A 72089-nucleotide genomic window follows, 5' to 3' on the forward strand; every position below is an offset into this window, starting at 1 on the left:
GGTAGGTGAGCGGGTATTGCTTCGAGTGTCGCCTATGAAGGGCGTGATGAGATTTGGGAAGAAGGGCAAGCTTAGCCCTAGGTTCATTGGCCCGTTTGAGATTCTTGATCGAGTGGGAGAGGTGTGGCTTGTAGACTTGCATTGCCGCCGAGCTTATCAGCCGTGAATCCAGTATTTCATATGTCCATGCTTTGGAAATATCACGGCAATCCATCCCACGTGTTAGATTTCAGCACTGTCCAGTTGGACAAGGACTTGTCTTATGAGGGGGAGCCGATAGCTATTCTAGACTGAGGTTCGTCAGTTGAGGTCGAAGAGTTTTCCTTCGGTTCATGTTCAGTGGAGAGGTCAGCCTCCTGAGGCATCGACCTGGGAGTCTGAGTCCGATATGCTGAGCCGTTATCCCTATCTTTTCCCCGACTCAGGTACTTCCTTCTTCTGTCTGTTCGAGGATGAATGGTTATTTTAGAGGTGGAGAATGTGATGACCCAAAAGGTCATCACTTGTTTTAAAACAAAACTTCCAAGTTTTTTGGCCTTGAAAACCTCATTTAGAGTCACATCGATTTGCGTGCGCAATCGGGGCGCGTAGCCGAAAAGCTTAAACATGATAATCTGTGAAAAATGATAAGTTTTGATTATAAAATGAGCTAGTTTGACTTCGGTCAACATTTTGGGTAAACGGACCCGGACTCGTGATTTGACTGTCCCAGAGGGTCCGTAGGAAAATATGGGACTTGGGCGTATGCCCAAAATTGAATTTCGAGGTCCCAAGCCTGAGAAATGAATTTTTAAAGGAAATTGTTTTCTGGAATTTGTTTAAAGAAATCTGAAATGAAATTTGATTAGAACATGATGGTATCGGGCCCGTATTTTAGTTCTGGCGCCCGGTACAGGTCTTATATATGATTTAAGATATTTCTGTGGAATTTGGTGAAAAATGGATGTCATGTGACGTGAGTCGGACTTAAATTGCAAAAGTTTATGTGTAAAGAAGTTTTGAGAAAATTTCAACGATCTCGAGATTTAATTTGATGTTCATGAGGTTATTTCGATAATTTGATTACACGAGTAAGTCCATATGATATTTTTGAGTTAGTATGACATTTGGTTTGGAGCCCTTAGGGCTCGAGTGAGTTTCGGGATATTTTTACACTTAGGAAAAAGTTGCAGATTCATAGAAGTTGCAGGTCTCTGAAGCCAGGTCTTGCGGTCTGCGGTGGAAGCTTTGCGGCCGCGGTGGGGACTCCGCGACTGCGGTGGGATTTGTGCGGTCTGCGGTGAGCAAGGCCAAGACTTCGCGGCCGCGCTCGATTTCTTGCGGTCCGTGGTGGAGACCTATGCGACCGCGGTCCATTTCGTGCGGTCCGCACAGGGCACTGGACCGCAGTACCTTAGGAAGGCCTGTGCGGCCGCAGTCCATTTTGTGCGGTCCGCACAGGGGGTCTGAGAGGGGTATAAATAGACAGGATTTCCAGTTATTTTCATTTTTCAAAACCCTAAAAACATTAGAGGTGATTTTTCAAACAACATTTTTTCTCCAAATCAATTGTAAGCCATTTTTAACTAGTTTTCTTCAATCATTAACATCTTTTAATATGATTTCAACTTCAAATCAATTATTTTCATGATGGAATTGGGAATTTTGGGTAAAACCTAAGAATATTGAAATTTGGGGATTTAGACCTCAAATTGAGGTCGAATTCCAAAATCAATTATATATCCGAGCTCGGGGGTAAATGGGTAATCGGATTTTGGTCTGAATTTCGGGTTTGGACCAAGCGAGCCCGAGGTCAATTTTTGACCTTTTGGGGAAATCTTTATAAAACCTATTTTCATGCATTAGAATTGATTCATTTAGCATTTCTTGATATCGTTAAGCAAATTGTGGCTAGATACAAGCGAGTTGGTTGTGGAAACAAGAGGTAAAATGGTAGTTGAGGCTTGAATTGTGTTCGTTGCAATCGAGGTAAGTGTTTGGTCTAACCTTAGCTTGAGGAATTAGGAGTTGTGTGTGTTATTTGCTTCTTGAAGAGTACGACGTATAGGCATGGTGACGAGTATCTATACGTTGGTGTCAAGCATGACCGTGGGTCTTATATTGTGGTTTTCATGATTTCGTTGTATTATTCATGCCTTGGTGAAGATTCCTAATTGTTGTATAAAGCTTGTGGAAAGAATTGTGACCTATGAACATTGAGGAGCGTTGGCTCAAGTTGTATAGTGAAATTGTGAAAGTATAAGTGACAATTGAACTTCTAGAGCATTGGCTCGAGTTGTGAAATGAGTTGTGAAAGAATAAGTGATAATCGAACCTCTAGAGCATTGGCTCGATTTGTGAAGTGAATTGTGAAGTAAAATTAAGAAAGAGTTATTAAATTGTTCCCTTGCCAGGATATTGTTGCTTTGTTAATTATTTCCCTTGCCGGGATGTTGAGATTATTGATGTTGTTCCTTTGCCGGGATTTAATGGTTTAATTGTGTTCCCTTGCCGGGATTTCTATTATTATTTTGTTTATTCCCTTGCCCCTTTATTTGTGATTGTTGTTTGGGTGAGGAAGAGTGTTAAAGCACGAAGGGTGATGTCGTGCATTGTTTGTTATTGTGAGGAAAGAGTGTAAAATCACGAAGGGTGATGTCGTGCCGCACGACGTACCATTCCGTGCCGATTCTATTGATTATATGTTGAGAAAAGAGAGTAAAAGCACGAAAGGGTGATGCCGTGCACATTCTGATTACATGATTGTTTGGGTAAGGACAAGAGTAAAAGCACAGAGGGTGATGCCGTGCACGTTTTTATTATGTAACTGTTTTGGTGAGGCTGAGCGTAAAAGCACGAAGGGTGATGCCGTGCAATTATTGATATTCTAGTTATGTCGTTCTTTACTTACTTGATGTCTATCTATTCGGAACTATTGTCGCCCCCATAACATGGACCCCCCCCCCCTCACATCATGTTTCCCTTTCCCACATTGACTGGTTATTTCTGTATTTCTTTTCCGCTGTATATATATATAAACTGCACAGGTTTATTTGGTAGTCTGGTCCTAGCCTCGTCACTACTTCGCCGAGGTTAGGCTAGACACTTACCAGCACATAGGGTCGGTTGTGTTGATACTACACATTGCACTGTGTGCAGATCCAGGAGCAGCTTTCGGACAGTAGTTGGAGGGCTTCCTTCAGTCCACTCGGAGACCCAAGGTAGACTTGCAGGCGTCCGTAGACCCTGGCGTCTCCCTCTATCTCTATTTCCTGTTTCATTTCCTTTTGTTCAGAAACAGTGTATTGTATTTCTTAAGACCTTGTATGTAGTAACTCTTAGACAGTCTGTGACACTGTGACACCAAGTGTTGGGGTATTTGAGTTTTTTTTAAAAAGTTGTAATAGACGTAGCCTTAAGATATATAATTGTTGATTTCCGCTTATTTATTTAAAATTCCGCTTTTATCATATTATCGGTTTGTGTTTGTTAAAAGAAGCAAAAATAAAAGTGTAGCAAGTAGTTAAGGTTTGGCTTGCCTAACTCCCATTAGCAGGCGCCATCACGACTCCCGAGGGTGGGAAATTTCGGGTCGTGACAATATATATATATATAAGCTATATTCGATATAATATTAGCTAACGCATTGATACTTAATGCATAGTATATATATATATATATATATATATATATATATATATATATATATATATATATATATATATATAGAGAGAGAGAGAGAGAGAGAGAGAGAGAGAGAGAGACACGCACGCTTCGTAGTACTACTTAACTGCATATATAGCATGTTAGAGTATATTTTAGTCTATTCATCCCTTGTATTACAAAAGTGTTAACGGCTTACATTTATATTATTTAGATAATAAATACAAAAGTGATTTTTAATTTTGACCATTGTTGACCTGAAAAGAGACCAACTTTGGTCGCTAATTATACATAAATTTAAATTAGCGACCAAATTTGGGCGCTAAATTTAAATCAGATTTATTTATATTTTATATAATATTTAAAATAATAATATAATTGTTAAACGTTAGAACTAGGTCCCAGATTAGCGACCAAAGTTGGTCTTTATTTTTGTAAGCGACCAACTTTGGTCGCTAACTTTGAATTATATTTATTTATATTTTATAATTTTTTTAAATAATAATATAATTATTAAAATTTTATAACTGAGTCCCACTATTAGTGACCAAAGTTGGTCGCTATCTTCTTACCCTTTAATTAGCGACCAAATTATATTTTTTTATATTTTATATTTTTTAAAATAATATTATAATTATTAAAATTTTATAAGTGGGTCCCCATGTAGCGACCAACGTTAGTCGCTAATCTCAGTATTTCTTTGACCAAGCAAGTCTGACCAGTCTGGTTGTCACGATCCAAAATTCCTACCTTTGGGGCCATGATGACGCCTAACATTTCACTTGCTAGGCAAGCCAACGTTAGAATAATATTAGCCATTTTATACCAATTTAATTTAATTAATAACAACTATACAATGCGGAATTTAAAATCTAAATAAAGTGATTTTCGTATTCTGATGCCATGAAAACCTCATTTAGATCACCTCAGTTTGCGAGCGTAGTCCGGGCGTGAAGCCAGAAAGCTTAAATATGATAATCTGTGAAAAAGGATAAGTTTTGATTATAAAATGAGCTAATTTGACTCCGGTCAACGTTTTGGAAAAACGGACCCGGACCCATAATTTGACGGTCCCGGAGGGTCCGTAGAAAAATATGGGACTCGGGTGTAAGTTTGGAATCGAATTCCGAGGTCCTAAGCCCGAGAAACTAATTTTTAAAGAAAATTGTTTTCTGGAATTGTTTAAAGAAATTTGAAATGAAATTGATTAGAACATGATGGTATCGGGCCCGTATTTTGGTTTCGGCGCCCGGTACAGGTCTTATATATGATTTAAGATATTTCTGTGGAATTTGGTGAAAAACGGATGTCACATGACGTGATTCGGACTTAAATTGCAAAATTTATGTTTAAAGAAGTTTTGAGAAAAATTCATTGATCTCGAAATTTAATTTGATGTTCATGAGGTTAGTTTGATGATTTGATTACACGAGTTAGTCCATATGATGTTTTTGAGTTAGTATGACATTTGGTGTGGAGCCTCAAGGGCTCGGGTGAGTTTCGAGATATTTTTACACTTAGGAAAAAGTTGCAGATTCAGAGAAGTTGCAGGTCTCTGAAGCCAGGTCTCGCGGTCCGCGGTAGAAGCTTTGCGACCTCGATGGGGACTCCGCGACCGCGGTGGAATTTGTGCGGTCCACAGTGAGCAAGGCCAAGCCTTCGCGGCCGCGCTCGATTTCTTGCGGTCCGCGGTGGAGCTCCGCGGTCGCAGTTATTTTTATGCGGTCCTAAACAGACTTTTCAGTTATTTTTTATTTTTCAAAAACCCAAAAAACATAAGAGGCGATTTTTCAAACAACCTTTCTTCTCCAAATCAATTGTAAGTCATTTTTTACTAGTTTAAAATCAAAGATTTTCTTGGGGAAAATTGAGTGTTTTGGGTATAACCTAGAGTTTTTTCAAAAATTGGGGATTTGGACCTCGATTTGAGGTCCGATTTCAAAACAAATCATACATTCGGGTTCATGGGGGAATGGGTAATCAGGTTTTGGGTAAAACTTTGAAAAACTCATTTTCATGCATTGGGGTTGATTCATTTAGCGTTTATTGATGTAATTAAGTAATTTGTGACTAGATACGAGCGAATTGGCGATGAAATCAAGGGGTAAAGCTATAATTGAACCTTGAGTTGTGTTCGTGGCATCGAGGTAAGTGTTTGGTCTAATCCTAGCTTGAGGGATTAGGAGTTGTGTCCTATTTGCTATTTGTTTCTTGTCGAATACAATGTATAGGCATAGTGACGAGTATCTATGCGTTGGTATCAAGCATGACCGTGAGTCTTATCTTATGATTTTCATGATCTCGTTGTATTATTTGTGCCTTGGTGAAGATTTTTATTTGTTGTGTAAAGTTGTGGAAAGAGTTGTGACCTATGAACATTGAGGAGCGTTGGCTCCAGTTGTATAACGAATTGTGAAAGTATAAGTGTTAATAAAACTCTAGAGCATTGGCTCGAGTTATGAAGTGAATTATGAAGTAAAAGTGAGAAAGAGAAGAGATCATTATGTTGCCCCCTTGCCGAGCTATTGTTGAGTTGAGGTTCCTTTTCATTGTGTTCTTAATTGATATTACGGACGCTTAGGTTGATGATTCTTCATGTTAGGTATTGTAACAAGTTTGGTTATAGCTGGGTAGTTAGATGTCGTTATAAGTTTAGTTATAGTTGAGGTAGTTAGATGTTGAAACTAGTTGAGTTATAGTTGAGATAGTTAGATGTTGGAACAAGTTTGGTTATGGTTGTTTCTCCTTTGTCAGGACGTATATACTTGTACTGTTGAGTTCCCTTGCCGGGATAGTGTAGTCTATTGTTGATCCCTTGCCGGGACGGTTAACTATGATTATTGTTGATTGTATATTGGATCGGGTTGCACGCCGCAACAGATGTTATATTAGATTAGGTTGCACGCCGTAACAGTTATATATGTGGATCGAGTTGCATGCCGCAATAGATATTATATTGGATCAGGTTGCACGCCGCAACAGATATTATATTGGATCGGGTTGCACGCCGCAACAGATGTTATATTGGATAGGGTTGCATGCCGCAACAGTTATATATGTGGATCGAGTTGCACGCTGTAACAATGTTAAATGATAAGGGATCGGTTTGCGGGCTGCAACAGTATTGTCATTGTATTGATTGTAGACATCGAGTATTCTTTCATACTTTATTAAGTTTCTGATAGAATTGATATGTTTCCCCAAAGCATGTTTCCCCTCCCTTTTAAACTATTATTACATGTTTATATTTTCGCTGTATATTATATAACTGCACAGGTTTATCTGGAGTCTGGTCCTAGCCTCGTCACTACCTCGCCGGGGTTAGGCCAGACACTTACCAGCACATGGGGTCGGTTGTGCTGATACTACACTCTGCACTCTGTGCAGATACCAGAGCGGCACTTGATCAACAGCAGTAGGGGAGCCAACCTTCAGTCCACCGAGATACTGAGGTAGCCTTGCAGGCCAAGCGTGTCCTCTATCTTTTATTATGTTCTGTTATCTCTTGTATCCGAAACAGACAGTGCTTCTTTCTTTCAAACAGCTATGTGTAGTGATCTTAATGGTCAGTGGATATTGTGACACTAGTTTCTGGGTAGAGGCATGTGCTGACTTTCGAAACATTTTGGTTTTATATTTATTTAAGATTTTTGCTTAAATCTTATATTCCGTTGTCATTTAGATGTTTATCACTTATTAATATAAGTTGTAAGAAGGATTAAAATTGAAGAGCTAAAGATTTCTAAGTTCGTAGCTTGCCTAGCTTCTACGAGTAGGCGCCATCACGACTCCTGAGGGTGGGAATTCCGGGTCGTGACAAGTTGGTATCAGAGCTCTAAGCTACATAGGTCTTATAATTCATGGACAAGCTCAGTAGAGTCTGAGGGATCGGTACGGAGACGTCTGTATTTATCCCCCAGAGGCTGCAGAGTTAGGAAAAACTTCACATTTGTTCTTTCTCATCGTGCGGTTTTGTTTCTCAATGTTAATTGAACTTCTAATCTATTATTTCGTAGATGGCGAGAACACGCGCTTCCTCATCTACTACTCAGTATCCCGAGCCCCCAGCAGTAGCTCCCACGAGGGGCAGAGGGCGAGGTCGCAGTCGTGCCATAGGCCGAGGTAGGGGTAGAGCTCAGCCCCGAGCAACAGCCCCAGTAGCGGAGCCTTAGGTTGGCTTTGATGACGAGGTTCTGGCCCCAGCAGATCTGGTGGGCCCAGCTCAGGTCCTAGAGGGGTTTATTGCTACCCCAGTCCTTCAGGATGCTCTTGTCCGATTAGTGGGCCATATAAAGAGTGTCACCCGAGCGGGTTTGGTTTCTGTAGCACCAGCCGTCTCTTAGGCTGGAGAAGCGGCCTAGACTCCTGATACTCGCACTCCGGAGCAGGTAGATCCTCAAATTCATACTCCAGTGGTTCAGCCAGTTGGAGCAGTTCAGCCGGGTATGGTAGCCCTGACCGGTGATGGAGCAGCTATGTCTACCGATGCTTTGTGGAGGCTGGATAGGTTCACCAAGCTCTTCACTTCCACTTTCAGCGGTGCATCTACTAAGGATCCCCAGGATTATCTAGACAGCTGCCACGAGGTTCTCAGGAACATGGGTATTGTTGAGACCAATGCGGTTGATTTTGCTATATTTCGTTTGTCTGGATCCGTCAAGACTTGGTGGAAGGATTATTGCTTAGCTAGACCAGCCGGATCGCCAGCCTTGACTTGGGAGCAGTTCAAACAACTATTTCTGGAGAAGTTTCTCCCCATTACTCAGCAAGAGGCTTATCGGAGGCAGTTTGAGCGCCTCCAGCAGGGTTTCATAACGGTTACCTAGTATGAGACCAGGTTTATCGACTTAGCTCGCCATGCTCTTGTCATACTTCCTACCGAGAGAGAGAGGGGGTGAGGAGGTTTATTGATGGTGTTATTCAGCTGATTCGCCTTCAGATGGCTAGGGAGGCTGGGAGTGAGATCACTTTTTAGGAGGCGGCCAATGTGTCCCATAGAGTGGAGATGGTCCTGTCACAGGGAGTGGTCATGGGTCGGATAAGAGGCCCCGTCATTCAGGTAGATTCAGTGGTGCATCGTCTGGAGGCAGAGATTCATATGGTAGAGGCCCTCCTCCTAGGCCCTTTCAGTCAGCTCTTTAGGTCTCTCACGGCGCTTCAGGTAGTCGTGGTTCACAGATGCAGTATTCCGATCAGTAGTCCTACAGTGCACCACCAGCTCCTATCAGTGCACCGCCACTCCAGAGTTTTCGGGGTGGTCATTCGGGTCGCTAGGGTCAGTCTCAGTTTCCTCAGCCACAACACTCAGGTGGATGTTTTGAGTGCGGTGAGTATGGTCATATCAGGAGGACTTGTCCGAGGTTGGTGGGTACTCAGTCGCAGCAGTAGGGTTCCCGTGCTATGGTCCAGGCACCAGGTGTTCCACAGACTGCCCAGCCAGCTAGAGGTGGGTGTAGAGGTGCTAGAGATGGAGGTAAAGGACTTAGATATGGAGCTCAGGCCATGCCTTCGCGGCCACGCTCGATTTCTTGCGGTCCGCGGTGGAGCTCCGCGGTTGCAATTGTTTTTTATGCGATCCGCGGAGAGGGTCTGAGAGGAGTATATTTAAAAGGACTTTTCAGTTATTTTTCATTTTTCAAGAACCCCAAAAACATAAGAGGCGATTTTTCAAACAACCTTTCTTCTCCAAATCATTTGTAAGTCATTTTTTTACTAGTTTTCTTTAATCATTAACATCTTTTTAACATGATTTCAATTTAAAATCAAAGATTTTCATGGGGAAAATTGGGTGTTTTGAGTAGATACTAGGTTTTTTTCAAAAATTGGGGATTTGGACCTCGATTTGAGGTCCGATTTCAAAAATAATCATATATTTGGGTTCGTGGGGGAATGGGTAATCGGGTTTTAAATCGAACCTTGGGTTTTGACCATGTGGGCCCGGGGGGCGATTTTTGACTTTTTTGGGTAAAACTTTGAAAAACTCATTTTCATGCATTGGGGTTGATTCATTTAGCGTTTATTGATGTAATTAAGTAATGTATGACTCGATACGAGCGAATTGGCGGTGGAATCAAGGGGTAAAGCTATAATTGAACCTTGAATTGTGTTCGTGGTGTCGAGGTAAGTGTTTGGTCTAACCCTAGCTTGAGGGATTAGGAGTTGTGTCCTATTTGCTATTCGTTGACTGTATATTGGATCGGGTTGCACGCTGCAACAGATGTTATATTGGATCGGGTTGCACGCTGCAACAGATGTTATATTGGATCGGGTTGCACGCCGCAACAGATATTATATTGGATCGGGTTGCACGCCGCAACAGATATTATATTGGATCGGGTTGCACGCCACAACAGATGTTATATTGGATCGGGTTGCACGCCGAAACAGTTATATATGTGGATCGGGTTGCATGCCGCAACAATGTTAAATGATAAGGGATCAGGTTGCGCGCCGCAACAATATTGTCATTGTATTGATTGTAGACATCGAGTGTTCTTTCATACTTTATTAAGTTTCTGATAGAATTGATATGTTTCCCCGAAGCATGTTTCCCCCACCCATTTAAACTGTTATTACCTGTTTATATTTTCGCTGTATATTAAATAATTGCACAGGTTTATCTGGAGTCTGGTCCTAGCCTCGTCACTACCTCACCGGGGTTAGGCCAGACACTTACCAGCACATGGGGTCGGTAGTGATGATACTACACTCTGCACTCTGTGCAGATACCGGAGCGACACTTGATCAGCAACAGTAGGGGAGCCAACCTTCAGTCCACCGAGATACCGAGGTAGCCTTGCAGGCGTCCGCAGGCCCGACGTCTCCTCTATCTTTTATTATGTTCTGTTATTGTTTGTATCCGAAACAGACAGTGCTTCTTTCTTTCAAATAGTTGTGTGTAGTGATCTTAGTGGTCCGTGGATATTATGATACCAGTTTCTGGGTAGAGGCATGTGCTGACTTTCGAAACATTTTGGTTTTATATTTATTTAAGATTTCCGCTTAAATCTCGTATTCCGCTGTCATTTAGATGTTTATCACTTGTTAATATAAGTTGTAAAAAGGATTAAATAGAAGAGCTAAAGATTTCTAAGTTCGTGGCTTGCCTAGCTTCTACGAGTAGGCGCCATCACGACTCCCGAGGGTGGGAATTCTGGATCGTGACAAAAAACCATCCCAGAACTGTTGTCACAAGTGCACGAGCTACTAGAATAATACAAATAAAGGTCTGAATGAAAATAAAGCTGTCTGAATGAAATACACAGCTATAATAAGTGGGAGGGCACTTCAGAACTGCGAACGCCATGCAGCTATACCTCAAGTCTCCTCTAAATAGCTGAATCCAAGCAAATCTATGGTGCGCTGCTAGGACCAACTCCTATATATAAATCTGCACAATGTGTAGAGTGTAGTATCAGTACAACCGACCCCATGTACTGAGTAAGTGTCGAGCCCAACCTCGGCGATGTAGTGACGAGGCTAGGATAGGACTACCAAATAAACCTGTGCAGTTTAATCATGTACAACGGGAAACAAAGGCAGAAATGTACAATTAAAGATATGAGGGGGAACATGCTACGGAAAAACACCAAGATATAATGGAAAACAGTAGATAGATATAAGGAACACCAAAGTTCAATTCTCAATAAGAATCAGAAATAAAGACAAATGCACGACATCACCCTTCATGCTTTTACTCTCGTTCTCACCATGCACGGCATCACCCTTCGTGCTTTACACTCTTCCTTACCATGCACGGCATCACCCTTCATGATTTACACTCTTCCTCACCCAAGCAGCATTCACAAAGCAATTCAGGCAAGGGAGTTAATAATATCAGGTATTAACAAGAAACCAATAAAGGAATATAAAGAAAGCCGTAATTCAATTATCAACAAGAGTCAGAAGTTCAATAACACTTGCTCGGAACCACCCTTCGTGATACTCTCATCCTCACCATAAAATCAATAGAATCGGCACGGAATGGTACATCGTGCGGCATGGCATCACCCTTCGTGCTTTACACTCTTTCCTCACAAAACAAATAATACACAGGGAATAATCACAAACAATGGGGCGAGGGAATAATCAAGATTATAATAGAAATCCCGGCAAGGGAACAATAATTAAATAATTAAATCCAGGCAAGGGAGACAATTTAATAACTCTTTCTCTTTTTCACTTTTACTTCACAATTTACTTTACCACTTGAGCCAATGCTCCAAAGGGTTCAATCAACTCATTTGCTTTCACAACTTGTAATATACCTTAAGTCAATGCTCCTCGATGTTCAAAGGTCACAATTATTTCCTCAAACATTTCACAACAAATAGAAATCACTTCTAAAGCATAGATAATTCAACGAAATCATTAAAATCACATTTATAAGACTCACGGTCATGCTTGACACCAACGCATAGATACTTGTCACCATGCCTATACGTCGTACTCAACAATAATCACATAGCAAATAGGACTCGACTCCTAATCCCTCAAGCTAAGGTTAGACCAAACACTTACCTCACTTTGCAACCAATTCAAGATTCCAATAAACCTTTGCCTTGCGAATTCGTGTCCGCAAGCTTCAAATCTAGTCATAATAATTCAATATACTCAATACAAATCGTAGGAATTAATTCCGTATGAATTTACTAATTTTTTAGATAAAATCTGAAATATATTTTAAAATTCAACAGTGGGACCCACGTCATGAATCCCGGAAAAACTTACGAGATACGAATACTCGTTCCGATATGAGTTCAACCATACAAAAATTATCGAATTTCGACATCGGATTGCCTTTCAAGTCCTCAATTAAAGTTTTGAAGATTTCTACCATTTTTAACCCAATCTTTACCTATTTGAACTCAACAATCTTCCAATAACCTTATTGTTACAAGTATGTATAACTAATACTCAAACATCCATGAATCGTCTATCTAATTACCCATTTCTAGATAGATTTCGAAATTACAGAATTGGGGAAAAGAAATTCTTACCTCTTTGAAGCCTTAGCAATCCTTTGATGCGATTTCAAGGCTTGAACAAGATTTTTGGTGAACAAGGCACTTGAGCTTCTTCCTCTCTCTAGAATTGCTCTTCCCTCTCTCTAAAAGCACCATAAAATCCCAAAATAACAAACTCCAAACGAGTTAAATGAAATGGGGGTCGGGTCTTAAAAACCCGTTTTTGTACTGTCGCGCCGCATGGGGCGGCATGGTAATGAAAAATGTGTTTAGAAACGAAATTGGAGGTGCTCTGATAATTTACATAGTTGCGCCGCATGGGGCGGCGCGGTAGTGTAAAATTCTGTGCTACATTTGGTAATTTGGTCATAACTTTTGGTAGGAGTGTCCGAATGACGAACGGTTTGAAGTGTTGGAAGATAGACTCAAAAATCTTTCATTTGATATGTTTTCCATCACATAGTTCTTTATATATATGTAGATATTATCGTCCAAAGTAAGGTCTTGTGCGTATTCATTTGCAACTTTAATGTATTATGTAATTTTCTAACTTGGCTTAGACTTAGAACTTTCCTTAGACCTCATATCACTTATAGTATGTTTCATACACTTGCTATCATATCCAATTGGTATCCATCATGTTAATAGGTCGTCCGATGATAAGTAGAGTCCGCCCCCAAACGCATAACATAACTTACCTCTTCTTTCGCACATTTCAATTTTTCCCGAATTTTACTAACTCCCAAAATTACCAAAAATTTCGCTAGAGTTTCCTTTGTAACTGGGCCTATCCACCTGTTAGAGAATCCCAGAAACCAATCCTAACAACATATACATAATCCAATCAACGTAACACAACATGAAAATAATACCAACACTGGTCTCATAAGTAATATATTACTAGAGAAGGAACGCCATTCACATCAACTATTCAGGTGATACTTAACTCATAGCGGGTAAGCTCTTAACATCTTCATAAAACATAGAATTTAATGTTTAAATTAAAGATGACATTTCTGGGTCATCACACTGGTCAACATTTTGACGAAATTATCGACCAAGTAGTGATCAACCTTGGTCGCTAATGTATTTCAAATAATTATTTTATTATTTTCACCAATCTAGCGACCAACTTTGGTCGTTTTTCTTGACAGACCAACTTTGGTCGCTAAAGTTTGGTCGTTTTTTCCGAAATACTAGTAGTGTATACTGGAGCCAGCAAAGTATACTGGTCCAGCATAATATGCTGGAAGTTCATACACTGGTGCACCGAACTTCAGTATATTATGCTGGACCGGTCTCTGTTGCAGCAAAATAGTGATTATTTTTTATTGACTTGGTAAACGCTGGTTATTTTTGAATGATCAATCCGAAAACTGGTTATACCGTGCTATTTTTACCTTACGATAAGAGTGGATGTGTGCATAAAAGTAACCTCCAATAGTGGGCTGGTGGCTAATTAAGATGTCTTTTGTTAAAGTAATGATCTTTTTCTCTTTGTCATCTTTCGTTATGTCTATTCCCTATTGTGGTGTAAATTCAATAATTTAATAGTGTAGCTTTGAAAAAATGTAGTTTGGTTCCCCTCAGGGAAAGAGATAAAAGATACGTAAATCAAGAAAGTGCTCCACATACCTTCCCTACACTTAATTGTTTTTGTTATCCGATCCATATGTTAAAATGTTAAGATCTAGTCCAATAAATCTCTATGTTAATGATGATGGGGTGCATAATTATCTCATTTTCTAATAGATAGTGTTATCAATTTTTGTAAATATCATTAAAATTACAAGGATTATAATTTAGACCTAAAGCAAGCATCAACATCCAACAAACAGAATTCAACAAAAATGATAAATTTTTTTAGGGTTTATTATCACGTTTAGCTTGTGCCAGACACTATTTACATATGGTAGCCAAAAAAATATATAAAATTTATATAATTCTTGTATATAACATACATAATATATATGTATATACAAAAAATATATAAATTTTATACATTTTTCTGCTATTATTTTTACAGCGGCTATAAAATATCATTTTTTCAAATTTTTACGTATCCAAAACCCTCTTTATATATAGAGAGAGACTAGAGTAATTATGCCTAGGGCAAATCTAGTGAGTAAACTATATGTTAATAAGTAGCTTTAGCTTAGATTCTTTATATGTATTACAAATCCACTGAAAATACAAATAATAAATTTCAAACACAATAAATTCCAATGAAATATCGCATATTTCGAATTCGAACTCATAAAGTTCAAATCTCGGGTAAAAAAGCACCAGGGGTTTTGGACTTCTAAAGGAAGATCGCCTGAAATTTTTAACTAACTTATTAATTTATAATATTGTCAATTTGTATTCTAATTCACATAAAGCTCAATATTGGTTCCAAAATTAAGATCTAGCGGTTTTTCCCCCTTAACTTTAGAGGTGAATACAACAGGTGAAAATTAAATATTAAATAACGTCTTTTTTTTTTAGAACAAAAGATCATTAAAATGTCAAAATTAATTAATGACAAACGAAGTTCTAATACAAAGAACCCAAAGAGCAGCCTTTGCCAAAGCAAAAGGTTTGAGACATCTACAGCCAAAAGGAGCTTAGTCATACGAGTACTAAAAAACACACAAAAAAAAATAAAGTCGCACCAATTCAAAGTTGGTCACCTCCTTTATTTCGAGGGCCTTTCATCATACATGCATTAACACAAGCAACTTTATGCATATATACCTTATTTATTTCGTTTTTTCATAAGGTACTCAATATTCTCATCAAAGCTCGATTAAATTTGAATTTATATATTTAGGGCAAACTATTCCGTAACAAAAATAACTCTACATCCAAACTTAAACCTAAGACCTCTAAGGAGTACTTGCCGCTTCCAGGGTAAAACTATGTGTAGCCAAAGGTAGTCAATTGAACTTTCTTTGCCGAAAATTATACTATTATAGAATAAACTATTTTTTGTTATTAATCAAAAATAGACTTTGAACTCCTTTGCATACCCCTCACAAAGAATGTATTCAAATTTTAAATATCCTTATTACATTTTCTAGCTTCGCCACTAACCGCTTCATCGTAATCCTTATTAGTACTCATATACCTTATTAACATAGAAAAATTGCTACTTTTATCATCGAAAAAAAAATATCATTTGCATGCAGAAAAGTCCATTTGCAATTATCAAATCGTTACGCATTAATTAGAGCATGTGACAGAAAATTGATATATATATAGATAGATGTCGGTTCTCTTGCGTCAGTCTAATCACATCATCTTATCGCGTCAAGCAGCTTATAGTCAATTACATTTTCCTTTGTTTTTTTCAAGTGAAAGCAGACAGCAAAAGTACTCTAGTAGCCAGAATTTTTGTTAATGGATGTCAAAATATATAAAAGTAAATATACCAGGAAATTAAGGAGAGTCAATACATAATATATATATATATATATATATATATATATATACATATATATATATATATATATATATATTTTATCTACCTATATAGTATATTTTTCCCGCGAAAGGTTGTCATTTGACACCCCTTCGTATAAGGTGGCTCCGCCACTGCTCTACGTACGAAATACTGGTATATACACTTAGTGGCTGGGGAAAGATGACAAGAAAAGTTGTTATACTATTCAGAGTTGTAATGACTAACTCTTTACTTTTGTTTTTAATACTCCCTTCGTTTCAATATAGATGAGTTAGTTTGACTCGACACGGAATTTAAGAAGAAGAAAAAGAGTACTTTTGAAACTTGTGGTGTCTTAAAAGTTTAAGGGGTAAAAGCTTTGTGGGGTCATGACATTTGTGTGATTGTAAAAGTTTCTCATTAAGGGTAAAATAGGTAAAATGAAGAGTTTAAATTAAATTATTTTCAAATTTAGAAATGTGTTATTTATTTGGAACAGACTAAAAAAGAAAAATATCTCATCTATTTTAAAACGGAAGGAGTACTTCTTTTAGAAAAAAAAATTGAAACTCTATTTATATCCTTAGAACATAAATTAAGGTTGTTGAAGGATGATTTGAGCCACATCCTAATAGGGCACTTTACTTTAAAGATTATTATTTTAAAGATTTTTGCTAACTTTGAGTATTATAGTTATCAATTTACTAAATCAATCAAGGTGCAAGCATATTACTACTTACTAGTCTGGTCAGAGACGGATCCAGAATTTAGAGTTTATAAATTTCTATAATGATATTATATTAATAACTAGATGCACAACTAAATATTTATAAATATTTAATAAATTTTTTTTATATATATACAAGATATGAGCAAACGCTATTAGCCCCTAAAACCATCATTGGCGGTGGCAGCGAGAGTCTTCCGCACAATAAGTGTGAGTTCGAGTCTTCATTGTTCCATTTCCCCTCTCCTTTCCCTGATCCCTCTACGAAATATATCGAAAATTTTAGGGAAAATAAGGAAAAGAAGGTGTAGGTATTTACTTGCATAATTTTAGAATGATTCCATTCAACTGAACTTGGTATTTTTAACACAAAACCTAAATATATATTTAGAATTAAAAATCACTAAAATTTTAAGAAATATTAAATTCTGAATTTTGAATTTTAGAAGTACAATTTGCTCCGTGTTAAGTTGTTATGCTTCTGTTACTGTTACGGTTTCTACTGGAGTTACTAATGAATTGTCTTTTTTTTCTTGTTTTTTATTTCTGTCTTTCTGAGCCGAGGATCTATCGGAAACAGTCTCTCTGCCCTATCGGGATAGGATAAGGTCTGCGTACACATTACCCTCCTCAGACCCCACTTTGTGGTTAACTTTTAAGAACTTTCCTCGAAAGAGAAAATTTTGGCATCACACTCACATTTGGTGCTTCACAAGTCCAACTCATATATGAATTTAAAACATGCACTCAACTTATTTTCCAGGAGTCAAAAGCTTTCTAAATCGTGAAATTTCCCTGCACTTCAACAGGTGGAAAAAAAAAAAGAACATGAAAATGAAATCACTTCCTCTTAAAGTGAAACTGAGGTTTCATTGAATCTTCAATTCTACTTTTGAAATATTCCTAAGAAATTTTGCTCTAATTCAGGTCTTGTTGCCCGTGCGTAGGGTATATTTCATGATTCTCAAATTAAAAGTCTGAAATTTAATTAGAGTATGTAGTTTTCCAAGAAAAGAAGATTATATTTTAAAGAAGGCGGCTCTAAATATGCGTGCATGGAGTTATTATACATACTTTTCATTTGAATAATTATGAAAAATAGAGGTTTACATGGACCGGGTTGGTTCGGTTTTTATTAAAACCAAATCAATCCAACTATATCGGTTTGGATTGGTTCGGTTTTATCGGGGTTTTCGGGTTTTTCTGTTACATGAATATTATTTCAATCTTACTTTATTAAAATTATAGATAAAGCTTTGATAAGTGAATATATGTTTAGTAAATATGGAAAAAAATTGACAAACATATGATTAATCAAAATATTCTAATGGGAGAATTTTTTTAGTAACACATGATAGTTATTTTCTAAGACGTCTAACAATAATTTTTTGTTAATTTACGCTTTCAAGGTTAATACATGAGAGGATCCCAAATATTTCTATATTTTCTAAAGAAAATTGACTATAAAGTCTTAAAAATATAAATAAAATTTATATATTTATATGTCGGCTTGGTTCGAATTTTTTTACTCAATACCAAACCAAGTCAAACCAAATCTAGTCGGGTTTTTTAATCGGTTTGGTGTAGTTTTTCGGTTCGGTTTGAACACCCCTAATAAAAAAATATGAGAATTTAAAATAAAATAAAGGAGCAATGGAGTAATTCAAAAAATTATAAATTTTTAAAACTTTATGCACTAACAGTGAATTTTTCTTTTACATAATCAGATCATTTATAAGGTCAATACAAGTAAATTTCTATGGTAAACATTAATGACTCGACAAAAATCAATGGTAATGATAGTATATAACCATATACTATAGTGATAGATTAAACAAAAACTAGCTACATTGATATAGTAATTTCTTTACCCAATCAGTATATATTACTTAAATCCTATTATATAAATAATAAGTATGAAGCAAACAAACCGTGAACATACATTACATCAGTCAGTCAGGTGGATTCCAAATATTGTTTAAAAAAAATTTAAAAAAACAAAAAAAAAAAAACGTATTCACCAAGATTGTTTAGGCATAGAAATTGGGTGAAATTCAAAAATAGCCAGATTCAACTGGTCGTTCAAAAATAACTCAGTTTCCAAAGTAATCGAAATTTAGCCATTTTTCATGTAAAGATAAATCTGAGCGAAAACAACGTTCAAAATCCAAAAAATACACCAGTAGATTATGCTGGAGTTCCATCATAAGTATACTTGAACTCCAACATATTATACTGGAATTCCAGGATAAGTATGTTGGAACTCCAGCATAATATAATGGAGTTCCGGCATAAGTACGCTAGAACTCCAGCATAATATACTGGAGTTCCAGCAAGTATACCGGTCCAGCATAATATACTGGAGTTTGGAGCACCGGTGCTCCAGTCTCCAGTATATTATACTGGAGCCAGCAAATTATACCGGTCCAGCATAATATGCTGGAGTTCATACACAGGTGCACCGAACTCCAGTATATTATGCTGGATCGGTCTCTGTTGCAGCAAAATAGTGGCTATTTTTCATTGACTTGGTAAACGCTGGTTATTTTTGAATGACCGGTCCGAAAACTGGTTATACCATGCTATTTTTACATAGAAATTAGTAGGTAACAACAGCCAAAATGTGGGGTCTGGTCAAACTTAAAAGTATGCAACTTTATTAATTCTCTTTTCATTCATGTTTGGGAATGAGAAGTGAGCATGTAATTTCTATATAATAGGTATCATCACACTGCAAAAGAAAATCGTCCAACTACAACAAGAATAGAAGATAATTATGGGAAGTGAATTGGTGGAAATTAAGATGAGCCAATCACCACTAAAAATTGGTGATAAAGAAGTGCAAAATACAGTTTCTTTAACACCATCTCCAATTCTTGATTCTATACCAAAAACACCCAAAAGTCCATTTGGTGCAAGAATAATGACACCATTGGCTAGTCCTATGAAAAAAGCTTTAACATATATGGAAGAAATTGGTCATTTCACTAAACTTGATCCTCAAGATGCTTGGCTTCCTATTACTGAGTCAAGAAATGGGAATGCATATTATGCTGCATTTCATACACTTAGTTCTGGAATTGGAGTCCAAGCTCTTGTCCTTCCTCTTGCTTTTATTACACTTGGATGGTATGTGTAATAATCATCAATACTCTTATCTTTTTTTCTTTTTCCATTAGCTCGTATTTTATTTCCCCAATAGAAAAAGAAATAAACGGTGTATTGTTTGCTACTACAAAAGCCATTTTCCTTTAAAAAAAATAATATTTTTTGGAATAAAAATTGCGGTGCTTATTAAGAGAGTGCAAAATATTTTGGTAAAATGGATAGTGTTTTCATGAAATTTTTAGTATATTAAAGTGTTGGTTTAAGCAATGATTAATATGGTGTTTGGATTAGCTTTTAACTGGTCAAATCAGCTTTTAAGTTCTTTTTAACTTTTTTCAGTGTTCGACAAAGTTAAAAAGTGCTTAAAAAGTTAAAACTGTTTAAAACAAGCCAAAAGCAATAAGATGGGCACCCCAAATTATTTTTTGGCTTAAAAATTATTTCTACCGAAAAACTATTTTTTTAAGCCAATCCAAACGGGCACTAAGTTAAAGTTGTATAATTGTGAAGGAAAATTCTGCCCAAAAGTGAGGAAATTCGTCTTTTGGAAAACATTTTTCGAAAAACCTTTTATACCAAACGTACGTAATAGACCCTTGTGGTTTGACCCTTCCCCGAATCTTATATATGACGGGAGCTTAGTGCACTGATCTGTCCTTTGCTCCCAAAAGGAAAGTTGGATTTCTATGATGTAAACTGATCAACTTGCACTTTGATAATTAAACTTGTAGGATATGGGGGATAATAAGCCTCTCAATAATATTTATGTGGCAATTATACACACTCTGGTTACTCATCCAACTTCATGAATCTGTCCCTGGCATGCGTTATAGTCGATATCTTCGCCTCTCAATGGCTGCCTTCGGTAAGTATCAATCACAATCTTTTATCACGTCCACAATTAATTAATATCTCTGTGTTTACTATACTATATATTAATAATATCTCAATCTTTGCATGCTTCTTCGATTCATTAATTAAGGAGTAACTTTTTAACTAACGGTGTAAAATTTTTTACAATATTAGGTCACTTAAATGTAATTAAAGATAATTATCTATATCAGTGAAAATAATAACCTGAAAAATAAGACAAAAAACTATGAAGATTTTCTCATCTCTGAAAAATTGTAGGTGAAAAGCTGGGGAAAATTTTAGCACTATTTCCAACCATGTACCTATCAGGTGGTACTTGCGTTACACTTATTATGATCGGAGGTGGAACTATGAAGATTTTCTTCCAAACTATCTGTGGATCTAATCATTGCCATTTAACCTCTCTAAGTACAATAGAGTGGTACATTGTATTCACTGTTTCAGCCATAATTCTTGCTCAGCTTCCTAATTTAAATTCCATTGCTGGAATTTCTCTCGTCGGCTCGATCTCGGCAGTGACTTATTGTACCTTGACATGGGTAGTTTCTGTTGTCAAAGAAAGGCCAGAAGATGTTTCTTTTGAAACTGTTGAAAATAAATCTGATTTGGAAAGAGTTTGTAGCATTTTGAATGCTATTGGAATGATAGCTTTTGCTTTCAGGGGACATAATCTTGTCCTTGAGATACAGGTTGTTAACTAGGCAATATTACAAATTAAAGTTGTGTACTAAATATTTACTGTTCAAAAGTTCTTGTTTTCTTAATATGGGTTGGTGTGTCACAGGGTACAATGCCTTCTAGCTTAAAGAACCCATCTCATGTGCCCATGTGGAAAGGAGTCAAGTTCTCATATTCTATTATTGCTTTGTGTTTGTTTCCACTGGCAATTGGAGGCTACTGGGCTTATGGAAACCTGGTAAGGTCTTTAAAAGTTTTTGTTATTGTTTTATAGAAAAAAATTTCAAATTTATCCCTCTATTATATAAAATATCTCAATTTTACTGTCCATTATACTTTGAGGTGTTCATACCCTTATCGTTATAGCAATTTGTCTCGTATTTGTCCTTGATTTTAAGAGAGCTCCAGCGAGGATCGGGTAGATTCCACGTGCCAGAATACTTCATGAAAGGTCTAGATTGATTCCTCTACTTATAACAACGGTTTAAAATTGGCTGCCACTATAGTTTAGGGTGGGGTTAAGTCAAGGTAAATGCCAAATACGAGACAATTTGCTAATACCAAGGGTATGAATAACCTCAAAATATAACGAAAGGTAAAGTTAAGACATCTCATGTAAGTAGATGAGTGTTTTTTTCCCCTTGTTATAAACACTTCATAAACCTAAGGAAAAGAGCATAAGTTGAACATTAACAATGTTTTTGTTTTGTCATGACAGATGCCAAATGGAGGGATATTGAGTGCATTGGACAAATACCATGGAAAAGACACATCAAAAGTAATTTTAGGAATAACAAGTTTACTGGTGGTTGTCCATAGCCTTACATCATTCCAAATCTATGCAATGCCAGTTTTTGATAATTTGGAGTTTAGGTACACCAGCAACAAGAAAAAACCCTGTCCATGGTGGCTTAGAACAGGGTTTAGAGTATTCTTTGGATGCCTAGCATTTTTCATATCAGTGGCACTTCCCTTTTTGCCTAGTTTGGCTGGTCTAATTGGGGGAATTGCTTTGCCAGTTACTTTGGCATATCCTTGTCTAATGTGGATAATGATCAAGAAACCTCAGACATATACTTCAACTTGGTTTGTTAATTGGTCTCTTGGACTTTTAGGCTTGGTTCTAAGTGTACTTTTGGTTTTTGGTGCTATATGGACTATAGCAATTCAAGGTATGGATGTCCACTTTTTCAAGCCACAGTAAGGACCCAAATGGTTCAGGAAATTGATCAAAATCTAACCAGTACTGGAAAGGTATAACTTTATTGGTTAAGGAAAGGGGAAAGGGCAAAAAGAACCTAACAGCAGCCACCAAAGGAGAAAGTTGCAACTTGTACTCTGTAAATATAAAAGCATGCAAGCACCTATATCTTGTTTGTCAATTTCATATGTAAAAATCATATTGCTTGTAATAGGAAAAAGAAAAAAAAGTTCAGATTTCAAAGATCAAGATCCTTCTGATTTGGGGACATTTGGTTCTTGTGGTTAGCACTCAATGCTGACAGGACATATGCATTTCATGAGATATCTCGAGTCTTGACTGAACAAGAGATATATAAGAATGATGTTACAGGAAAATTACATTGTAGGGCTGAGGCTAAACTTACATGAAGCTTTATCAACCAGCCCAAACACCTATAGTTATTTAAGATTTTTCATATTTCATATCAAAAAATTGGTTGCGCGTACCAAGAAGTTGGTTGCGCGTAGCAAAAGGTTGTTCTCCATTCGCACACTTCTACATTGATAAGGGAAGAAGCATCCTTCGCTTCTTCTTCCTGGCTGCTGTAACTTGCTTTGCAATTGTCACACATAAAAGCAATAGCAAGCTAACACATACTAAGATAAATGCAAGCTTCGGATGCTTGAAATACAGTGAAACCGCAGAGAAAACCAGGAGTGCCAAAATAACCAGTTCAAATATTACAAAGATGACGACATCTGCCCTGCATCAAAGCAAAAAAAAAGGAAATAAGAAAAAAAAAGGCTCAGAACAGAACAAATAGTACACAGATAATAGAAACCACTGACAAAATATTTGAGTTGCTATGAATTTAAGCAGTAAACTATTGAGAAAAGGGCAAAATCAAGTACCATGCTACCAGTTATTTCACAAAAGAAATTGCCCAAAAAGATTTAAACAGCTCTCAAGCCCAAAGATGCAGTTCATTCATTCTTCATCAATGTCCACTCTCAATGAGGTTTAGGATGATCATTTATCCATTCTACCATTTGCAACCTCCCCATGGTTTAATGGTTCTGATTCTTTCAAGAAAATTATGATAGGAATAACAAATAGGATGATTTAGGTTACTAGAGGAAAGAGAATCAAGAAAATGATAGTTCGGTTTTCAGATCCCCCTATTACTAAAAATGCAAGAACAAGAGCTTTTGCAGATAAGACCATCAGCTCTAGAGCCCCAAGAGAGTGAACGGAATTGCATTCTTACAACTGGGAACACTAAACAATGACAAAAAATCATCAAGCGAGTGCACCATGAGTAAGGAATCGGGGAAAACATTAATTATGGCTGCATAATAAGGTACTCAATTAGCTTTACGAACTTCTCATTAGCCTTCCTAGGCTGGTTACTTCCAGTGCCTTGGTTTTAATTATTTAGCTTGCTTGCATATAACAAGTTCGAACTTGAAAGATTCAACATTGGAAATCTATGGGTTCTAATGTAGCTGATGTGGAGGGTTCATAACAAAAGCTTTAGACAAAATGGACACTGAAGAAGGGAAGATACATCGCACATATTTATATTCTCTATATTCTTGAAGCAAAAATCACACCTGGTATCTACTTGCAAAGATGAAAGGACAACCTTTACTTGGAGAAATATAAAGATTCAGATGTAAGGGGTCGTTTGGTTTGAAGACAAGTTATGTTCGGATTAGTTATGCTAGGATTATCAAAATACTGGGATTAGTTATGCTGAGATTAACTATCCTAATATTATTTTCTATTAACTGTTTGGTATGTTGTATTACTCATGGCATTGTCAATTGTACTGCATTATCCTGGGATAGCTTATCATGAGATTACTATTCCACCCTCTGACAGGTATAAGTTATCCCGGTACTATTTTTAATCCTGAGATTAGTAACCAAACAAGGGATAAGATGGTACTAAATTTTATCCCAGGATTATTTTTGCTTATCCATCGTACCAAACGACCCCTAAGTGTCTTGCAGTTGGGGATTTCACCTTCCTCGTTGTACTGACCATGCAATAATTAACCCGGTCTAAACCTCTACTAGGTTCAGAGAAGTGAGGGGAAAAGGCAGAGTAAGAATTAATGATTCCAACGTCTCATTTCGAGCTAACATATAAAGTCTACATATAATAATCAATCGATTCATCTGTTAGCAAGAATTACGAATTCCTACGTCTCATTTCAAGCTAACCTATAAAGTCTGCATGTAAAATTCAATCACACAATCTATTCACAGCAAATTTCAAAAATAAAATGACTAACTTTGCTGAAACTTTCAACATAAGCATTTCTAAATCAATATATAGCTAGATGAAACTTTTCCCACAAAAAAGTTCTTCCACTATATTTAACAAAAAAACACATTATGCCTCTCATCTAAAGTTCTCAACTTTAATCATACAGCCATGCAATGCAAAGAAATACTTCAATAAATTAACCAAAACTTTGACAAACACAAAAATTTCAAATTAAACCAAAAACTCAAATTTTCCAAAACTACTGTTGGTCTAATAACAGGAACAACCCCAAAATCATAAACTTTCCCAAACCAAATCCAAATTTAGCAAAATGTGTATACACATTACACGTAAATTAGATTGTGAGCCACTGATATCCACAAATATTACTAAATTTCGATGATAGCGGGAAATGAATTGAAAAAGAAAAGCTGTAATAGGAAATGAAGAGAAGAAGATAGAAATACTAATCGAATACCTTGTCGATGTGATGTTAGAGGTGGAGGAGAAGAACGAGACGGAGGCCCAATCATGCTTTGATCGAATCTGATATTCTCTCAGCTGCTCCGCCAAATTCGATCGCGTTATCATGATTCCGCCCCCTTCCTCCTTTCTCTCCTCCCCCTGCCTTTTCTAGCTTCTCCTTCTCAATCTAATCAAATGTAAATGTGTAATTCTCTAGTTTGTGGCGGAGATTTCGAATCGCCGTTCCTTTCCGGCGACGAGATTACGGCCGCCGGCGGAAGGAACTTTGAATTACTATGAAGAATAGATTCCGACACCAGTATCTCACCTTACTTGTTATTGACTTTTTGTTTTTCACTTTTACCCCTAAAACGTTTTTGGAGATATTACTAATTTCTCTGAAAATATGTTTGTATGATTTATTTTTTCGAAATGAAATAAAATAAAATAAAAATATATAAATATCATGAAAGACATATACAAATGAGTCGTCATTAGTGTGAGAATAATTTAATTATATACAAATACTTTTTTTATAACTGTGGAGTTATATATGGGCTCGGTATTGGACTCGTACTTATTTAGTCTTGTAATCAGGGGTGTACAAACCGAACCGGAAAATCGCACCAAACCGAAAAGTCAAACCAAACCGATTAAAAAACTCGACTAGGTTTGATTTGATTTGGTTTGGTATTGAATCAAAAAACCCGAATCAATCCGACATATAAATATATAATTTTTATATGTACTTTTAAGATTTTATATAGAAATTTCTTTAAAAAATATATAGAAATATTTGGGATTATCTTGCGGGGTATGATAATAGTATATGAAGTGCTACATATTTATTAACCTTAAATAATGGGTTGTATGATCACTTTCTCATCAAGTGTTACTGAAATGCGTCAATCTTTTTGTTCTTCCATATTCACATCATATGTTAAGATCTATTAAATTGTTATATCTTTTTCGAATGTGAAGTGATTATTATTATTTAGGTATCATATTGATTTTTACGTTTAATTACTAAATTTGGTTAACCTTGAAAGTGTATATCAATGAAACATTATTGTCAGAATATAGTTGGTTTGGTCCGTTTTACCAACCTGGTCCATGTACACCCCTACTTGTAATGAATGAGCTAACCAACATTATACAGTCAAATCTCTCTATAACAGCCTCGTTTGTTCCAAATATTTTTGAATGTTATAGCGAAGTGTTATTATATAGAACATATATTATTACATAACATGAAAATTGGTTCCGAAAAAACTTAGCGTTTATAGTGAAGTGTTGTTATATAAGAATGATGTTATTGAGAGGTCTGACAATATAAGTTTCACCGCAGAACTTCATAAAAAAAAATTATATTGAACACAACTATATCTAAATACTCTTTTTAACTTTAACTCCAAATAATTATTTTTTCACTTCGACCAAATCATTTCCAAATGCCTAAGATCCTGGTCACCAAATCTTATCACCTTCTTTTGATCTTAGACGCATTTTGTCACCTTCAACATTTTCTCATTCATAGTAGGAATTGACTTACTTGCTTTATTACTTAAACTCGTAAGTAAATAGAGAAGTTCATTCAGTTTTTTGTCAATTTATCTTTGATATATAAAATTAAATCACCTTTGTTTACTAAAAAATATTAAATTTTGAATATAAGTTTTCTAAGGAAGAAATTCAAAAATAGCCAGATTTACAACTGGTCGTTCAAAAATAGCCCAGTTTTAAAAGTAATCGAAATTTAGTCACTTTTCATGTAAAAATAAATCTGAGCAAAACCACTGTTCAAAACCCAAAAAATACGCTAGTATATTATACTGGAGTTCCAGCATAAATATGCTAGAACTCCAGCATATTATACTGGAGTTCCAGGATAAGTATGCTGGAACTCCAGCATAATATGATGAAATTCCAGCATAAGTAAACTAGAACTCCAACATAATATACTGGAGTTCCAGCAAGTATAATTGTCCAGTATGATATAATGGAGTTTGGAGCATCGATGCTTCAGTCTCCAGTATATTATACTGGAGTCAGCAAAGTATACCGGTCCAGCATAATATACTGGAGTTCATACACAGGTGCACCGAACTCCAGTATATTATGCTGGACCGGTCTCTGTTGCAGCAAAATAATGGTTATTTTTCATTGACTTCATAAATACTGGCTATTTTTGAATGACCAGTCCGAGAACTGACTATACCGTGCTATTTTTACGTTTTCTAAAGGGCATGTCCGCCGCCCAAGTCCAAGTCATAACCCGAGTTGGGCCAGACTTCTACATGAAATCAGGCTTCTGATCAAACTAGGCCTGCTAGGCCTGTTGTTGGCACGAGCTGTCCAGGTTGATATAAAAAATTGGAATTTTTACCTTCTATAGCAAAGGTTGATACTTTATTTATTTTAAATAAATACCCTTTTAAAAAATTATATTCTATAGATACCTTTTGATTTTTATAGCCAAATATCTATTTATAGTTACCTCCTACTCTTAAGTCATAAAATACTCTTTATATTATTTTTCTCTCTCATTCTTTCAAATTTTTCTCCACCCTCTCTCTCTCAACGCCATTATTTCTCCATGGTTATCTCCTCTCTCTCAATAAATGTGTATGCATTAAAGGGAAAAAACAGATACTGATTCTAATCGGAAAATGAAGTTGGATTTGGTTCAAAATCAAGAAACGAAAAAAAAGTTGGAAATTGATCTCTCGCAATAGTGATCTCTCAGAACGGATTTGGTTCAAAATCAAGAAACGGAAAAATGAGGTAGCCTTGTGGATTTGCTCCACACAACAAGGATCTCTCTTTTGATTTGTAAGCCCAATAGCTTTGAGTCCACTATCCACATTATGTCTATCAGCAGTAGCCTTATCAACAGCCTTTGCCATACAGATCCTCACACTCTCCACAATCTCCATTGGGTCGTGTTTTCACTACCGGCTTCCGGTGAACGGTGGATTCACCGAAAATTAGGGTTTGTTTTTTAACAAAGACGACGGAGTTTGGGGTTGAGCAACTTGATTTTTTGTTAATATATTTCAATGTATTTTCATGTATTTTATTGTATTCATTGTCTTTTTTTCCATTGTAATTCAATGTATCTCGTTGTATTCCATGTATTTCATTGTATTCACTGTCTTTTTTTCATTGTATTTCAATGTATCCCGCTGTATTATATGTATTTTATTATATTCATTGTCTCGCTATATGTCATGAATGTATTCATATGTTTTTTTAATTAATATAATTTATGTATTCAGATGTATTATATAATTTCTCTGAAGATTGCTATGTTTTGGGGTATTTTTCGGTTGAGAATCTTTTTTATAACTGAAAATACAAAATTTGTGTGTTATAATTGAGTTTGTTGAGTTATATTAGGAGTCTATTATGTTAATTGATTCACTTTCCGTTTTAAAAACAGTGTAATCCCCTATTTCACGTCGTGAATACAGTCGAATACAGTTGAATATAATAATCTGTCCAGCTGTAATTTCATGTTCACTCCATGAATACAGTCGAATACACTCGAATACAACAACTGATTAGCTGGACTTCCCTGATTCACGTCTATTTTTGCTACTGTATTCATGAATACAATAGCTTAAATACATCAAATACACCTTATAACCACACAAAAAGTATCTATAATCCGTAATATAGCAAATGGTATCTATAGATGACTAATTACTACAAAAAGATAGTGCTTTATGAAAATTTCTCTAAAAAATTTGCAGAAATATGACACTTTTTGAGATGATCTTAATCACCACTTATCTCATGGGCAGAATTTCAAGATTTAAAATTTAAAAGTATTTTTCATGAAACAAACGATGGCAAATATAGCTCCAAGAGAGCATTGATTCTCTCCGTTTGGCCATCCGTTTGTGGATGAAAACTGGTGGAGAAGTGTAACTTCGATCCCAACAAGTTGAACAGCTCTTTCCAAAAAGCACCGGTAAAACGGGGATCACGATCGCTTATGATGTGTTTCGGGATGCCCCAATGTTTTACCACGTCTCTGAGAAACAAACGTGCTGCCTCCTTAACTTTGCAATTAGCGGTGGTGGCAGTAAAAGTCGCATATTTTGAAAACCGATCGACCACTACCATGATTGTGCCAAAGCCCTCCAAGTTTGGCAGACACGTGATGAAATCCATGGTGACATTGTCCCATGGCTTTTCCGCTATTGGTAAAGGCTCCGGCAAGCTACTTGTTAAACTTGTTCCTCTGCCGATGGGGTAAGTGGGAAAAGATATTCAGTTCACCTACTTTGAGGGCCATTGGTGTACTTCACCTGGTTGATATTGAGTGTTAGCCGGGCCAACCATAGCCCTTGAGTAGGCCTGCTCTCCTTTTATGCGCTTCTCTGTCCTTGTAATCTTTTATAGTAATAGCGCTGTTTAGTCACTTTTTAGCCTTGTAACTGAAAAATAGTCATTGCGATACAATTTCAAATTTGCAGTTGAAACTCTATGACAATGTCATGGAGATTCATTTGTAATATTTGAAGTTCCATGAAAATGGCTATCTTTCAAATACATAAACTGAAAAGTGAGTATTTGTGAATTTTATCTTAATTTTTCATAATCTATCTACTTTAGAAAGTTTTTCATTATCTTATTATATTTATATATATAATTCGAAAAAAATGAGTTTAGTTGAACTCACGTGATCTTTTCAGATTCGCCTCCGCAAGAGACCACACAATTCAACTCGTAACGTTATGACCTTGTTATAACCTTTTGTGACACCAATTTATTCTCACGAAGACTGTTATTTGTCAAATCATACAACATTTCGAGAATGTGGATGGAATACTAGGACGAATATACCTTTTTTTTCGGGTATTATAGTCTTTAATATATTCCCCCATGGGAAAAGGGAAAGAAAAAAAGGCAATCAGGCAGATTGAATAATTGGATACGAATAATTTGGTTGAATTAGTACACTAGTGGCAAACATGAAAGACCTCATCGAAGTCTATAATTTCTTTGGCGTTCTAAAAGGACTAGTTAGTAGAGCAGCTAGAGTTCAGGTTACAAATTCAGTCTTTATTGTAAGAATTTTTATTAAATATATAAATTATTAATTTAAGATTCAATAACGTAAAAGAGCTGAGGATATTGAGATGGATGTGTGGTATACCAGGCGAGATGGGATTAGGAATGAAGCTATCCGGGACAGAGTTGGAGTAGCCTCAGTGGAGGACAAGATGTGGGAGTTGCGGCTGAGATGGTTCGGACATGTTAGGAGAAAAAGCATTGATGCCCCTGTCAGGAGGTGTGAGAAGTTGGCCATGGAGAGTTTGAGAAGGGGTCGAGGTAGACTTAAGAAGTACTGGGGAGAAGCGATTAGGCAGGACATGGCGCTGCTTCAGCTCGCTGAAGACATGGCCCTTGATAGAAAGGTCTGGAGGTCGAGGATTAAGGTAGAAGGTTAGTAGGTAGTTTATAGTGTTCATCGATAGGCTTAGTAGCGTGCATGTCCCTTCATATTCTTAGATTTTTTATTACGATATGTGATTTTGTTCGCCTCAGGTATTCTATTCCTTGTTGCTATTAATTATTTGATGTTATTTATCCTTTATTTCTCCCTTTTTTTCTCTTCCATCTTTCTTCCTTTCTTGCTTCCCTCTTCTTCTTGCCCTTCCTGAGCCATGGTTCTATTGGAAACAGTTTCTCTACCTGCATTAGGTAGGGATATGGTCTGCGTACAGACTATCCTTCTCAGACCCCACATGTTGGGATCAAACCAGTGGCAAAGCTAGGAATTTTTCCAAGGGTGTTCAAATTTAAAAAAAGTGAAAAAAATATACGATGTAGGGTGTTCAATATGTGTTGTATACTTCTAAAACGTAATATTTTATCTATGTACGCAGTGCAATTTTTCAACAAAGGGTGGCCAACTGACCACACTTATAACCATATGGCTTCGCCACTAGATCAAACTGAGTTTGTTATTGTTGTTATAACGTAAAAGAGCTAGAATTTCGAACATAACGTACTGATTTAGATGAAAGAGGAATAGTATTTTACTCAAAGAAGAGTTTTCTTTCATGAATGTGATTGACTCTGTTCATAAAATGGCCACACTTGTATGAAAATGGCAAAGCAACAATCAAAGATGCCAAGTAACAATATCTTGATAGCGAAGTTTTTGAGGTGTCGACAACATTATATTCCTAGTGAAAACTTGTTAGAATCATAACCCTTTGTTGCATTTACATACAGGTAATTATTTCTTGTCGTTCAATATATCTGTCTCTTATTCTTTTCATTTTTCTTTTTAAATAAGAGAATACGAAATGAGGAAGAAAATTCCAAGATAACTATCAAATTCTTATTAATAAAGTAAAAGTTGTAATTAAGTTACAGTCTATAGTTTAGGGTGAAGGAAGGTTAAAAAAGTAAGAGAAAGGTAAATTAACCTGACTTTAAATTGTAGGGGTACATCAGTACATCTTGTCGAAAATTTGCTTACGTGGTTCAGAAATGAATGATGGTGAAAAGTAAAGCAGGTTCTTTGACAGGTAATAGTAGGGGTGACAAAATAGTTAAAAGAAAATCATTCATATTATCCGTTAAAAAATGGGTTGGATAATAAACTTTTAAAAACGAGTCAAATATGGATAAAAATCATATTATCCATTTATAAAATGGATAACCAATGGATCTAACTTTTACATTTATAAAGCTTCAAATTGGGGGTTCCTCAAGTTAGGAAGACTAAGGACCCGTTTGGTCATAGATTTTGCCAAAATAAACTAGGGTTTTATTTGGCAAACACATGTTTGGCCATAAATTTTGCCTATATTTTGGCAAAATCTCAAATCCCAAAACCAGCTCAATAGCTGGTTTTGGGCTAAATCCCTAATAATACATACGTTTTTCCAAAATATATTTGGGAAATATGTTTTGAAAACGTATATACAAACACATTTCATCTTCAAACCAAATTTCACCAAATCAGAATTTTCAAAATAAATTTGAGAATATGTGGCCAAACGCTAGCTAAGAATTCTCTCAAAATAGTCATATACAATAAGTCATGGATAATATGGTTATCCATATTATCTGCTGGTTAACCCAGTTTTTATCCGTATAAAATATGAATTGGGTCGGATAATTTATCCGTTTTTTTCATTACCTATTTCGATCCGAACCATATCCGACCCGACCAACACGTCTGTCACTCCTGAGTAAAAGTAAAATAAAGAAAAGGAAGGTAAAATTCAAGGGACAAACTACAAACAAACCGAACAAAGTTTTTCTCTTTAAAAAAAAAAATCGTACACAGGAATCACATTAAACTCCCCGAAAGGTGGAGAGTATTTGACATTTTGCTCAACAAATAACTCGAGTAGTCGACCATACTACTTCATTACTAAGAAATAGAAACGCCAGCCGTGATTAGTGCCAAAAAGATACATATTCGCATTTAATGTATATATTGAATTAAACAATTTAACCTTTTTAATTTACAAACTAAAAATATGTATCACAGTCGTGATTAAGTAACAAAAATTGCAAGATATTTGCTTTGTTTTTATCAGTTTGACGTAAATATTGAGAGCAGGGGCGGAGCCAGCATTCTGGCTACAGGTTCGGCGAACCCATTAGCCTTGGTTCAAACATTATATTTGTCTTAAAAATTTCATTAATTAATTATAAATCAATAATTTAGAACTCAGTAACTTTAAAATTTTAAAAAATTAAACCCATAAACTTGAAATTCTAGCTCCGCCTTGAGAGGTGAATAAGCTTTTATAATTACCATATTAGACTTAAAAATTATTTTACATATTTTTAATTCCACCAAAGATTTTCCTTTTAATCTTCTCACACAATATTCGTGGTTTCACTTCACCCTACCACAAACTAAAGAATTTAAAGCAAAAGGAAAAAATATCTAGCGAAAGAAAAGTAAGAAAAAATGTGTGGGGGGTGGGGGGGGGGGGGGAATCCATTATTATGAACCTGAAAGCGTTACCGAAAGCAAAATAAAGGCAAATCAAACAGCACACCCTACCATCAGTGGCGAAGCCACCCATTGATCACCCTTTGTCATAAATTATATTGTGTATACGGATAAAATATTACATTTTAGAGATATATACTTCTTTCGTTTTAATTTATGTGAACCTATTTCCTTTTTAGTCCGTACCAAAAAGAATGACGTCTTTCCTTATTTGGAAACAATTTACCTTTACATAATGATTTATAGTCATACAAAATATATGTGCCTCATTTTACACCACAAGATCAAAAGTTTTCTCTCTTTTCTTAAACAACGTGCCCAGTCAAATGAGTTCACATAAATTGAAACGGAGGGAATAACACATATTAAATACCTTTTATCAAAAATTTTTTTCATTTTTTTTAAATTTGAACACCATTCCATACTTTAATAGATACGTTTCATCTCAAAATTCAAAAAGTTTTTTTGTAACCTTCGTTCGTTTCAAAGAGAAATACGAAACGTCAAACCGACCACTTGTCCTTTTTCTGGTCCACCTTATTTAAATTAAATATTTTATATATTTCCTCATTTAAGTACAACTTAAAATTAAACTCCATAAGAAAAGGGACAAGGATCCATGAATGAAGATCGGAGCCCACAAGAAATGATGACATTAATTCATGCACATAAAAATATCTAATTTTATTCACTAAAAAATGGGTTGGGTAATAAGCTTTTTAAAAATGGGTCAAATATAGATAAGAAACATATTATCCATTTAGAAAATAGTTAACCAATGGATAACCAATGAGTGTAGCTTTTACATTTGTAAAGCCTCAAATTGAGGGTTCTCAAGTTAGAGAGACTAAGAATTCTCCAAAAAATGATCATATACAAGTCATGGATAATATGAGTAACCTATATTATCCACCGGTTAACCCGTTTTTTATCTGTATTAATATGGGTCGGGTCGTATAATTATCCGTTTTTTCATTACCCGTTTTCGACCAGAATCATATCCAACCTGACCCGTCCGTTTGCCACTCCTAGTGGTCATTATAGTCGGTAACTATGGAATATCAAGTTCACAATTTAGCTAATTTTTATATCTATTTAAACTTTGACGGATAGAGTTATTCGATATTTTTTTGGTATATTTTAATTAATTTTTTTATCTTTTTTTAATGGTCTATAATATTTGATTTTTTCAAATATCGATAAGAAATTAATTTTTTATTTTTAAAATTATTTTTGGAATAAAGAGTCTTAGAGTATATGTTATATTTTTAATAAATATATCAAAGATTTAGTAAAGATTAATAGCATAATAATATGACAAGTATTTCATAAAATTATTTTAGGTGTGCAATTACTCTCTTCTAACTTGGGATCTCGAAGTTTCCTTGACCCCAATCATATCGCCACGTGTCATGTTTTTGTACCCCACACCAATACCGACGCCCTTGTTCCAAAAGTTAACCAAACGAGGCCTAACACTATCTGGTCCCACAAGGACAACCTCACACGCTGTCATCCTACGTGTATTGATATTATTGGTAACCTTCGCCGTCACAATACAGCTTGTCTCTCTCTACACATTTCTACTTTACTATATTCTTTAATTCAAGCATTCAACTGCGTTGTGTGGAGTAAGCAAACTGCTCTCCTTATTCCGTGAGAATTCTAGACTACACAAGAATACAAAGATGAAGATGTGTCAAATGAGCAGTTTGGTACGTTATTTCGATTGATTAAAACCAATTGATATCAATAAAATTAGTTGAAACATAATTTGCTCGATATTTGCTTGAGTTAAAAGGGATAAATTAATTTGAGCCTAACAATTGGCTATAATATGGATTTTATTTACTAGATGTGATTACGCCTTCAACCTCGAAAAGATAGAATCATACTCAACAGAATATGTAGGTACTTATAGCAGAACGAATCAATCTATTTTTTTACAATCAAACAATAAACGTAACTGTTATAAGTATATTTTATATATATATATATATATATATATATATATATATAAAGTAAATAGAGACTAGTATAAACTTCACTCCTTCAATTTATTATTTGCATCAAATCGTAGTTTCTTCATTGCACTCCTTACATAAAGTCTTTTTATCTGTTTCTCGTGACATTAGTTACGTTATTATCCATTGAGAAATACTTAAACATAGAAGGTAGTCCCCTTAATTCATTCGCACAACTCAACATTATTTTAATTTATTTATTTCTTATGTGAAAATTCTAAATTGCTAAATCCTACTAACAAAACTTTTTTTTTAATTTATAATAAATATTTAAAATAATTAAATTAAAAATTTATGAGTGAATTTCAGGACTTAGGCAGCTCCTATTAGTCCAAACTTATCGAGTGGTTAATAAACTGTCGAATCTGGACGTTTACGGATTATATCTTTTTACAACAACAACAAACCCAATTTGATCTCAATATGTGGGGTCTGGGGAGGATAGTCTGTACGCAGACCTTACCCCTACCTAATGCAAGTAGACGGACTATATATTCTTCACCAGCTAAATTTGAATACCCACTAAATCCAGTAATATTTTGCCACGTCACTATAATAAGGTGAATATAAATTAATATACTCTTGGAGTTACGAAACAGTACATAATTGTAGACAGAACAAAAGAGGCCACGTTGATGTCGGTTACACTTGGTGTACTTGATTAGTATTTACTGAATATATTATGAGTCCTTTGGACTGCTTTTCTTATATTATTATTATTTATTATAATTATAATTATTTATTATAATTATTTATTATAATAATTATCTTATCTCAATCGCGTAACGTCCGCGTTATGATTGCTATAAAAGGCGCACTAAGTCTCTAGTTTCTAACACTTCCAATTCAATATATACAAAAGTTTCCAACTTTTACTTTAGCTCAAAGAGTGATCATTCTTTGCTTTGTTCTTAGCAACAAGTTTATCTTTGTTTTTTGATTGGAAAAAAAAATGGCTGATCAATACGAAAAGAAGGTTGAAGAGGGTAGCGCAAACGTAGAGGCTACAGATCGAGGTTTGTTTGATTTCATAGGAAAAAAGGAAGAGGAAAAGCCAACTCATGCCCAAGAAGAACAGGCTATTTCCTCTGAGTTTGATGAAAAAGTAAAAGTATCTGAAGAAGTTGCAGAATACAAGGAGGAAGAGAAGAAAGAAGAGAAGAAACTTCATCGATCAAGTAGCAGCTCTAGCAGCTCCGTAAGTATTTTCGATCATGGGTAAAATTTATCGGTACTCATTTATTTACATCAAATCAATAAATATAAAATAATTATGTTTCATAGATGCATGTTTTACTTAATTGTACCTATTCTTACTTTATTTTATGGTAATTATTAACAGAGTCACATCCAGGATTGAAAGTTTATGAGTTCCTATTATAATTTTAAATTAATATACAATAATAACTGAATTCACGCTTATATATTTATTGATATTTAATGAATTTTTTAATAAAAATACTGAATCTATGCAAAAATTACTGGCTTCTCGGATCCAGAAGCTATACTCTACATCCGCCTAGCCTTTGGACATAGATTGAGTTGAAACTTGAAAAAATATTTTTGAAGTAGTTTTGGAAAATAATTTTTGGAAGTTGAAATTAGTTTGGACATACATTTTATTTGAAAAACATTTGAAGTTTTGTGAGTAGGAACTGATTTTCATCCAAAATCTACCATAAACTAGATTTTGGAAACTTAAAAAATATTTTCAGAAATTTTTCAAAAACAGATCACTAATTTGTGGACAAACAATGTTTTAAAAAAAAAATGAAAAAAACTTGCCAAAATGTATGGCCAAACGAGGGCTTAAATTTTTTTACACGATCAGGTCATATTTACCTTATTGTATCAAGTAACATGTCTCGTTTTCAAAATTTACTTCTAGATATTCTTCGAATGACTTGACAGTATGAAAAACTAATTACATCGATGGTGTATATATATATATATTTTGATCATGTTTACATGAATAGCCTCATCATATAGAAAAGCATCAGCGGCTGTTTTCACGACTCGAACTTTGTAACCTTGCTGTTTGTGTACAACAAAAACTCTTTTTATAGTTGGATGAAGCTTATGTTAATTGTGATGATCTTGCAGAGTGATGAAGAGGAAGAAATAGGAGAGGACGGACAGAAAATCAAGAAGAAGAAAAAGAAGGGTTTGAAGGATAAGATCAAGGAGAAAATATCTGGAGAACACAAGGAAGATGAGAAGGCAGAGGACACAGCTGTTCCAGTGGAGAAATACGAAGAAGCAGAGGAGAAAAAAGGATTCCTAGACAAGATTAAGGAGAAGTTGCCAGTTGGCGGCCAAAAGAAGACGGAGGAAGTGGCGCCTCCACCACCGGCTGCGGCGGAACACGAGGCTGAGGGAAAAGAGAAGAAGGGATTTTTGGACAAGATTAAGGAGAAATTACCACGATACCACTCAAAGACTGAAGAAGAAAAGGAAAAAGAGAAAGAAACTGCATCTCACTAGATTATTACAGCATGAAAATGAATGTTTTTATTTGTCGCTTTTTTGTTTTTTTGTTTTTGTGTATGTCATGATTGTGTTACTGCTGTTTGGTTAAGCTTTCATTTCCTTCACTTTTTTGGGGTTTGAAGGATAATAGTATTGTATTCATATATGTAAGTGCATATAGCATGTGCTTATGTATAAAGTTTGATGTGGATCTTTCGTTTGTAAAATGCAGTTGGTTTTGCTTTTCACCTTATCTTTTGTGTTTTCCTTAATTACCTATGTTAAAGCATTAGGATAATTAAACAAGATAAGCCAGCAAGGTGGCCTTGTGTTTTATTATCAGGAGAAAGTGTACCAATAATAATAGGAATTATGGTACCACAATGTTTGTCAACTTCGTAAAATTTCACGAATGGGATATGGGTGTGTACGCAAATTTTACCTCAACCCGAAAAAGTATAGAGGTTAGTTTTCGAAAGACCCTCGGCAATATTTGTCAACTAATGTGGTTAAAATGAATGGAGTTGTGATTGCATCTTCACATGATGCAAAATAAGAACAAAAATTAGATACCATAACTTGCCTTCGAACGGGCTTCACCTTTAAAGGAGAGTAATCAATCCGTGAATGAAGATCAAATTTACCGCTTAAAATGTTGTACTTCAGTGATGACGACCTTCAAAGGAGAGTAATCGATCCGTGAATGAAGATCAAATTTATCGCTTAAAATGTAGTACTTCAGTGATGACGACCTAACATATATAGGTTTTATTCATTCGCTCCGTAGGTGATGCCACTTAAAAGGGTCGATAGGCTTGTAATTCAAGCATCACATGTCTATCCTAAAAGTCTTCAAAGGAGGACTATGAGTTGTAAGTGTGAAGGTTAAGAAATTAAGACCGTGGGTGTGTGTGGTCTAAAGTTTAAAGTGTACTACTATATTCTACTCAAATTTTTGAAATAGGTCTGAATCGGATCGGATTTAGCATATTTCAGATTCGGATTTCGAATTTTGGATTCTACAAAATACAATCCAAATCTGATCCGAATTAATATCGGATCGGATCAAATTTTAAAATTTGGATCGGATCAATATTTTAGATTTCGGATCGGATTATTATGCCTCAAAGTTGCAAACTCATATGTATATATTCATTGTAAGAGATGCAATACATCAAGAACAATTCATGTTTCTGCAATTATATGAGAGCACTATGGTGTCAATATAGCTAAATCCAGCAATTGTAAAGGTAGAAATTTGGAAGAAGAAAAAAGAAGAAGACTTTTGGGAGAATTGCTAGTCTCCCAACCTTGAGGAGTCCCCAATTTGGGGCTTCACAAATGTAAAAGTTAAACCCATTAGTTATTCATTGGTTATCCATTTTCTAAGTGAATATTGTGGTTCTTATCCATATTCGATCCGTTTTTAAAATGTTTATTATCCAACCCATTTTTAATGGATAATATGGGTGGATACCTGTTTTATTTTAGCCATTTTGCCACCTCTAGTCATCACTCACCACTCACATTATTAGCATCACTCACGTTAGTACTTATTTTGTTTACCTCGAAAAATGTGAGTAACAATTAAAGATAGTTTGTGGTTTTAAAGATATGTGATAAATTCTAATACTAGTGATTATACAAGTAATATTAAGCTTAAGTAAGAAAAGTTGGTAGGCGAAATTGATATTGTTGAAGCAGAAGGAGCCTCGAGCTTGATTACCCCAGGGACCTCGAGGTCAGCTAAGAACAATGAAGTATAAAGAAAAGATAATAAAGCTGAAGAACAATTGGTAAACAGCTGAGTAGAATATTCTATTGCAGTGAATAATGTGAGATGATCTTACAAAATGATTTGGGTCCCCTTTATATAGGAGGAGAAAACTCCAATATAATACATTCCTAATTGTAGTAAAGAATTCTATTGGTACAAGTGTACAGTAACCTAGTACAGACCTGTACCATTTCCTACAAATCTTATCCTTTAATTTATGCTCTGACCCACGTGTCCTTGAGAAATTTTTGCTCTTTCTTGAGTGCCCTCTAGATTGTACTGCCCTCGAGCCAGGCCTTCAATCTGCTTCCTCGAGGTGTGTGTGCTCTAACCGGGTCTGACCTCTATTTCGAGTCATCCAGACTCGAACTCATAGCCCAGTTTAAGACTTGGAAATCGGGTTCCTTGATTCAGACCGTATATAGATAGTCCCCGCGTTTTTTAGAATGAAATGATATGAAACGATTTGGATTCCCGAAGTCATTTATGATTGCACCACTCTTATGACGTAAGCGTTGAAATAACCGAAGCGTCCCGTTAGTTCTTTTCCCCAAAAATAATAAATGCACGTCAGAGCCGGTCGACCATCACTACTAATGAACCGTCGCCGCCTTCCACTATATACACTTGATTTTTCTTCTCATTAAGGACTTTTTTACCTTGCAATACCTATTCTCTTCTATACTTTTCCTTTTCACCCCCAGTTCCTCTGTCGCATCGGCTCAAAACCTTGTTGGTTCACTCAATTTCTTCCTTATTTTCCTAAAGCACTGATGGCTAAAACTTCTAAGTCTGTTCCTCAGAAAGAAGAGAACTCTACTTCTACTTCCCGTCCGGCCGGTGGTAAATCGCCGGCTCTTCATGAGATCATATCGGGCAAATTTTCCTTTAAAAAGGACTTTATAGTCGAAAACCCTCCCGACGTTGTCGGCCGTCGAGAGCATGCATCGTGGTACATAAGGTCAATTGAGGAAAGTCATCTCGATGCTGTGAGAAGGGAGTGCAAGTGGGGAGAGGAGGTCGTTCTGCAAATACCTTCTCAAGGGGAGGACATCACAACTTACATAGAGGGATTCCTGAGTGTGTATACATACCCCTTTACATTGGGTCCCCTCGACCCACTCGTGCTCGAATTCTGCCAAAGATATCAAGTAACCCTGGGCCAGATTCATCCGTCCTTTTGGCGGATCGTAATAATGATGAGGTTCTTCAATGAAAAGGCCGATCTCGAGTTCACCCTTAGCCACCTCATTTGATTATATCGACCTTAACATTTCTGAGGTTTAATCAAACTCCAACACCGAAAAATTAAGTCTTTCTTTGTCAGTAACAACGAAGGCAAGGATCGAGGTTGGATGAGCCGGTTCATCCAGGTGAGGACCGTCGATATTATCCCCGAGAAATTCCTGCCGTTCCCCGAGAAATGGAATTTCGAACGTGAGTGGAATTCTTTTAACTCTTTTCCATAAACTTTTCTAAACTTTTTATAATTATTCCTTTCCCCTCTTCGACCTCAAGGACTGGGTTCGCAGACTAGCTGCTACTTCACCATATGACAAACGCAAATGGCGGGACTTGTCGAAGGGCAAGTGGGAAGTGAAACATCATGGTACATGCCATAATGTTTCTTTCCTCATTAAGAATATCTTTCTTCATGTGACCTGATTCCTTTATCGCAGGTATTAGTGAGTTCTTTGAGATGAGGCCGCCTCCTTTCGGGGAGAAAGCAGGATCTTCGGCTCCAAAGCCTAAGGAGGACAATAAGAGGAAGAGGTCTTCGACGAGAGAGGACACCCAAAGCCAAACAGAGCCTACTCAGAGGCATAGCAGAAGCGTTATTATCAGTGTGGACGTTGACTCAGCCCACCAATTCATGGATGATGATGGTGACGAGATGGAAGGTTTGACGCTTGTGACTCGAACTGGGAAATCCTCTGAGGCTATCAAGCCTGCTGAGATCGGGGCCCCTACCCTCAAAGAAGGAACTTTAAAAGAAAAGGGGAATGAATGCCCTGCACCATCTGATACGACAACGGTTTCTCAGACTTCTGGAAATACCCCAAAAGGAGCGAGTTTCGAAGCTTCTTTGCCTAAATAGAATGCCTCGGGTGATCTCACCAAGGCCATGCATGACAGAAGGTCAACCTTTGTCGTTTTTGGCATTCTCCGAGGATACCATTAGGGATGCTCAGAACGTGAAGATGTCCGAGCTCGGCGGAATCCCGAGTGAAAATGACCCCTTCCAAGGTTACTTTGCCGGGGTCTATGAGGACGACCCAGCGGATGCGAGCTCAATCTTCGAGGAGGCTCAACGTCTTTGTTTAATTGTAGTTTTAGCGGCCCTGATGTTTCTCCACTGCCATACTTTTCTTCTCTTGTCTAATTAATCGTTCCTTTCATTTGTATAGGCCTTTGACAATTGAAGACCGAATTGCGCCATTATGACGTCGAATTGCGTAGGGCTTCAAGTGAGGAGAAAACACTTAGGCTTCTCCTTGACCAAAAGAAGGAAGAACTGAAACATCTCCTATCAGAGCTGACCAAAGCTCATGAATACGAGAGTGAGCCAGAAAAGCAGGTAACCTCTATTCTAAAAAAATACAGGCTACCTCTCCCGTCTTCGGAGGCTAATACTTCAATGTATCAACTACAGTAGAAGCTAGATATGATCGGGCAGCTCCGGGGCGAGGTTGATCAAATCCGAGCCGAGTGCAATGAATGGAAAGCGAAGATAGATGCCCTTGTTGTGGCTAAAAATGATGCATTGGAGAAGGTATCAGCCCTCGAGGTCCAACTTTGAAATGCTCAAGGGAGCAACTGGGTTCAAGCTAGCAAAATAGCTGAGCTCGAGGCTGGTCTTGCGAAGGCCAAGGCCGAAGTGGTGGAAGTCAGGGCCGAAGCCAGCGTAATATAGGCCAAGGCCGGCAGGATGGTGGCCATCTATTTGAAAGTTGTTGCCGATGCTCAGATGGAGTTGAGAGAGGCTTCCGATCGAGAAAAAAAAAGCAATGACTATGTCCGACGCCGATCTCGAAGGGAGATCCTCTAAGAGATTCATGCTAAGGGCTTTGATCTTTCCGAGGAGATAAACCAAGCTAAGGCAGATGAGGCTGATACCAAATTTGTCCTTTCCTCCGATGATGATGATGACGCCGAAGATGATGAAGAGGAGGGGGTTGCCGAAGAAGTTACTCCCGGAGAAGAGGCTGGTCCCGGGGAAACGACATGTCTGGGGGGAAATGCCCCTCTGGAGTAGGTAGGAGGAGGTATAATTTTTTCTAACTTTTTGTATATTTTGCTTTGTATGACCCCCGTGTAATATCTTTTTGTATATATAAAAAGAAGCTTCCTTTGTCGTTTGCCTTCAATTTTTCTTCAGCGTTTGTTAAATTTTTGATGCTCTGACCTCTGAGCGTTGAACCAAATTCGGGGTAGAGTAGACCCTCAAATATTTGTATTTTGATCAACGATCGATAATAGGTCACTACTTAATGTTCGATCTTCGAGCTAAGTTTTAGCTCAGGACTTTTGAGTCCGAGCTAGGTAAGGTCTCCGAGCATGGTGTGCTTCGGCCTTAAAGCTCTTTAAATATTGGCCCTTAAGGTCTTTTAGGTTGGCCCTTAGACTCTTTTAGGTTGGCCCTTAGGCTCTTTTATGTTTGCCCTTAGGCTCTTTTAGGTTGGCCCTTAGGCTCTTTAAATTGGGCTGTTTAGGTCTCTAAAAATGGCTATATAGTTTTTCCCTCATTTCAGCTAAATTTGAGGAGTCCCCAATTGCTAGTCTCCCAACCTTGAGGAGTCCCCAATTTGAGGCTTCACAAATGTAAAAGTTAAACCCATTAGTTATCTATTGACTATCCATTTTCTAAGTGGATATTATGGTTCTTATCCATATTCGACCCGTTTTTAAAATGTTCCTTATCCAACCCATTTTTTAATGGATAATATGGGTGGATACCTATTTTATTTTAACTATTTTGCCATCTCTAGTCATCACTCACCACTCACATTATTAGCATCACTCACATTAGTACTTATTTTGTTTACCTCGAAAAATGTGAGTAACAATTAAAGATAGTTTGTGGTTTTAAAGATATATGATATATTCTAATACTAGTGATTATACAAGTAATATTAAGCTTAAATAAGAAAAGTTGGTGGACCAAATTGATGTTGTTGAAGCAGAAAGAGTCTCGAGCTTGATTACCCAGGGACCTCGAGGTCGTTTAGTTATGCCTTAGCATGTGCTTTTGTACCCGTTGGGTTTTTCGAAGGCTTGACTTATCGGAACCTTATTAGTCATTTAGCTTGTGTAGGCATGATCGAATAACTTTTAAGGTTTTCCTGAAGGCTGGTATTATCGAAGCCTTTAGATTATTCGAGGGCTGATTTTATTGAAGCCCCTTATAATTTGCTTTTGCCGAGGGTAGCCTGAGTTAACCAGTTTTTTCGAAATATATGAAGGCCTTTAGTTTTATGGCGAAAGTGGACATCTTGAGCCGCATTATTTCGGCCGTATCCTTTTCATAAGACTATAGTCTTTTATATGGCCGTAGCCTTTAGTCCCCGAGTGTGATGGCCTTAGCCTTAATATCGAGGGGATACCTCTTCGAGGTCTTGTGAGCTCGAATGTGCCTCTTTGAGGTCTTATAAGTTCGAGTGTGCCTCTTTGAGGTCTTATAAGTTTGAGTGTTCGATAACTCAAAATGTCGATAGTTGATAACCGCCCCCGAGTGTTTGGGTGCTTTCGGGGTTTTGGCCCTTAAGCCGTTAAATGTGAAAATAGTAGACTTCTTTGAGGCACAAAGTGTTTAGATATATAAAAAATTCTTTTTCAAATAATGCGTACATATTTTGCCGCTGGGGGCTCGACTGTTCTATGTGGACACGGTTCTTTCGACCGTTTGGCCCATTATAACATTCCCTATCGAGGACCTCCTTGGCATAAATTGCTTTCTTCGAGGATGCTTCCTCCGAGCATGATGCCCCCCAATATTTGAGGTTAATTGAAAAGAAGCCTTGAATACTTTGTTGAATGTTCCTTAGGTAGCATATAGGTGTTGCCTCGTTAAAAACCTTACCGGTAAAACCCATTTTGGATAAAACTCGATCTAAGGGAAAAAGAGTGCAACACATGCTTTCAAACCCAAGGCCTTCGAGCTGATAGATGCCTTAATATCTCCAATCGAACATCTGCAAGGAGTTAGTTTTAAATACAAATGGAAAAGGGGAGAAGGTCACACCTCAGCAGTAATATCGCTTGAGAATCGATACATTCCAATTGTTTGGTAGTTGCTCGCCTTCCATTGTGCTAAGTTTGTAGGATCCTCCCTACGATTCCGATTAAACGGTACGGTCCTTCCCAATTGGGGCCTAACTTCCCTTTGTTTGGGTCTCGAGTGTTGAGGGTGACTTTTCTTAGGGCCAAGTCCCCGAATCTAAAATATCAAAGGTGCGTCCTTCTGTTGTAATACTTTTCGATCCTTTGTTTTTGCGCGGCCATTCGAATCAATGCGGCCTCACGTTTTTTGTCAAGTAGTTCGCGAGAAGTGTTCATGGCTTAGTGATTTGAGTCCTCGGTGGCATGCTGAAACCTACCACTAGGTTCCCCGACTTCAACTGGGATCAATGCTTCGGATCCATATACCAAAAAAATGGGGTCTCCCCCGTGTTCGGCTTCGAAGTTGTTCGATATGCCCATAGCATCTCGGGCAACACTTCTCTCCATTTCCCCTTAGCATCATCTAACCTTTTCTTTAAGTTTTGAATTGTAGTTTTGTTTGTGGACTCAACCTAACCGTTTGCGCTTGGGTGGTAAGGTGTTGATAGAATCCTTTTGATTTTATGGTCCTCGAGGAATTTTGTTACCTTGCTGCCGATGAACTGCTTTCCATTGTCACATGCTATCTCGGCGGGTATCCCGAATCGACATATGACGTGGTCCCATATGAAGTCGATGACTTCTTTTTCTCTGATTTTCTCGAAGGCCTATGCTTCTACCCATTTTGAGAAGTAGTCAGTCATAAAAAAAATTTAGCTTTACCTGGTGCCGTTGGTAGGGGGCCGACGATGTCCATCCCCTATTTCATAAATGGCCACGAGGATAGGACCGAATGGAGTTGTTCACCGGGTTGATGGATCATCGGTGTAAATTTTTGGCATTTGTCAAACTTTCGAACGAACTCCTTCGTATCCTTTTCCATGGTATACCAATAGTACCCCGCTCTAATCACCTTGCGAATCAGAGAGTCCGCACCAGAATGGTTCCCACAAGTACCCTCGTGGATTTCTCGTAGTATGTAATCGGTATCCCCGGGTCCCAAGCACACTGCCAGTGGTCCATCGAAGGTTATTCTGTACAACGTTCCATTTTCATCGAGTGAGAATTGAGCTGCTTTGGTTCGAAGTGTTCTCGACTCCTTTGGGTCCGCGGCAAGCTTCCTGTGCTTCAGGTAGTCGATGTACTTATTCCTCCAATCACACGTTAAACTTGTTGAATTAATCTCTGCATGGCCTTCTTCGACCACTGACTTCGATAGTTGGACGAAAATCCCCGGGACAATATCATCTTCTTCAACCGATGATCCCAAGTTTGCAAGTGCATTGGCCTCAATATTCTGCTCTAGAGGTACATGATCCAGCGCCCACTCCTTGAAGCGGTGCAATGTCACTTGAAGTTTGTCCAAGTACCTCTGCATTCGGTGTGCTAGACATGTTCAAGCCTGAAATCAAAGAATCTTTGACAAGAAAAAGTGTAAAGAATAACATGTGTTATCAGAAAACTAACACTAAAACAATTACTATTATCTTTAGCCCCACGATGGGCGCCAAACTGTTTACCTCAAATAATGTGAGTAACAATTAAAGATAGTTTGTGGTTTTAAAGATATGTGATATATTCTAATACTAGTGATTATACAAGTAATATTAAGCTTAAGTAAGAAAAGTTGGTGGACCAAGTTGACATTGTTGAAGTAGAAGGATCCTCGAGCTTGATTACCCCAGGGACCTCGAGGTCAGCTAAGAACAATGAGGTATAAAGAAAAGACAATATTATTACAGACCCAATGAGTGAAATAAATTACAGTGAAATAATATTATAATAAAAATTGAGGAGTTAGTAAAATCGGGAAAATGGGTTTATTTTAATATTTGCATCAAACGGGTAGAAATCCTGCCTATAGGTATTTAATTTGCTCAAACATGTTCTGCTACTGTGTGTGTTAGATAACCTGCCTATAGGTATTTAATTCGTTCTGCTTCTACATGTTTGTCAAATAAAGTGACCAATGTTTTAATTTGCATTACAACATCCATTAGACATTATGACCATAGGGTCATGATAGCTTATGTTCTACAAATCTGCATTTTAGAAATCATGCCTATAGGATTTTAATTGGTTAATGTGTTGTTATAATTACTCACTTAGGAGACATGCCTATAGGAGCTAAAACCAGTTTCTATCGCTAAATGTAGAAATCCTGCCTATAGGATATTCCCACTCGCTTTTAAGTGCTAATATTGAACTTTTAACACTGTTTCGTTGTTACTATTAGAAAGCATGTCTATAGGATCAAACCAGGTAATTCTGAATGTCTTCCATGACTATCACTACTAACTACTGCGTAAATCACCTAGATATCATTTCTATAGGTTTAATTGCTTGCAACTTGCAATCATTAGGCAATTGTGTAGTCGCTCAGAAGTTGTATCTAAAATGGCACCTTGCATATGAAACTGACTGCATTTTTGAATTCCTAAGTCACATAGAAACCATATCTACAGGGCTTAATGACTTTAACGCGTCTCAGTTCTGGAACTGTCAAATGCCTAATTTGTTTGCGTGCATTTGTTTTCTAAGTGTGGAGGCTAACTTGAGCCTTTAATTGCTTTTACATGAAGTCCAACTTATTTTGTATGTCGTCTAGTTTTCTCATTTTGAGCAATCTAAGTTAAGTCTAGAACCACCCAAAATAGAGGTCAGATGCCTCTTGGACTATAGACATGGGACGGGTAGTGCACCCATAAAGTACGGCTTAGAATCAATTAGTGCGCCTTATGTAACAACTTAAAGATAGTAATCGGGTAGCAGGAGATGATAGTCTGTGCCCGCTGAATAATACGAGTAACACCTCATCTCGAGAGAGTTATGAAGTATTATTTATGTTGCACGGGGTGATCCTTTAGGCTAAAAAACTTAGGACCCCCCTCCTATCTTGTCTTAAACTCAATTATTTTGTTTATTGGTAGATTTTTTATAATAATCGCCCAACTTCTTGTCTTTCCCTCTTGTTTTGGACTAATTCATATAATTCGAGTCCGGCCGGGACCCACAGTTGTGGACCTCGAAGAGTGCCTAACACTTATTTTCGAGGTAATTTGATCCCTTACCCGGTCTTTGGTGACGCAAACTGGTTAACCCTGAGTTATTTGCAAATAGGTGCCCTAACTCACCTCAAACCCGTTAGATGACGACTCTCTCTTTTAACACTTTGTTTAAAAAAGTTATCACGTGTCGAAACTCGTTTTCGCGAAAAATATGGGCGCGACATCATGACTGTGACACAAATCTTGACAGGCACCATAACTCGCTGAAACTTTTGCGGAGCGTACTTTAAAATCCGACGCGAAGCTATTTTCTCAAGCTTCTATTATGGGGTAAGCTTCTATTCGCTGAAGCTTCTATTATATTTGCCTATTTACACTTCCAACCCAAACTCCACCGCACCTCACGATGTTATCTTTTCTTACTCGGTGCTGTTATAGTCACTTAGTTTTCTTTTTAAACAAGAATGTTATTATTTCCACTTTGACCCATGTTATACCCATCGTTTTTACTCAATTTATGACATGGCAAATCTCAAAATTTCATGATACAATATGTACGTCGCTTTATCTGTCTATCTATCTATCTATCTATTTATCTATCTATAAAAGTACGAATATTTCACATTAAATATTGAGCGATTAAAATATTTTAAAATATTAATCGATTTTTGTGCCTTTAAATATTTGTGTAGTGAACCAAGTTAAAGGTGGAGATAATTGTAACTAACTACGATTTTGATTTTTGAAGAATCCTTGTTTGCCAAAAAAAACTATTTGCTAATGAGTCTCAATTCTGATAGGAATTCTTTCCATCTTTGATGGACTTTCTCTACTCCTATTAATTGACCTTTTTTTTAGTTTTTAAAATGCTATATCCCACAAACTGTTCAAGACAACAAAATTTCTTTTTTCATCGTCATGATTTCTAACTTCATATATTCTTTATCTCGAGAAAGTTCATCTTCATGTTATTAAAGCTATTTCTCTATCTTGGATTTCAATTAACGTACGTTCCTTGTTTTAATTTTTTTAATCTAAATAAGGTAATGTCTATTCATTGATTAGTGTTTCTTTTCTTTTCCTCACGATGTGTCAGTGTCACGTTTGTTGATATTTTAGTTGGTATTTTTTATATTCCGACTTATTTGTGAAATCCCAAACCATAAGAATATATATATATATATATAATTTTTTGCCTAACATGTCCATTTACCCTTAAAATTGAATAACAATTAAACTGATAAGTGGTTTTAAGGATATGTAATTTCACCTAGCACAAATTGATAAATATGATGGTTAATGCTAGAAATTTGACAGTAAAATAAAGCAAACCAGTATAAAATGCAACTTGGCTCTCGAGCTAGATCGCCCTCGAACCGACTGAGAATATAGTTAAGAAATATGAACGGAACTGAAGAACAAAAGAGTTTAAGAGTGAAAAGAGTATTATATTGCTTTGATATGCGAGAATTAGATAATTACAAATGATTAGAGCTCCCCTTTATATAGTAGAGGAATTCTACTTATGGTACAATTCTAAATTCAGAAGAAAATCTCATGATTGGCTAAACAGCTGTTCTTGATCTGATTTGTGCCGAGATTTCCGCCACGATCCTCGACCGGTCACGGATATCTCGACTTTTCGTTAGTGGGCTATCTTCGGTCTCGCTTGATGTCTATCTCGTTTGGTCTCGATCCTTACTGGTATCAATTTCGATCGGTACTTCAAATCCCGAGCTTGGTACCACACCTTCATGTCTCGGTCATATATAACACAGGGCTGATCCTCGACCCACCATTCTGGTCTCGGTTAATTAACAAAATTGGGTGATCCCGATTTCGACCGTATACAGATAGTCCCCTCATTTCTTGAGTGTGATGACAAGAAATGAATTGAGACTGCGATATTTTCCTTGATTTGTCATGACGTTAGCACTGTGACGTAAGCGACTGAGGTGAACGAAATGTGTCATCGGTATAGTTCCCCAGGCATTTAATGTGCATCAGTTGATGGTCGGCCACTACCAGTCTTTGAACCGTCGCCGTGAAACCCATAAATAGGTTCCTTTTCCATTCTTTCAAACTTTACTTTCAACCTCTTCTACTCTAATCTTCAAAGTTTTTTGCATCCCTCAATTTTTTCATCTTCAAATCTTTAAGTTCCATTGTTGATTGTTAATTCCTTCTAAAACACCAAATATTATCATCTCCATTATACTTTGACTTCAAAGCCTAATGGCGAAAACGTTTAAAAATGTTCCATAAAAAGAAATTGCCTCCTCATCTCGGCCGGCCAGCGAGAAAATAGCGGTGGCGCCACGCCCTGAGGAATGTGTTCCCGGGGGGGGGGGGGTATTATTAGCTTTGACTTTAAAATCGAGAAAACCTCATCGGTCCCCGGTCAATGCGAGCTGGTATCGAGATACATATGCTCGATATCCGAGAATTCCTCAAACAAGTGAAGAAAGACTGTAACTGGGAAAACAAAGAAGTAGTGATACCAGGCCCTATTACGCTGGGTCCCTTCGATCCAGTCATCGTGGACTTATGCAGAAAGTACCAAGTAATCCTCGGACAAATCCACCCCTCTTTCTGGAGGATTGTAATATTGCTCCGATTCTTTGTGAGCAAAATCAACGGTCTCCCTTTCACCATCGATCACCTTATAAGGTTGTATAGCCCCCGACTCTACCGAGGTGGGCTAATAAAACTTCAACGCCGGGCTACCAAGACACTTATCCCGAGCATAGATGAGGACAAAGATCGAGGTTGGATGGGTTGGTTCGTCCGAGTGAAGACCTCAGACCTAATTTCGGCTGAGAGCATGTCGTTTCTCGAGAGGTGGAATATGAAACGTAAGTATGATTCCAATATTAGCTTCTGTTTGTCACTTTTACTTATTCATTTTTCCTTATAGACATTTTTTCTCGGTGTAGCTGTTGCTTGGATGTCGAGTGCGGTCCCTCACCTCGAGAGTTAGGTTAGGAGCTTGGTCTCGACATCTACATATGTTGAGCGCGCATGGCACGATCTGTTAAAGGGCCGGTGGGAGGCTAAAAAACATGGCAAGTCTCGTTCTTGTACTTAATGATTTACTAAAATGCCTCTCCGAGCTTACTCGGTTTCCCTTTTTTGCAGGTCTTGGGAAAGATGCAACCATGAGGCCCACGTCCGGCGGTGAAAAAGCCCCTCTACCCATCTCAAAGCCACCTAAGGAGGGCAAGAGAAAAAGGGCCTCGACTTCCGATAGGCAAGAGCCGAAAAAAGAGAGTGGCTCGTAAGCCAAAAAAGAATGCCATTCCTCTGTCTGTGGAGGCAGCCCAACTCCTAAGGGAGAAAGAAGATGAAAAAGGAAAGAAGGATGATTTCGGTCTGGTGGCTTACAAAGGAGCTAATACCGAGGGTCTAAAGGCCACTAGATCAGTCGAAGCTGGAAATATTCTGCCTCTATCTGACAGGGTCCAAGAGGGGGATTCAATTGGAGTCCCTGGGCCGACTAGAGCCGAAGGTGCCTCACCTCGGGGTAAGAAAGCAGTAAAAATGTCTGTGGAGTCCGGTCTCGAGGCTCCTCGAGATGGAGAGAACGCCCCAAGAGACCTATTTGGGGCAATAGAAATTGGAGACTCCCCGTCGCTTCCTTCATTCTCCAAGGAAATGATTCAGGAGGCTCGGGCCATGAATACTCTTTCTATAGAAGGAGCCCATGGAGGGGAAGACCCTTTCCATGGTTATTTCGCTGGGGTCGATGATATTGCTGGCCTGAGTGACTTAGATATATCGAGGAAGAGATCGAAACTTCCTCGAGTTTCAGACTAACTAGTCAGTTTTCGGCCCCTAGTGTCAATCCCGGGTGCAAAAGAACAATCATTATCTCGATCCCGGAGAATGCACGAGTTTTTATCGCCCTCGTAGCGGTGTCTAGTTACCTTCGGAGTCTAGTCACGGAGGAGGACCAAGATCTGATGGACGAGGTGGGAGCACCATGTCTCTTTAACAAGGTCCAACAGGCCTTGAATCAGGTAAGCCCCAATTCCTTTTGTCAATACCAATTTCCATACCTGTGTTTTTCTCTTCTTGCCTAATTCTTTTTCTTCTATTTGTGTGGGCCTCGGTGCTTCATCACGAATCTTTCTCTGGGTCTCGAGGAGAACTGAGCCGACATGAGGCCGAAATTCAAAGGCTCACCGAGGAGAAAAATGCCCTCAAGCTTCTCAGTGAGCAAAGCAGAAGCCAAGGGCCTTCGAGCTGAGCTAGCTACGGCTCAGAAAGAACAAAGTAACCTGGCCGAGTAGGTAATAAAAATCTTAGAAGTTTATGACATCAGTTCGGGAGTGACAGCTAACAGTTCGATCCCACGGGTCCAACAGAAGCTCGAGATAATCGGGCAGCTTTGTAAAGAAGTAGATGCGATGAAGGCGGGAACAACGGCATAGAAGCAAAAAATGGACCATCTTGCCTTAGAGAAGGAGTCTGCTCAAGCTCAACTAACCACAGTTGAGAGTCAACTCCAAAGCTTGAAAGAGAAAAACTTGGTGCAAGCCAAGAAAATCGAGAAGTTCCAGACTGGGTTGGGTTCAGCTGCCTCCGATCGAGAGAGGCTGGTCACAGAACTTGTAGTGGCCAAATCCGAGGCTGAGACGGCCAAGGCCTCTGCTGAGGCAATTGTGGTCTTCTACTGATCCGACGCCGAAGCCGCTCAAGCTCGAGCAAAGGAAGTTGTTGAAGTTTCTCAAGTTCGAGCACATTGGGTTGCTGAGTTTGCCAAGTGCCAGTCTCGAAGGGAGAGTCTCGAGGAGGTCCACGCTCGTGGCTTTGATCTTACTGCCGAGATAGAAAATGGAAAAGAACTTGAAGCTGAAACCAAAGCGTTGGCCTCTCCCAATGATGATGATTCCGGGAGCATGAGCGGGTCCAAGAGTGTGGAAAACCCCGAGGGTGAAGATGTTGCTTCTGGAGAAGATCAGGCACTTACGATCTTTCTTTTTGGGTTTTTGTATGTAATCTCGATCGAGCCACGTTGCCCTTGTAAATAACCTTTTGATATATATAAAGATCTTTTTTCCTTTCTGTCTTGTCTTGTGAAATTTTTACTTCATTTCTGCCTTATGAAACTTTTGCTTCATTTATGCCTTATGAAATTGTGTTCATAAGTTCGAGGCTTAGGCAATGAAACTGAACTAGTATAGTTATTACGATTGAGTGAGTTCTTGCTCGAACTCGAAGTAAGGTAACCCCTAGGTTTTATTTGAGCGAGGACGATCTCACAAACTCAAAAGCAAAAAATAGCCCTTAGGCTTTTGTATTAGGCCGATATGGCCTTTGAAAAGAGAATTCTTTATGGCTTTCTCCCCTTTTCGGCTTGAAAAGTTTTAATCATTCGTATTTGTAAAAATCTATAATGCCTTAACACGAAATAAGGAATTGTTCGAGCGTTCAAACAATTTTGTACTCATTAGAGTTTTAGAGGCTTGATATTATCGAAGACCTTGGTAATTTTGCTGAGGGTAGCTTTTTTAACCGGTTTATTAAAATATTCGAAGGCCTGATTTATTACGGAATTTGGACATCTCTGAACCGTGTTTGTTTGGCCGTAGCCTTTTTAGTTTGGGACTTGCCTCTTGGGCTTATTTTCCCGTTTCACTTCGAGCTTGCCCGAAGTGTCAGTCCCCGAATGGGGTGGCCGTGACCTATACAAATTGAGGGTTGCCCTTAAGGTCTTATGATCTCGAAGTTTTAATAATTCGATCTCGTCTATTTTTCGAATGACAGTCCCCGAGTGTGGGGTTAGTTGTTCTAACTTTCGTTATGATCGGCCCTTAAGCCTGTTTACACAAAAGATCAAGAGTATGAAATTGTAAAGTAGAAAACTTTTCTAAGGCATGAGATATCGACAAGGAAAAATACTTCTCCTAATAGATGATTATACATGCGTACATGTTTGATGTTAGGGCTCGAGCAACCTATATGGGCACGGTTTATTTGACCTTTTGGCTCTTACAAAATTTACCTATCGAGGCCCCGTTGTCATGAAGTAATTTCCTTGCAACAAAGCTGACATTCTAGGGTAATGCCCCTAGTATTCGAGGTCAATTGTAAAGAAGCCTCAGATACTATTGAATTGTTCTAAGTTAGCACGATCAATGTTTGCCTCATTAAAAACCTCGGCAGAAAACCCATTTGGGACAAAATTGGTCTAAGGGAAAAAGAGTGCAATGCGTGCTTTCAGACCTAAAGACTTTGTGTTGAAGAATCCATCGTCGTTCTTGATCGGACATGTGCAATGGTTAGTTTAAAATATAAATGAAAATAGAAGGGTCATACCTTAGAAGTAGTATTTTTTTAGGAGCGATATGTTCCAATTGTTCGGTAATTGTTCGTCGTTCATCATGCCGAAATTGTAGGATCCTTTTCCGATGATGTCGAGGACCTGATACGATCCCTCCCAATTTGGACCTAGTTTTCCTTTATTCAGATTTCAAGTGTTAAGGGTGACTTTTCTTAGCACCAAGTACCCAATTTTAAAATATCGAAGATTGGCTCTTCGATTATAGTACCTTTCGATCCGCTGTTTTTGTGCGGAAAATCGAACGAGGGCGGCTTCGCATCTTTTGTCCAATAATTCTAGCCTTGTATTCATGGCATCGTGATTCGATTCTTCTGTTGCATATCGAAATCTGAGGCTAGGTTCCCTGACCTCGGCTAAGATAAGAGCTTTGGCACTATAGACTAAAGAGAACGGTGTTGCCCCCGTACTAGACTTTGACGTTGTGCGGTATGCCAGAACCTCGGGAAGTATTTCTCTTCACTTTCCTTTGGTGTCGGTCAGTCTCTTCTTAAGATTTTGGATAATGGTTTTGTTGGTCGATTCGGCTTGTCCGTTCCCACTGGGATGATAAGGTGTCGATAAAATTATTTTGATCATGTGATCCTCGAGAAACTTAGTCACTTTGCTGCAGATTAATCATTTTCTATTATCAGGCATCCCGAATCGACATATAATGTTGTCCCAAATGAATTCTATGACTTCTTTTTCTTTGACTTTCTCGAAAGCATGTGCTTCAACCCACTTAGGAAAATAGTCAGTCATAAATAATATAAATTGGGCTTTACCTAGGGCCAATGTGAGAGGGATGATGATATCCATTGCCCATTTCATGAACGACCAAGGGGATAAGACCGAGTAGAGCTGCTCCCTGGGCTGGTGAATCATTGGCGCATACCTTTGACATTCGTCGCAATTTTGTATCCTTTTCCATATCGACCTAGTAGTACCCTGCTCTGATAACTTTGTGAACCAATGATTTGGCACCGGAATGATTTCCACAAGTGCCTTCGTGAATCTCCTGGAGGACGTAGTCAGTATCTCCCGGTCCCAAACATATTGCCAATGGTCCATTGAACATTCTCTTGAACAGCATTCCATCTTCGGACAAAGTGAACCATATTGTCTTTGTGCGTAGAGTTCTAAACTTCTTTGGATCTGATGGGAGCTTTCCATTCTTTAGGAATTCTATGTACTTGTTTTTCCAATCCCATGTCAAACTTGTAGAGTTTATTTTGGTGTGGCCTTCTTCGATCACTTATCTCGAGAGTTGTACGACGGTCCCCGAGTTAAGTTCGTCATCTTCGACCGATGACACCAAGTTTGCAAGGGCATCGGCCTCGCTATTCTATTCTTGAGGTACATGTTGTAAGATCCACTCTTTAAACCAATTTAAAGTTACCTGTAGCTTGTCCATGTACCTCTGCATTCAGTCCTCTACGACTTCGAAAGTTTTGTTGACACTGTTTACCACGAGTAGGGAATCACATTTGGCCTTGATGACCTCTGCTCCCAAACTTTTAGCCAACTCGAGACCTGTAATCATGGCCTCATACTCGGCCTCATTGTTAGTTAATTTCAAAGTTCTGATAGATTGTCTAATTATATTATCTGTGGGTACTTTAAAATGATACCCAACCCGGACCCCTTCATGTTCGAAGTGCCATCCGGGAAGAAGGTCCACGCCCCTGATGATGTACATTTTAATAACAGTTCTTTTTCGACCTCTAGTACGAGGGCTAGCGTGAAGTCGACCATAAAGTCTGCCAAGATTTGAGACTTGATGGCTGTTCGGGGTCAATACTCGATATCGTACCCACTAATCTCGACGACCCATTTGGCCAATCGACCCAAAAGTTCGGGTTTGTGCAAAATATTACAAAGGGGATAAGTAGTTACAATACATATTGGATGGCATTGGAAATACGGTTTTAATTTCCTAAAGGCGCTTATTAAAGCAAGCGCTACTTTTTCTAAGTGAGGGCATCTGGTCTCGGCCTCACCTAAGGTTCGACTAACATAGTAAACAAGGAATTGCATACCTTGTTCTTCTCGGACTAGGACCCCACTTACTGCTATTTTCAAGACTGCCAAGTACAAGTAGAGTTTCTCATCCGCTTTCGGGGTGTAAAGTAGTGGCGGGCTTGATAAGTATCGTTTTAGTTCCTCTAAGGCCTGTTGGAATTCCAGAGTCCATGCAAAGCGACTATTCTTATTAAGTAGTGAGAAGAATCAGTGACTTCTATCTAAAAACCTCGAAATGAATCGTCCTAGGGCGGCTATGTGCCCCGTTAACCTTTGTACGTCCTTGACATTATCCATGACCGTGATATCCTCGATGTCTTTGATTTTATCATGGTTGATCTCGATTCCCCGATTTGATACCATGAAGCCGAGGAAATTGCCCGAACCTACTCCGAACGCACACTTCTACGGGTTGAGATTCATGTTGTACTTTCTTAGTGTCACAACTCCTTTTTACCTACACCCCCGAGAGGGTATATAAGGGAGCATTTTCCAACTTAAAGTGACAATCGAAACGAGATTATTTTATTAAAAGTTCAGAGTCTCCACTTGGGATAATTTACGGTGTCCCAAGTCACCGTTTCAAATCCCGAATGGAAGAAAATTTGACTCTGTATAACAGTCCGCGAACACAGAAATCCAGGTAAAGAATTCTGTTAACCCGGGAGAAGGTGTTAGGCATTCCCGAGTTTCGTGGTTTTAGCATGGTCGCTCAACTATTATTATTGGCCTATTTATTTGATTTTAAAATATTTTTGAAACATATGTGCATTTTATCCCTTTTAACCGCTTTTAGTAATCCAATTGTTATACAACTAATTATTTAATTACACGTTGCGAATCATGTCACGGGAATCGTACCCACGATCCACAACATGTTTATTTTACTAACAAGATTAAATTGTGGTCGGGTCACATGAAATGCACACCTGAATGGAATTCACGACATGTTTATGCAAGCTCTTTTATAGACTAGCACATCCAAAGACAATCATAACCCATCTACCTAACATAAGAGCAACAACACAAATCAAAGTCCCTACGTGATTAATGCCAAACAAATGCTCTAACGTAGTGCACAATGGACATTTGATACATCAATGAATGTAAAGTAGAAATACATGCTGAATAAACTACTGCACAAGATCGAACATCAGTAGGAATAAAAGCAAGATTTTATTTTTTAATTTTTTGCAAGCAAAGAGCTATGCATTCTTACACCATATCTCTTTTCTGTAAAACTTACTTATTTCCTCGCTATTCGATTCAATTATGTCACTGCCAAGCCACTGTTAAGCACTTGTAGTTATACATATGACGAACAAAAACCAGATCACAAATTTAATATCTTCCACATGCCAACAATAACTTCTTATAACAGTAAGATCAATCTACACGAATAGGACATAAGCTAAACAATTTATGAACCAAAAACTACTCCCTTGACTTTGTGAAATATGTTTTCAAAATGCAGAAAATGGAAATTATCAACCCAGATATCACAATCCTGAAACTCCATCCTATAAGCTTCTTAAAACTGGAATTACCTTAGCTTCCTTTGCAATATAATACCAATTATCGCAGTAGCAGTGTTATGTATTGATGCTAAAACGTCTAGTAAAGGCAACGAAAGCAAATTCCACTTAGAAAATACTAAAGTTTAAATAGAGATAAAGACAAAGCAACGAATGCCCACAATCAGATATACCACAAATTTGACATTAGTATAATGGACCATTAATTAACTGTAGTCTTCTAACAATGAAATGAAATCACCCAGAAAGAAGAGTTAAAAACATGACAACTAGTCTCCAAACTAGAACTGATTCGCATAATAAACTTGACGAACTCATATGAAATTAGCAAACAACGAAGAGGATAGGCCAGCAGCATATTTCAATCGCAACCACGAAAGTAACATATCAAATAACAGAGAAGAGGAGGACAAATGAACCTGAACTGCTTTCGATATTTTTGAATCTTCGACAATTACAATCTAACGAGAATTCCGATAATTGAACTCAATAGGAAGATGAAACAAACAGCAGCAACAGATTCGAACAGAGGCCGCGAGCCAAATTGGAACCTCAAACCAGAAACCTCGACTGAAATCGCACGGAACCGAAAAACTTCAGCAACCAGGCAGCAAATTTTGACCTCAAAAACCCCTTTGGAAATCCAGATTTTTTAAAAACCTTTTCCTGGTTTTCAGATCTTTCGGAGTTGTGCGGTTTTCTTTGTAACTTTGAATTCCCAAATCTGATTTTTCGGAAGAATCCTTACTTTTTTTGTGTGTGTGTAGTGAGTCTGAAGCAGGTGTCGTTACAAAGAAATGAAGAAGCAGGCGTCAGAAGCAGAACGTTGGTGTTGAAGAAGAACAAATATGCTCTTAGGTTATCAAAATGAAGAAGAACGGCGTGGGTGGTGGTCTCATTTTTGTTACTACGACTCCTTTCCTTATGCCATAGGCGTTAGGTATTTGTAGAGTTTCTTAGGTTAAGCGGTATGAGCCTAGGAATTATGGGCTAGGTCCAAAATTAGACCTAAAAATAAATTGCTCGAGCCCAAGTTTTATTATTATCCCGTGAACAAGACTAAAATACAATCTAATTTATTAATTAGTCCTACTTAAGTAAAATAACTGTTAAATAAGACTTGCCGTTAAAATAAAACTATTTTTGGTATTTTTCAAGATTAAAAAAAAATGATTACAAAACATTAATGAACCTATTTTTTTGTAATTTTTGTTTTCTTGTAATAAAATAAAGTAAAAGAGTAAAAATGAATTGAAATAGCTATATTAGTCCTAAATTAAATATTTAGGTGCTAAAATATGAAAAATCTTGGGGAGGGTAAAAAATCACATGTCTACACTCAGTATCTCGAAAGTCTCCTACAAATGTTCCAAATGGTCCTCTACTCGCATGGATTTAACTAACATGTCATCTATATAAACTTCCATTGATTTTCCTATTTGCTCCTCGAACATTCGATTTACTAGGCGTTGATAGGTTGCACCAACATTTTTTAGTCTGAAAGACATTATGTTATAACAAATGGTGCCTTATTTAGTGATAAACGAAGTCTTTTCCTGATCCTCTAGGTTCAACTGTATTTGGTTGTAGCCGGAGTAGGCATCGAGAAAACTAAGAATCTCGTGGTTGGCCATGACATCGATTATCGCCCTAGGTAGATTAGGCAATTCATTTTAGATGGTCCCCGATGAGACGTGAGACCTAGTGGCAGTGATACATAAAAGGTCAAGTTATCGGTATTAAGGTGAATCAACAATGGATGGATCAAAGTTGCAATGCATGAGATAAGATTAGACCATTAGTTTTTAGATGAACAATAACAAAGAAGCATTAAAGGGCTTAGATTTATACATATAGGATAAGCAACGAAAGTAACTTGGAGTTTGGCAGCAGACTTCAGTAACAATAAATCGAGGTAAGAGTTATGGTATATTATGACCTACTTTAATGCAGTAAAGTCATGCGGATTGTCATGACCCGACCGGTCATTTTAAGAATTAACACCCTAATCCCCTATTAATTGTTTTCCCCGTATTTATTTCTGCTACTGTGAGTTGCTGGGAGGATTCGTTTGGAGTTTCGAAGTGTTTTGAGACACTTAGTCCCTAAATGAGAGCTTAAGCTTTAGAATTTGGACTATAGACGAAGCAGTGTGAAGACGGTCTTGGAATGGAATTCCATCAATTCTGTCAGCTCCGTTGGGTGATTTTGGGCTAAGGGGCATGTTCGGATTTTGTTTTGGAGGTCCATAGCCTATTTAGGCTTGAAATGCCGAAAGTTGAATTTTTTAAGTTTCCGGTTCGATAGTGAGATTTTAATATTGGGTCGGAATGGAATTCTAGAAGTTGGAGTAGCTCCGTAGTGTTGAATGTGATGTGTGTACAAAATTTCAAGTCATTTGGCCGAGGTTAGATAGACTTTTTGGTTGAAAGCGGAATTTGGAAGTTTTGGAAATCCTTAGGCTTGGATTGGAAAGTAATTTGTGGTTTTGGCGTAGTTTAATGTGATTCGAGGGTGGGAATAAGTTCGTGTGATCTTTTAGGATTAGTTGGCATATTTAGTTGAGGTCCCAGAGGCCTCGGGTGAGTTTCGAGTGCTTAACGAAAGTTGAATTGGACTTAGGAAAAATATGAAGTTGGCTGGATCTGTCATAACCGCACCTGCGTGCATGGGACCGCAGAAGCGATGGAGAAGCTGCCGATGCGGCTGGGCGTTTGGAGTTCTAAAGTCACAGGTGTGAGAGCTGGAGCGCACCTGCGAGACCGCAGGTGCGGAAGAAGAAGCGCAGGTGCGGCTTGGTGCCTTAAGTGAACTCTCGCAGATGCGTACCAGGGGCCGCAGGTGCGAGGTATTTGCCACAGGTGCGGAAACCCTAGGCCAGAACCTATAAAACGTTTCTATCGTGATTTTGGCATATTCTTTCACCAATTTATCCTAGAAATTGAGCTTTTTGGGAGGTTTTTGAGAGAGGATTATAGGGAGCATCAAGGAGGTAAGATTTTTGGAACCCAAACTCGTTATTATGGTATTTTTCTACTAATTTGGCAAGAAATTTCTGGAAAATAAGGGTTAAATTTGAAGGTTTAGGGTTTGAAATTGGAGACTTGGAATTGGGGATTTGAGGGGTTGTTTGTGGCCCGTTTTTCGTGTATTTGGTATGTATGAACTCGTGAAAGTGTGAGGATTCTAGTTTTACGAATTTTATCCGATTCCGAGACATGAGCCCGGGGGACTTTTTGGGCGATTTTCTTAATTTCACGTGTTAGCTTCGAATTAATTAGTAGAATTAGTTACTTGAAGTTATATTTACATTATGCAATTTATTTGAATAGAATTGGGCCATTTGGAGTCGGGTACTCGTGGCAAGAACGTGATTTCAAGTTGATTGAGCTGGTTCGAGGTAAGTGGCTTGCCTAACCTTGTGTGGGGGAACTCCCCTTAGGATTTGGTATTGTTGATATATGAAATGCCTTGTACATGAGGAGAAAAGTGCGTACATGTGCTAATTGTTGAAAATTCCGTTTTTATTAAGTAACTACAACTGTGTTTTCTTATCTGTTTATACTACTTGCAATTTAAGCCTACTGTTAGCTTAGGAAAGCATGTCTAAGTGACTTAATTGCTTTACTTGTTCAAACTGCTTTATTTAAATTTTGTGCAGCATGCTAGGTTAGAAATACCTGTTTTACCTTTGTATGAAATTGAACTGAATTGAATAATCTTCGTGGTGTTACTGTGTGTTTACTTTGGGACTACGGGCGATATCCCAGTTAATCCCCCTTGCCTATTTATTTGGGACTATGGATTGGTATTCTGGTAGATCCCCTTGCACATTTATATTGGAACTACGGGACTGCACCCGGTAGATTCCCCCAGTACTGGTAATTACATTTGGGACTACAGATTGGTATTCCAGGAGATTCCCTTGCACCTTTATGATTTGGACTACGGGATGACACCCGAGAGATCCACTGGATATTTATATTTGAGGACTACAGGACGGTATCCTGGTAGATCCACAATTGCTATCTCTGTGTGGAGTTACGTTCTTTTGTGATTTTCTCTCCGTTGTATTCGTTGTTATTCTTATTATCCTATGTTACTTCATATTGTTAACATTTAATTATATTTTCGTATTCTATACTGTTTTACCTTGTTTTTCATATAACCAGTAGGGCCCTGGCCTTCCTCGTCACTACTCGACCGAGGTTAGGTTTGGCACTTACTGAGTACCGTTGTGGTGTACTTATGCCCTTCATGCACATATTTTTTATGTGCAGATCCAGGTTTTTCGGCTCAATCATACCATCAGTGAGGCGAGACGATTCTTCAGAGACTTCGAGGTATATCTATCGCGTCTGCAGACCGAGGAGTCCCTCTCCATTCTCTCTTGTGGTTATAGTGCTTCTGTATTTCTTTTGATTTAGACATTCTGGAGTTAGAGAACTATGTAGTATCCATAGCTTGTGATTTCATGAGATTCTGGGTTTTGGGAGTTGTTTTAGTTTGAGAGTTTGTATTGTATATGCCGAGCGGCATCTTAAATGTTTATTATGTTCTTTCCGCAGTTTTTATCTAGTTTTATCTTTCGTTTCCTTTTTTTGAAATTTGTTAGGCTTACCTAGTCGTAGAGACTAGGTGCTGTCACGACATTTCACAGATGGCGAACTCAGGTCGTGACAAGTTGGTATCAGAGCTCTAGGTTCATAGGAATCATGAATCAGAAGCCAGTTTATTAGAGTCTCACGGATCGGTACAGAGACGTCTATACTTATCTACGAGAGGCTATGTAATTGTTAGGAAAATTCCACTTCATTTGATTTCCTTGTCGTGCGAGATTTTGGTATCACAATTCTAAACTTCTATCTTCTATTCTCTCATAGATGGTGAGGACACGTGCTACCAGAGATGACCAGGCACCCGTGCCCGCTGCTAGAGCCGTTAGAGGTCGGGGCTGGGATAGAGGCCGATTACGCTCCCGTGGTACAGCCAGAGCACCCGCGCGAGCTGCCACAGAGGAGCCACCAGCAGCTCCAGTCGGAGTCCAGGCACCTGATACGCCTACTGCTACTACTATTCCAGCTCTTTAGGAGATTCTTACAAAATTCGTGAGCATGTACACCACTCTAGCTCAGGTAGGGCTGATTCCCCTATATGCATCCACATCTCAGGTCAGGGGAGGAGCACAGACTCCCGCCGCCTGCACTCCTGAGCAGCTGGTCTAGGTTGATCAGATCCTAGAGGTTATATCGGTACCGCCTGCAATCCCAGATCAGCCTGAGGACAGGGCAGCGGCTTTAGAGGATGAGTAGCGGAGGCTTGAGTGGTTCAAGAAGTATAAGCCTCTTGTATTTTGTGGTTTAGCATCAGATGATGCCTTGGGATTTCTGGAGGAGTGTCACCGTATCCTCTACACTATGGGTATATCAGGATCGAGTGGGGTTTCTTTCACTACCTTCCAGCTTTGAAGAGCAGCCTATCAGTGGTGGCACACTTATGAGTTGGACAGTCTAGATGAGGTAGCTTCCCTGACTTGGACTTAGTTTTCAGATATGTTCTTGAGAGAGTTTGTCCCTCAGAGCCTCAGGGATGCATAGCGTGCAGAGTTTGAGCATTTGCGCCAGGGCACTATGACTGTTTTGGAGTATGCTGTCCATTTCACTGACTTGGCTAGGCATGCACTAGCCTTGGTTGCTATAGTGCGTGTGTAAGGCCCCGAAAAATTTTGCTAAGTAATTTAGGATTTCGGGGTACCAGGCAGGCTAATTATAATATTTTATGTGCTATAAATACGATGTAAATGAATTGGATAGAGTAAATAAGTGTATAAGTCTTATAATAAGTAATGTGGGGTCCAAGGAAAGGCCTAAGTCTAAGTCAAATTGGAAAATTTCATAATAGGCTAAAATTTCAAATGAGTTCGCACAAGTCCACACTTTGAACGAGCATATCTAAATATATAAGGTTTTATGTGATGAACAACCTATCATATTAAAGTTCTCCGAGTCTAGTTTCCAACTCTTCATATCCTTCGTCATTTGGACATTCCTACACAAAGTTATGATCAAATTACCAAAGGCTGGATTTGCGACCAATTTTGCGATTGCAAAACGACTATGCGGACCGTATATACGTCGCACAATGAAGTAGAGTCGGGAAAAACATTATGCTATAGCATAATCGATTATTCTGTCGATTATGCTATCACATAATGATTATGCTGCAAGAATGCTGCCCACATTTCTATTATGTTATAGCATAATTGCACCACATAGTTGACTTCGGGGGTCATTTTTTGGAAATTTTCATATACGAACCACTTTGATAAATAAGCTTTGGGGCTTTATTGGGGACTATTTTACACTAAATCTAGAGAGAGGTGAGAGAATTTTAGAGAAAAAAAGAGAGAACCTAGCCTCCTAATCATCAATCTTGCATAAACCCTCAATAATCAAGCATGCTAATCTCTAGCTCACTATCTTCCGGGTAAGTCCTACTTCTAATATTTCATATATGAGATTATGACTTCAAAAATATATTGTGGGGTTAGAAATAGGCCATGCATGTGACATTAAGCTATAGTATGTGGGATTAATAAACTATTTTGGGTAGTTCTTGATGAAATTGGATGAGGGAAGAAGGATTTTCCATTTTAGAACCTTGTAGACTACTTCACATGTTAGGTATTTGATGAAATTCCTAAGAGTGTTACACCATGGGTAATCTTCCTAATTATTAATCGATTCCCGCTATCTCCTTCTAGATTGTTATTACTAGAGGTGTTGGTGGATTGTAGAAACTTAAGGAAAAGCTCGTTGAGGTATGTATGGCTAAAATCCCCCCTTCTTAGAAATTGAGCTCTCATGGTGTCCATGTAAAATTGTAAGTCCGGAATTTGATTGATGTAGTATTTGTTATTTCAAAGGAATTAGTGTTGCAAGAATATATATGTGAAAAGTGTGTCTCAATATGTTCAATATGCTATTCTTGGTAAATTGGTGAAATGCGAAGAATGTGGACTATATGCTAAATTGCCTAGATTTCAAGTCAAGTTTAAATTGTGATTATTATTATGTCGAATCAAGTGAATCTCTCTCTATGCTTACAACTTGAATTGCTCTTGTATGTGCCCATTATCTTAAATTGCAAGTTTGATGTTGAAAGTGAAAGTGATGTGGAATGTGAGTTTTGAAATGCGGCCTAGTGCCAAGTATAATGTGAAAATTGTGGCCCCAAGAGCCGACGAACTGATATATGTGAAATAAATATTGAAATAAGATGATTGATGGAACAAGGGAAAATGTCTTGGTAAGACGGCCTAGCCGATCGGGCCGTGATCGGAAGCCATGCTACAAACATAGTGGTTTTGTGCTGATATTGAAACTAAAAAGTGAGAATAGAATTGTAACTGTGGTACATGTCTCAAATGAGGCAACCTAGTCGATCGGGTCGTGATCAGACTCCGCGCAAGAAAGCGGTGGTATTGTAAATGATGATGCAACATTATGAAATGCCCCAACCTAAAGTTATGGAAATTATGTGAAAGCTATTTGATTCCTTTTATGTGATGTTGTGGTGATTGTTTAAAGCTTTTGTTGAATTTTTATGATTTCTTTGTTCTTGTGTGGTTGTTCTTTCTAATAAGATGGTGTTTAGTTATACATACTAGTGATATTCGACGGCACTAACGTCCCTTTTGCCGGGGGTGCTATATCTTTAAATGGATGTAGGTGGTTCCATAGCAGGCAGTGTTGGTCGCAACTAGTGAGGCATTTTCCTTTTAGCTGACTTGGTGAGCTCCACTTTATTTCGGGGTCATATACCGTTGTTTATCTTGTACTTTGTATTTCGAGGTATAGCCGGAGCCTTGTTGTCGACATTTCCATATTACTCTTCAGTTGTATTTAGAGGCTTTGTAGACAAGTTGTGGGCGGAGTTTGATAATGGGGAATTGAATTAGAAATATTGGTATTTGGCAAATATGTTTTTTTTCATCATCATAACTATAAAAATTGTAATATTTTTTGGACATAATGGTTGAATCTGCTAATGGAAATAAAATGGAAGTTATTAATGAAATATTTACAAAGTATGATTAATGGAGTCCATCTCCTCTTTATTCATGAATTAGTTTGGGGTAGAATGAAACCTAACAGGCTTGCTCAGTCGGGTTTACTCGATTGAGAGCCGGTCGCGCTCCTCGATTTTTGGGGCGTGACAAACTTGGTATCAAAGCCTAAGGTTTTAAAGTGTACTAGGATGTCTCGGAGCCGTGTCTAGTAGAGTCCTTCTTATCGGTGTGTTGTCGGCCACATCTATAAGTTGGAGGCTATTCGGACATTTAGGAATTTAACCCTTCTTTGATACTCCAGATCGTGCGGTAGTACCCAAGATAGGGAGCTAATTCCGCGCTATGTCTTATTCTCTAGATGAGTAATCTTGATACGATAATCCACGAGTTTGAAGCATTAAGGAGGGAATGACCCCACCATTGAATCTGAGGAAGATTGCCCAAGAGTTTGTTAGGAGAATGTATCGAGCCATGGAGGGATTGGTAGAAATTGTTGCTAATGGGGAGTACCCTTGTTCTTATTAATTTCACTGCACCACCAGATCATGTAGTATATCAGTATATTACCAATGTATGTTATAGATGTGGAGTCAGGGTGCATCAGTTAAGGCACTGCCCCGCCAATCTAAAGTCACCAAGTAAGTCAGATTAAAATTTCTACTCATTGTATATGTACTTCCATATTGAAGAGTTCTCATAAACATGGTCTTAATAATATGTTGAGTCACAAAACCTTGTGTGTACCTACTTCTTGAAGGAGACGCATTATTCGTGAATCCACTCTATTACAAATCCTCTTATTTATATCCTCTTGTGGAATTGAGTTCTATAAATATGTCCTTGAATGAGGTTATAACTCTAGGATTAATACTTCCCACTTGCTTTCCTAAATTCTCAACAAGGGACTATACCCGATGAATTTCTTATAGAATCTTTTTATTTAAATGGACAATATCTACTTGCTTGTGCCTATAAATGCACTGTTGTAAAGTTTGCATATGTGGTGTCAAGTTCCATGCAAAGCATCCCAGTGTTGTGATCCTTCTCGAGTCACTCTTTTACTCACTTGTGTATATGGCTTATATAGTTTGAACAGTTACTCTACTCTCTTGTGAGTATCATCACGAAAGCTTCTCACTATCTAGTAACATAAGAGCATACCTTAACACCTATTATATGAGTGCATGTCAAATGGTCACCGTGTGCATAAAGTCTCTCTGAAAATTCAGATCCTCACATCCCCGTCATAGGAAGATCTTGTGTCGCCATCTTACTATAACTTTCGTGTCCACTTGGGACATCCCGCAATAAGTAGCTCACTTTGTTCCTAGTATTGTGGTTTCCCGTGACATGGTCGTGTATTGCAGTTGGGAGTTAATATAGCAGAAGTATGTCCAACTCATAACAAATGTTTATTTTCTCTTTATACCTTCACAACATGTGTTAATTATGTTTCTTAGTTAGTGAATTTATTATGCTAGTTTCACAACACTTGTTTGATAACCATAAGAGAATATATCCTTCTATGTGTTATTGTAACACTTCCTTTCTCATAAGGACCCTTACTAGGCTCTCCATCAAGACAAAGCTCACCTTTGGGGGTTATCATAGCACAACGCCCGTTTCTCATGTTTTTCTGTCTTTCATTAGCATCTGGGTATTTCTCAAGTCAAAATCCATGGAGAACTCATTATGAACATTTGAAAACCTTCCATGATTATTTTATACTATCTCATTGGGTTCCCACCTCACTTCGAGTTCATCAAGGGTTGATAGCATGCCACAATTGCTGAGATTGAATGACCTCCTTTCGATAATGGATTATCTACACATGTGCTAGTCCAACGATCTGCTTATCAGTCTAACTCTCACCTTTTAGGTTTTGGGTTGACCAAGGATCAATACACCTAGTAACACATTCATATGTTAAAGCCTTTCTCTCAATCAAGTTTTATAGCATCTCCTAATGTGGCTGGTAATAGCTGGTTGTGTAGAAGTGTGTTGTAGTGCTTCATTGTGAAGTAGAGTTGCTAAACATAATTGGATTTTTGAATTCTGGATCTATACATCACGTGACTACATACAGAGATCTTATTTAAAAAATTTATCTTCTCGTAATCCCTTATATTACCACCCTTCCTAGTGGTTACAATTTAAAGGTTACTTCCATAGGCTCTCTCACTTTCTTTTCATTTACCTTGCATCATGTGTCGTTTGTCCATATTTTTCAATACGATTTTATCTCATTTTATCGACTAACTATCCAACTATATGATTCGATTCAATTCGCCTCACTTTTATGTACTCTATAAGCCCCCTTTTCTAAAAAAGACATTGGAAGTGGGTAAATTCCCCTTTACTGTAGACTTCTAATGTCTTCAACTCAGTTTAAGCTTGTTATTTCCAAATGGTGCTCATTAGTTTTGCAGCCCTACTATCTATTTAATCTGATAACTCTCATTGTAAAATTCATTTATGTTTTATGGCATCAAAGAGGAAGTCTTATAGCATCAAGGATGGGGACATATTTCTTTTGTTAGAATAAATAAATATTGTTGTTATTCCTTGTAGATGTTCTTCTAACAACCATTTACCTGCTTTGCTTGTCCCTGTGACTAGATAACCTAGGTTACTTTTCCCCGATAAATACATTAAGATATCTCATTCTTTCAAACTTATTCATGTGGACACTTTGAGGCCTTATTCTACACCAACCCGTAATGGTTTTAAGTACTTTCTCGCCATTGTTAATGATTTTCTAGGGCTACGTGAGCTTGTCTCATAGGTTCCAAAAGTAATGATTTCCCTTAACTTCAAGCTTATATTACCATGATTTCAAACCAAAGTGCGTCCCATTTTTAAAAGTCTTAAATGGGTCGGATTGTATGGGTTACGTGGCCTTCTGCTCACTCGGCTTCTAGGATTATTGACAACATCATTGTCATGTGCGGGAAATTCTGCTACCCTTGGCATTCCACCTCCTTAAAGAGGATAGGAGTTTTAATTGTCTTTCTTCCCGAAGCGTTACGTCAACCATTAGAACCCCTCTAACCAATACATGATTTCACCCCTATAGTAGGATGTCCTAGCTATGTGGTTTCACCCATAAGAGGGTTGAGATTAGACGCTTCCAGATTTTTTTGCACATACCATAAGCACATTGATTTGGAAGACAAGTTGTCGTACCTCCAATCATCCTTTACAGGATCAATTGTTGAAAAGGGTTAAATTATTCAAATTATGATAATTTCATAAGTGGATGACTTCTTTTCCATCCAAATGCTCTTGTGGCATAGAGTCCTTGTGTCGCTTATTTTTAGGAGTGAAATCAAATCCCATATATTTCTTTTGCGGCCTCGATCACATCCATGTTACAAGAGTCTTACCATTTGAGCTCAACTAGTACCTTACACTCAAGGACACAACTGGTGTATCATACTTGACCAATTCTTTTAAATTTCAAGATCACGTACATGTTATCCACCTCATCTAAGAATACTAGTTACCACCATGCTTTATTTATCTGATATTTGATGTCGTCACCAAGATTAAACCATGTCAGCATCGTTAGTAGAAATCCTCGTGTCTCTTAGCATATGACCTCATGAAATACTCTGCTCAGCACATTAACGGATTCCTAAATAATTCCAGCCCAATCTTGAACTTCGTTGTTCCTCACTGTATTAGATCTATTTAGTATTAAAGGTTCAAACGTATCAAAGTCACCCTGTGATCACATATATTCAATAGGTAATTTTATGGTCAATTTATGATAGCACATCTTAGAGTAATCGTTGAAGGTCACCACAGGTTTAGTTTGGGTGTTCGCGTAGAGATTTAGAATTTAGGAGGGTGCACAGGTTATTCTCAATGTTTTCCCTGAAGAGGTTATGTGAATTGATAATGAAGGGTACATAAGTGCATTTCACATTAGGTCGCACTAGGAGTATGATGTTTCCCCATAGTTGTCCCCATGTATTTTGTGTTTTCATACGTCTATGTCTAAGAAGGTAGTTGGAGATCCTTTGCGTATCATCTCGGTGGAAATTATTGAAGGTAAAGTTAATGGATAGTTAGTTTATGCGCGACATCTAGCTGTCATCCTTGTTAGATAAGTTTATGGGTTGGGATTGTTTCCCTGTATGTGTTATGGCAAAGCCTGTAAGTCGAGAAAGCCACCTTGAAGGCCGAAAGTGTCGTGGAAAGAAAATATTTTCGCTTTATTGTATAACAATTAGTTTTGATTTGAAAGGTACCTTATAGGTGTTATGATTTAAGATGTGCGGTCCATGTTCAGGTATCATTATGATAATATAGTGCTTGTAATGCTAAGATTAGTGTTATGGATATATACATTGTGGTGCTTTGTCGAGTTGTGGATGAGTTGTGAGGATGGTTTGGGTGGTTCTCTAGCAGGTGGATAGGCCTAGTTACAAAGGAGATGCTACAAAAATTTCTGAAAACATTTGGGAGTTAGTCAAAATTTAGGGACTTGAGGTAGGTTAGAAAAGAGATATGTTATGTTAAGGTGTTTGGGGTGGACTCTACCTCTCATTCGAGGACGAATGTTCCTAAGCGGGGGAGAATGTAAGGCCCCGAAAAATTTTGCTAAGTAATTTAGGTTTTCAGGGTGCCAGGTAGGCTAATTATAATATTTTATGTGCTATAAATATGATGTTAATGAATTGGATATAGTAAATAAGTGTATAAGCCTTATAATAAGTAAAGTGGGGTCCAAGGAGAGGCCTAAGTCTAAGTCAAATAGGAAAATTTCATGATAGGCTAAAATTCCAAATGAGTTCGCACAAGGCCACATTTTGAACGAGCATATCTAAATATATATAAAGTTTTATGTGATGAACAACCTATCATATGAAAGGTCTTTGAGTCTAGTTTCTAACACTTTAAACCGTTTGTCATTTGGACATTTACACACAAAGTTATGATCAAATTTCCAAAGGCTGGATTTGCGACCAATTTTGCGATCGCAAAATAACTATGCGGACCGCATATGCGTCGCATAATGAAGCAGAGTCAGGAAAACTATTATGCTGTCGCATGTTAATTATACTATAGCATAATCGATTATGATGTCGATTATCCTGCAAGAATGCTGCCCACATTTCTATTATGCTATAGCATAATTGCAGCACATAATTGACTTCGGGGGTCATTTTTTGAAAATTTTCATATACGAACCTACTTTGATAAATAAGCTTTGGGGCTTCATTTGGGACTATTTTCACTAAATTTAGAGAGAGGTGTGAGCATTTTAGAGAGAGAAAGAGGAAACCTAGCATCCTAATCATCAATCTTGCACAAACCCTCAAGAATCAAGCATGCTAATCTCTAGCTCACTATCTTTCGGGTAAGTCCTACTTCTAATATTTCATATATGAGATTATGACTTCAAAAATATATTGTGGGGTTAGAAATAGGCCATGCATGTGACACTAAGCTATAGTATGTGGAATTAATGAACTATTTTGGGTAGTTCTTGATGAAATTGGATAAGGGAAGAAGGAATTTCCATTGTAGAACCTTGTAGACTACTTCACATGTTAGGTGTTTGATGAAATTCCTAAGAGAGTTACACCATGGGAAATCTTCCTAATTATTAATCTATTCCCGCTATCTCTTTATAGATTATTATTGCTAGAGGTGTTGGTGGATTGTAGAAACTTAAGGAAAAGCTTTTTGAGGTATGTATGGCTAAACCCCCCCCCCCCTTAGAAATTGAGCTCCCATGGTGTCCATGTAAAATTGTAAGTCCGGAATTTGATTGATTTAGTATTTGTTATTTCAAAGGAATTAGTGTTGCAAAAATATATGTAAAAAAAGTGTGTCTCAATATGTTCAATATGCTATTCTTGGTAAATTGGTGTGAAGAATGTGGACTATATGCTAAATTGCCTAGATTTCAAGTCAAGTTTAAATTGTGATTATTATATCGATTCATGTGAATCTCTCTCTATGCTTACAACTTGATTTCTCTTGTATGTGCCCATTATCTTAAATTGCAAGTTTGATGTTGAAAGTGAAAGTGATGTGGAATATGAGTTATGAAATGTGGCCTAGTGCCAAGCATGATGTGAAAATTGTGGCCCCAAGTGCCAACGAATTGATATATGTGAAATAAATATTGAAATAAGATGATTGATGGAACAAGGGAAAATGTTTTGGTAAGACAGCCTAGCCAA

General features: G+C 37.6%; 3 protein-coding genes across 3 annotated transcripts; 2 read left to right on the forward strand and 1 right to left on the reverse strand.

The window, feature by feature from the left end:
• The first annotated feature begins 19486 nt into the window (after nucleotides 1–19486).
• On the forward strand, nucleotides 19487–22862 carry LOC107775700 (lysine histidine transporter-like 8). Its single transcript, XM_075226023.1, has 5 exons — nucleotides 19487–19888; nucleotides 20599–20732; nucleotides 20999–21429; nucleotides 21525–21656; nucleotides 22137–22862. The coding sequence occupies exons 1-5, from the start codon at nucleotides 19536–19538 to the stop codon at nucleotides 22620–22622; spliced, it is 1536 nt and encodes a 511-aa protein (XP_075082124.1). The 5' UTR covers nucleotides 19487–19535; the 3' UTR covers nucleotides 22623–22862.
• A 71-nt stretch (nucleotides 22863–22933) lies between these two features.
• Nucleotides 22934–25717, reverse strand: LOC107775702 (uncharacterized). The gene is made up of 2 exons (XM_016595452.2): nucleotides 25354–25717; nucleotides 22934–23364 (listed from the first exon to the last, which is right to left on the reverse strand). The coding sequence occupies exons 1-2, from the start codon at nucleotides 25464–25466 to the stop codon at nucleotides 23157–23159; spliced, it is 321 nt and encodes a 106-aa protein (XP_016450938.1). The 5' UTR covers nucleotides 25467–25717; the 3' UTR covers nucleotides 22934–23156.
• A 10472-nt stretch (nucleotides 25718–36189) lies between these two features.
• Nucleotides 36190–38085, forward strand: LOC107819908 (uncharacterized). The gene is made up of 2 exons (XM_016646087.2): nucleotides 36190–36561; nucleotides 37467–38085. The coding sequence occupies exons 1-2, from the start codon at nucleotides 36316–36318 to the stop codon at nucleotides 37845–37847; spliced, it is 627 nt and encodes a 208-aa protein (XP_016501573.1). The 5' UTR covers nucleotides 36190–36315; the 3' UTR covers nucleotides 37848–38085.
• Nucleotides 38086–72089: the final 34004 nt, after the last annotated feature.

Source organism: Nicotiana tabacum, chromosome 12, assembly GCF_000715075.1.
Source record: "Nicotiana tabacum cultivar K326 chromosome 12, ASM71507v2, whole genome shotgun sequence".
NCBI lineage: Eukaryota > Viridiplantae > Streptophyta > Magnoliopsida > Solanales > Solanaceae > Nicotiana > Nicotiana tabacum.

What these genes read in the sequence shown, in the direction of transcription:
- LOC107775700 (XM_075226023.1), top strand. Translation starts at nt 19,536, where the DNA reads ATGGGAAGTGAATTGGTGGAAATTAAGATGAGCCAATCACCACTAAAA. An exon ending in ATCTTGTCCTTGAGATACAG is followed by an intron (nt 21,430 to 21,524) that starts GTTGTTAACTAG and finishes GGTGTGTCACAG; the next exon opens with GGTACAATGCCTTCTAGCTT. An exon ending in ACTGGGCTTATGGAAACCTG is followed by an intron (nt 21,657 to 22,136) that starts GTAAGGTCTTTA and finishes TTGTCATGACAG; the next exon opens with ATGCCAAATGGAGGGATATT.
- LOC107775702 (XM_016595452.2), bottom strand. Translation starts at nt 25,466, where the DNA reads ATGATAACGCGATCGAATTTGGCGGAGCAGCTGAGAGAATATCAGATT. An exon ending in TCTAACATCACATCGACAAG is followed by an intron (nt 23,365 to 25,353) that starts GTATTCGATTAG and finishes GCTTTGATGCAG; the next exon opens with GGCAGATGTCGTCATCTTTG.
- LOC107819908 (XM_016646087.2), top strand. Translation starts at nt 36,316, where the DNA reads ATGGCTGATCAATACGAAAAGAAGGTTGAAGAGGGTAGCGCAAACGTA. An exon ending in GTAGCAGCTCTAGCAGCTCC is followed by an intron (nt 36,562 to 37,466) that starts GTAAGTATTTTC and finishes ATGATCTTGCAG; the next exon opens with AGTGATGAAGAGGAAGAAAT.